The sequence below is a fragment of the Urocitellus parryii genome, chromosome 4, assembly GCF_045843805.1.
Source record: "Urocitellus parryii isolate mUroPar1 chromosome 4, mUroPar1.hap1, whole genome shotgun sequence".
Taxonomy (NCBI): Eukaryota; Metazoa; Chordata; class Mammalia; order Rodentia; family Sciuridae; genus Urocitellus; species Urocitellus parryii.
The window spans coordinates 3,557,876-3,626,234 of NC_135534.1; the positions used below are offsets into that span (position 1 = coordinate 3,557,876).

The 68,359-nt window shown below is 60.7% G+C and overlaps 2 protein-coding genes across 5 annotated transcripts; one reads left to right on the plus strand and one right to left on the minus strand.

The window, feature by feature from the left end:
* Window positions 1–19,113: 19,113 nt before the first annotated feature.
* On the minus strand, window positions 19,114–48,249 carry Nadsyn1 (NAD synthetase 1). 3 transcript variants are annotated; one of them, XM_026411294.2, is made up of 21 exons: window positions 48,051–48,249; window positions 46,910–46,970; window positions 44,201–44,317; window positions 43,120–43,173; window positions 42,679–42,768; window positions 39,688–39,739; window positions 38,778–38,866; window positions 38,502–38,619; window positions 37,758–37,889; window positions 35,129–35,203; window positions 33,778–33,902; window positions 33,302–33,350; window positions 32,781–32,883; window positions 32,243–32,411; window positions 31,196–31,331; window positions 29,615–29,721; window positions 26,105–26,236; window positions 25,334–25,403; window positions 21,822–21,950; window positions 21,159–21,335; window positions 19,114–19,352 (listed from the first exon to the last, which is right to left on the minus strand). In XM_026411294.2, the coding sequence occupies exons 1-21, from the start codon at window positions 48,133–48,135 to the stop codon at window positions 19,302–19,304; spliced, it is 2,121 nt and encodes a 706-aa protein (XP_026267079.1). In that variant the 5' UTR covers window positions 48,136–48,249; the 3' UTR covers window positions 19,114–19,301. The 3 variants fall into 3 exon arrangements, with proteins under 3 accessions (XP_026267079.1, XP_026267081.1, XP_026267080.1); XM_026411296.2 differs by lacking the exon at window positions 37,758–37,889; XM_026411295.2 differs by lacking the exons at window positions 46,910–46,970; window positions 48,051–48,249 and adding an exon at window positions 46,697–46,787.
* A 3,114-nt stretch (window positions 48,250–51,363) lies between these two features.
* On the plus strand, window positions 51,364–65,218 carry Dhcr7 (7-dehydrocholesterol reductase). Of its 2 annotated transcripts, none has more exons than XM_026411289.2 (9): window positions 51,364–51,452; window positions 55,299–55,414; window positions 58,041–58,144; window positions 58,803–59,025; window positions 59,706–59,796; window positions 60,549–60,762; window positions 62,643–62,847; window positions 63,093–63,224; window positions 63,923–65,218. In XM_026411289.2, exons 3-9 carry the CDS (start codon window positions 58,047–58,049, stop codon window positions 64,385–64,387), a joined length of 1,428 nt encoding a protein of 475 aa, XP_026267074.2. In that variant the 5' UTR covers window positions 51,364–51,452; window positions 55,299–55,414; window positions 58,041–58,046; the 3' UTR covers window positions 64,388–65,218. The 2 variants fall into 2 exon arrangements, with proteins under 2 accessions (XP_026267074.2, XP_026267075.2); XM_026411290.2 differs by lacking the exon at window positions 51,364–51,452 and adding an exon at window positions 51,469–51,614.
* The last annotated feature ends 3,141 nt before the right edge of the window (window positions 65,219–68,359 follow it).

The window sequence follows — 68,359 nt, forward strand, 5'->3', positions numbered from 1 at the left end:
CAACCCCCAAGTAATTTCCCGAGTGTCTGTACCAAGGTATCATCCCACCAGCAAAGTAGGATGCATCCAGTTTACAGTTGTGGGAGAGGTCAGTTTCTCCACCCACTTTCCAGAATTCATGTTCTCGCCATTTTTTAAGAGGTTCTAAAGGGTATTTCTCCACTTTGGGAAAACCTCCATATCTTTTGTTATGTTTTCTAATTTCTATTTTTTAATACTGAGTTCCTGAGAACCCTTTCTATATTCTAGACCAGAAGTCTTGTCAGACATGTAGTCTGCATATATTTTCCCCATCTGTGTAGCTTCCCTCTCAATCCTCCTAACACGGTAAAAATTTTTAAATCGAATAAAGTCCAATTTATCAAAGTTCACCCTTTTTTTTAGTTGTATATGGACATAATACCTTTACTTGTTTAATGTGAGGATTGAACCAGTGCCTCACGTGTGCCAGGCAAGCATTTTACCACTGAGCCACAACCCCAGCCCCAAAGTCAGCTTTTACAGATCACGCTGTTGGTGTTATGTGTAAGAGCTCGCTCCTCGTTCTCCGTGCTCAAGTTTTTTCTCCTGTTTTACATTCATATTTATCAATGGGTTGGTTGGTTTTTGCTTAATATGTATAGGTGGTTTTATTGTTTTGCTTTGTTTGGTTTTTCTGTCTAGTTACTCCAGCACCATTTCTTGAAGATGACCATCTTCTCTCTAGTGAATTGCCTTTACGACCTCACAAAAGTCAGCGGACAGTACTTGTGTGGGTCTTTCTGATTCCCTCTTCCGTTCTATTGAACTGTCTGCCTATCTCTCCGTCCTGCCTCAATTATCATGGCACAAAGCAGGCCTTATAGAGTGGCTCCTCCCATTTTCTTCTTTTCAAAACTGCACTAGCTGTTTGAGCTTCTTTGTCTTTCCACATAGATTTTAGAGTGGCCTTATCTATATTCACAAAGATGTCTGGCTTAGATCTTGGTGGGAATTGCGCCAGACCCATAGACCAGCTTGTGGGGAACCTGCGTCCACCGCACCGAGTCCTCCCGTCGGGACATGGCACCTGTTGAAGGCATGTTCACCGGTGTCTCTCTACACTTTGCATAGCCATCTGATTTCTTTCATTGGATTTTCTAGTTTTCATGGTACGCGTGACGTGCACACGTGGTGTTTATGTCTGAACATCACTTCTGAGTGACGATCAATAGCATGTGTGATGGTTGGATCTGGAATGTCCCCCAGAGGCCCTGTGTTGAAGCCTTGGTCCCCAGTGCCGCGGTGCCCAGAGGCTAGCGTTGGGGCGTGATGGGGTCACCAGGGCTCTGACCACATCAGTGGACTCATCCATTGATGGATTCATAATTGGACGGCGTTATGGGAGGAGGTGGGAACCTTAGGAGGTGGGGCTAGTCAGGGAAGCCAGTCACTGGGTGTGTCCCTCACCCTGTCCCCTGCTTCCTGACTGCCTTGGGTGAGCAGCCCTCCTGCCCCAAGCCCTTCCTCCATGATGTTCTGTTTCGCCTCAGGCCCAGAGTAATGGAGCCACTGAGCAGGAACGGAGCCTGGGAAACTGTGAGCCCAACTAAATCTTTCCTCCTCTGAGTTGATTTTCTCACGTATCATGTCACAGTGGGGTTTTGAATTTTTATTTTAGATATAATGGTAGTAGAGTGTGTTTTGACACATCATCCATACATGGAGGACGACTTCCCACTCCTGTGGTTGTACGTGGTGTGGAGTGTCTCTGTCGTGTGTTCGTGGGAACGTGGGAGGGGAGTTGGCCCCACTCCACAGTCTTGCCCATCCCCCTCCCCCTTCATTCCCTTGATCTCATCCAGTGAACTTCTATTCCCCCCCACACACAGTGTGTTTTCAGTTTCTATATTTGTTACCAGTATGTAGAATACACTCTTTATGTACAGATTGGGTTCCCCAAGACCCTGCGGAACTCACAGCTGGTTCTTGGGGTTTTGCTGGGGAGCCTTGGGATTCTGCAGAGGCTATCATGTCCCGTGAGTATTTACCTGATGCCTGGGCTCCTCTCTAGTGCTTTCCGTAGCCTCTCTGTGAGTGTGTGTGTGTGTGTGTGTGTGAGGGGGGGAGGGAGAGAGAGCGCTTCCCCACTTGCTCTAGTGACTCGGTTTCCTTACACAGCTATTCCATCCAATCAGAAGAGGAAGTCTCAGTACTGGCTTCAAACATAGATGAATGGGTCATCTGTGAGTTCTAAACATTCAGGCCTCTAGGATGGACTTGTATTTATTTTGATTTGTTCCATCTGGCCCAGGCCAAGTGGATTTCTTTCAAGAATAAGCAGTCTATTTTTTTTTTCCTGGTAAGTTCTAAGCCAAATTGAATAGAATCTTTTTTTTTTAAATGCTTTTTAAGGTGGAAGACAGGTGTGGCGTCTAAGACCAGCTGTAGCAGCATACTGAGCCCACAGACCCCCACCCCACCCACCGCCCACACCTGGCCGACTCTGCTTCCTGATGGTCTCCGCCCTCTGCCCCTGTCGGGCATTTCTGTGCGGCAACTCCCAGGTGTAACGGGATTCAATCTACACTTATTTCAGTGTGTGTATCTAACAGGAAGGCTCTTAGAAGGCCACCAGCATTTCCTAGGCCCAGTACCATCAGAGGTGGGTGAGGCTGTGCCAGGAGCCTTGTCCTCAGAAGGCCAGGCAGAGGTGGCTCTGGGATCCCGGGTGTGGCCCCGGCAGTGCGAGCGCATACATCTGGTTCCAGCTATTTTTAAAATGCTTTTTCTTCCATTATCTCAATGGGCGCGGAGAGGCTGAAGGACGGAGCTCCACATGACACGCCACTTTCTGGAACCATTGCTGCTAACGGGGTGAATCCCACGGGAAGGTTGTCCTCTGGACAGGCAGGTTGCTGAAATGGGGGTGGCTTACCGTCCTGAGGGGGACAGAGGGAGCCCAGAGCTGCGGAACCCAGGGCTATCCACCGGGAAGCCACTGCTGTCCTCCAGCCCAGCGCAGCTGCCCTCCCAGGACCAGGAGAGACAGGGCCCCAGGCAGGAGCAGACTCTGGTCAGGGGGCAGTGTGCCTGCAGGAAGGTGTCCCCCGCCCCACTCCCAGCTGGAACCTGACTCCTAGGCAGTGGATCCTGGAGGAGGCGGCCTTTGGGAGGTGACTGGGTCTTCCTGGCCGGTGCCCTGCAGAGATGGAGGAGGCCAGGCTTCTCCTACTTCCATGTGACGACACAGCTCAAAGGCGCCATCTATGGGTCAGGAGCGACCTCTGCAGACCCAGGGCAGGATCTCACCCAGGGTCAGAGCTTTGCTGGGCAGCCAGGGAGCTACCGCCTCTGCCTGGTCATCTGAGGACAGTGCTCCTGGCCACAGCCTCACTGACCTCTGATGATCCTGGGGCTAGGGGATGCTGGTGGTTTTTAGGCCTGACCACGGTGTGGCCTTCTAAGAGCCTCCCTGTTAGATACACATACTGAAATAGTGTAAATAAATCACAGGCCGGCCTGTGGCTGCTGCCCTCCACTGCCGCCTGCAGCCGGCCACCTCCTGCTCCCCGGGCTCCTCTTCTGCTCTCGCGTCAGTCTCATTGGATTCGGGGCCACTTGGATGGTCCGGGAGGCTCTCGTCTGGAGGTTCTTCACTGAATTACCTCTTCAAAGACCCTTTTTCCAAACAAGGTGGCAGCCACAGGCACCAGCAGCGGTTAGGGCTCGGACAAGTCATTCTGGGGTCCACCCTTCGGCCCTCTCCAAATCTCTTTTTGGCCCAAGACCTCAGAGAGGGCACAAGCCCAGAGATGGCCTTCAGGGTCTGTGTGAGGGCCAGTGCACAGAGAAGCCTCCCAGCAGCCCGCGGAGCCTGCCATCAGGTGGGACCGGCTGGGGAAGGCGGACTGGCATGTGCCTCCACCAGAGGGGAGACACCTGCCTGTGCAGCTGGGGTCCTCCTGGGCTCCAGCTTCTGGTAACCGGCCTCGACTTGTGGGCCTCTGGAAGACACTCAGGTGCCGATGCAGACCCTGGGAACCCTGACCCGATGACCATGGAGACGAGAGGGAGACGAGATGGAGTCGCAGGAGCACAAGTTCACAGCTGAGCCTGCTCTGGGCCTCCGCCGGGGCAGGAAGCGCCAGCTCCACAGGGGAGTCCAGGCCCACTCCTGGAGCCCAGGAAGCAGCCCTCAATGGCTGCGGGGTGGATGAGGGAGGCACGGCCCAGGCGACCTCAGCTGGTGCAGGCCCTGTAACCCAGGTGTCTTTACCTGCGGGAAGAGGGGCCAATGAGGCACCTGGCTCTGAGGATGCCCTGTGCAGTGGGAGGTGGGTGAACCAGGCACCTTGGGTCTCTGACAAAGTGTGGGTTAGGGTGGGACCCTTCCAGGGCCCCCAGGGAGGAGCCAGGGCAGGAGGGCGTCTGTGTCCCTACCATCTCGGGTGGTCATTGCAGGGGACGGGGAGCTGGTCTGAGGTGCTCTCCAACCCAGGCACCCATGTCTCCAGAGAACAGGAGGCCGGGCTGAGCCCTAGACCACGTCCCACCTGGACCAGCTCATGGAGGCGGCAGTGGCCAGGGACAGACACTGACTGTCTGAGCAGCTAAGGGCCACTTCTGGATGCTTCCGCCCCAGGAATAGGTTTTCTTTGATGAGTAAAAGAGAAGCTTCTAGAAGAAAGACTGAGCCTAAAATAAAGATCCAGGCAGGAAATGTTTACGGTTCACACAGACCTGACCCTCCTCCTCTGACCAGCAAGAGCAGGAGCAGAGGCGACAGCTGCCCAGGGCCGTGTCCTTGACTTTCCTTGTGAGTGGGCAGGAGTTTTGGGAGACCCTTCACCACAGAGGACAACAGCCACGTCCACCCTGTATCCGGGCTTGCAGACTGAAGCCAGGGCACCGGTCACCTCCTCTTTCACAGTCACCAGGACCCTAAGGACACGTACCAGGAGGAGCTTTTCCACATGGGGAAGGTGGAGAATGCCGGGAAGAGCTGAGGGCCTCTCAGAACCCAGTCTTGTGCCTGAAGTGAAGAGAGGAACCGCCCCCAGATGAGCCTGCTTACAACAGAAGCTCAGTCCAGGGCCTGCCGCGGCGCTGCCCTCGCACAGCCAGGGACGCCTCCATCTTGGAACACGAGTGTCCATCCCTTTCCTTCTATCGGGAGGACCAGAGCCTTAAGAGTATTTTACTTCAAAGAAAGAAAGAGGTGTCGGGGCACCAAGCCCCTGACCGGTGTTCCGGGGGGATCCTGTCCCCGCTCAGTGGGAAGGAAAGCCCTGCTGGCGTGCCCTGGGCGTGTTGGAAGTGAGCCTCCTTTGGAAATTGTGGTTGAAAGGTTCTGTGCGGCTGGACGCACGAGGCCCTGGGTTCCATACCCAGCACTGAAAAACCCAATTCCGTGTGCTTTCAAGAAGAGAGAAAAGAGGCAACTCAGATGAGGAGGAATTCATTGCCGTGGACTGAAATGCGTGGACACAGAGCAAGCCGCCCCGGGGCAGGTGGCTTTTCTTCTCATCTCTGTGTTGGGGGTTGGGGGGCCTCGAGCCTCGTGGACGGAGATGGGGCGAGGCTGGGGACTCGCGGCCTCACTAGGTGGCATCCCTGGCTTGTTGTTCCGGCTTTCACTGGGTGAGGTCCAGCCCAAGTTGTGGCATTTGGGGACATGGTGAGGAAATAAGAGGCTGCTGCAGGCCCAGGAGCGACCTTGGGAGGTCCGCCTCCAGCAGAGGGCAGAGCCCAGGTCAGGGGTGCCTGGCACCACTGGTGTGCGAGGAGGCTGAGCGGAGGCCCATTGCCTGGAGCAGGAGGCCGGGCCTCCTCAGCTGCCTGCGTTGTCCAAGGAAACAGGAAGCGTCCACAGCTCCAGGTCCGACTGGCGACTGTGGGAGAAATCCCTCGCGTCCTCGGATCTACTCAGAAGGTTCTCGAGGGCCTGCTGGGGCCACCACAGTGGCTCTGGCTCACCAGCCGGGTTTGCTGTGACTGGCCATCAGGCTAGATGGCCCAGGGCCCCGACCTGCAGAGCCTCCTTCCTGGGTGTCACCCATGTCCACTGTGATCATGTGGCAAGGAAACACAGTGCATAGGAGCAGACGTACCCCATGTGGACACCACCACCCCCAAAGCTCAGCTGTGAGCAGCTCGCGTGACCTGAAAGCTATGGCTCCGTGACAATGAATCTTATTTGTCTCATCCGTTAGGATAGGCAGGTCTCTGTGACCACCTCACTGGGAACCCCCAAGAGCAGAGTGTCGCCACATGACAGCTCCCCCGAGGCCCAGGAGCCCAGCCGAAGGCGGCCGCTGGGCTGAGCCGCCCCATCCCCGACCCAAACTCAGCCGTCCACTGACCTTCTGTGAAATCAGCGGGGGGCGGGGGGATAATCAGCAAATCCCAAGGACCAGGCGGACGCTCTGCCCCAACCTGAGAAGGAGCGCGACTCCCCAGGGCCTCCCTGCCTCCCTCTGTCTCTGCGGCCTCCTCGGCTCGGCTCAGAGTGAGGCCTTTCCCACAGGCCACTCAGGGCCTTTGTGCTGCACCTGCTGTGATCCCGTCCTGTCCCTGTCCCTGCTTCAGTGTCTGTGTGGCGAGCAGGTGGCACGATCCAGACTCTTTCGAGTGGGGCACATCTGACCCAGGCGTGTGGCTTTTCTGGCACCGGTCAGTTCTCTGGGTCCAGCTGGTCAGTTCAGTTCAGTCTTGACACAGCCCCCAGAGCCGGCTCACAGGGGGCTCCATGGCTCTTCAGACGCGAGCCGCGTGGCCCCGCTAGGGTCGCATGTGAACGTCCCCCAAGGCTCCTGTGCTGACGGCCTGGTCCCCACGGCAGCCATGTTGGGAGGTGGCTCCTGGGAAGCCATGGGGTCACGCGGGCTCTGACCTCATCAGAGGTGGACAGGTGGGACTCGTGGAAGGGAGAAGGTCCTTGGGGCATGCTTTGGGGCCCTGGATTTCTCTGTCTCCTTCCTGGCAGCCACGACCAGCCACCTAGCCGTCCACGGCCTGTCGGGATCGCCACGACACCCCAGAACTCAGGGGCACACCTCACTTTGCCAGTTCATTGTAACGGACATCAGAGGGGACCCGGTGGACAGCAGATGAGGGAGTGCAGGGCGAGGCCTGGACAGTCCTGAGCGCAGGGGCTCCTGTCCCCTGGAGCGGGGCACGCTGCCCTCTGGCAGATGGGTGTGTTCGCCAGCCTGGACACTCGTCCAACCTGTTGTTCCAGGTCTCTCTCCAGCCAGACCTCAGTTCCCTGTCCTTTCTGGGGTTTGTGGGTGACCCCGAATGTCCCCACCCTTCAGGCATGTCTCAGAGAGGCCTGTTCCAGGAGGTGGTCAGCTCATCTGCAGGACGGCCGTGATGGGAAGGCTCCCTGTGGGCAGCACTGGCTCCCGGCACCCGCGGCGGGAACCAGGGACAGAGTCCAGGCAGGCTTCTCGTGCCTCAGCAGTGCAGGGCGGAGTCTGAGGCCGACATGCCAAGTTGGGCGTGTGGACACCTGGGGGGGGGTGGACGGACACACCTCTTCCTGAGGGGCTGCGCTGGGGACCAGGTGGATGGTCATCACGTCTCTCAGGTGCACGACAGGAAGGGGCCAGCTGATTGACAGGACCCGAGTGTCTGTCGCTCTAAATCCACAGGAGACAAGGACAGAAATGATGGGCTCCCGGGAGACGTTGCTGTGAACACAGGAGAGGCCACCCCACCAAGCGGCTTGCGGCACCCCAGAGCGGGCAGGCAGGGCCCTCGGGGTGTGTGCATCTGATGGCTGACAGGACAAGAAAGGGCAAAATTCAGACAAGGCTCCAGCCTGGACCCAGGGCTCTGCAAAGTCAGGCCTGAAGAAAGGAGGGGGGGATGAGCAATGACCCCCAAGCCAGGAAGGAACCCCAGATTCCATAGGGCAAGCCGAAGCAGGGCTGAGGATGCCAAGCAGAGCACACGGGAAGGAAGAGACACCTTGTTGAGGACCTCAACCAAGTCAAGATGGCGCCTGGCGGTTTGCCAGGAGGAGTGGTTTGTGAGCCAAGGCCACCAAGCCATTAAGATGGTGGGGACTCCTTATTGGCTGACTGCTGTATCTAGATGATACTGAGTCAAGCTGTGTGTAACCAGTTAGGTGTCTATACCTCTGCTGCCTCGCAATAAAGAGGCTCTCGCTACCTTGAGCGCCCGCTCAGTTCCCACTGAGTTTCTCTGCAATAAAGCAGTTCCCGCTTCAACCTTCAAGTTGCTTGTCACCTCCCGGTTATTTGCCCAGCCGGACTGCGGCAACACCTGGATTCAGGTACCCACAGGTAACAGCTGGGGAAATCTCTGGCTGAGGCAGTGACGGATGTCTGCCACAAGAGGGCGCTGCTCCCACGCGACTATGGTGGCGGCTGGAGGCTCCACTTGGTGACAGCCACACCCCATGGGGAAGGGCAACAGAAACGCTCAGTCCCCGGCCTGAGCCAAGGGTGGCTGGCAGTGGACGCTGGGCTGCGATGGCCACACAAGTGTGCCACCTAGCGGTGCGTGGATAACAGAGAGAAGGAAGGGAAGCGGGAGGAGCCAAGCCAGGGTGGAGATTCCTGAACATGTCAAGGTGCCTGAGCACAGTCCCCTGCTGCCCACGTGCAGGAGCCTGGGGGAGGCCGGCCTCAATCTGGAGGAGGTTGCCAAAGTCAGGGTGGGGCTGGACCTGGGCAGGCTGGGCATGCAGCCTTGACCCCAGGCCCGTGTGCCCTCCTGAAACCCGCTCCCAGGCTGCTCACCAGGAGACTGCTTAGACCATGCAGCCCCAGGCTTGTCCCTGGTCCCTTCTGACTTCCAAGGACGGGGACACTTCTCCCAGAGCAGCCTCTGCCTGCCTGGCTGGTGGCTCTGCGGCTCCTCAGGGTTCCTTGGGCTTCAGGCCGGGCAGCGGCTCCGGGGGGCCTGGGTCAGGGGCACTGGGACCGGGGAAGGAGGTGGGAGGGTCCAGTGTCCCAGCCCCGCATTGTGACTCGCCAGCCTAGATCTGATCCCACGTCACCACAAAGGCCAGCATCACTGTTACGGGCCGATCTGAAAGTCAGGTCAGGAGAGCCGCCCTGCTCCCACAGCTCACCCTGCGAGGACTGGCCCCTCCCGTGAGAGCCGCCTGGCCTAGAAGCTGACCCCCACCCCCTGCACCCTGACCACGTGTCTTTAAACTACGGAGCTGGGGCCAGCTTCCTTCCTGAGTGGGCACGGGAGGTGCCAGTTCTGAGGATGTGGTGACAGTTTGTGAAATGTGTCTTAGGACTGTCCTTGCCCCTCAGGTTCTTCTGTTTAAATGGCCCCCACCTGCGCTCAGCGCCTGGGCGGGAGGACTCTGCTTTCTGCTCCCTCGGGCCTGGCCAGAGGTCCTTTGTCTCTTCTTCAAAAACACCCGAGTTTTATGGGGGATTTCAGAATCGCGCCTTGACAACTCCACTGAGCTGGGCTGGGCGCAGGGCGCTGCGCGTCCCCTGTTCAGAACTAGCCACCCGCACTCAGCCGTCAGGCTGTGCTGTGTTAGGACCACCACTGTCACGGCACAAGGACTGGCACCCCTTAGGTGACACACCATCAGCTTTATTCATGAGAAGGATTTACTACTAGGGCTAGAGAGGCAGAGCAGAGCAAGCTGGGCACCCCCCAGGGCAAAGGAGGGAGCAGCTGGGGGTACTGAGTCCTGGCTGGGCCCAGGGGCACGTCCCTGCCGTCAGTGTGCGGTGGGAGTCACAGAGTGCAGGGGTGGGGACCGGCCAGGCGGCTGGGCGGAGGCCTTTGCCTGTGGCCCTCGTCAGGGCAGGCCGTGGCATCCGGGGCACCCTGCCAAGCACCCAGGAGGATCCCCGCCCTCCTGGGACTCAAGGCACCACAGCCCCCAGGTTCTGTCCCCAAACCCAGGTCACTAAGGGATCTGGGGGTGCTGTGGGTGGCTGGGGAATCTGAAGAAGGGGAGTTTGCGATTTCAGTGTCAGGCCCTGTTCCTGGGCCTTCCCAGCATGGCAGGGGCAGCATGCCCTCCGTCCCCGGGCCAGGCCCAGTGAGGACCCTGTGCTGCTCCCACCGAGCAGCCTCGGGGTGCCCCAGTGGAGACCCTGGAGCCTCCTCCCACCAGGACCCAGGGGAAGGCGGCCGAGGGGCAGAGCCCAGGAGCTCGGGTAAGTGCGCTGGGTAGGGGCGCAGGCCCCCAGCTGACCCATCTGCTCTGACCTGTGGCTTCTTGAAGAAAGGCAGCTGTGGTGGCAGGACCCGAGGGAGGAGGCCGCAGCCCGGGGTCGGGAGGACCCTGCCGGCTGAGCGCTGTCGTCCCTTCAGCCTCATGCTTGCCTGGTGACACTTCTGTTAGGATGGGTGAGACATTGCTGCATGGACGTCCTGTGACATGAACTCTCAGGCAGAATCAGCCTGAGTGATCCGTCTCCTGGTCCCTCTTTGGGGACGCAGCCCTGCACCGCCCACTGTCTCGAGGGTGACTGTGCACAGAGGGAGTGAGCAGCCTGGGCAGCAGGAACGCCTCCCTCCCTGGGCACTCAGGGCCTGCGGACAGAGCCAGGGTGGGGGGCACTTCTGCTCCATGGCACCTCATCCAGGACAGCATGGGGCAGGGCTGGGTACCCCGCTCTCCATGGCAGCTTCCCTGGGAATCGCCAGGGCCTGTCCTCCAGGACTCACCCTGGGTCTGTGTCGGGGGACCGTGGGGGCACACTGCCACAGACGTGGTGGTTTAAGACCACAGGAAGGCCAGGCCTCCTGGTCCCGGAACCAGAGTCGAGGTCCAGGCACGGCAGGGCCGGCTCTCTTCAGCTCCTGGGGCCCTGTGCAGATCTCGATGCCCTTGGGTGGCTCTAGTCCAGGGTGTCCTTGCAGGGTGTCCCTCCCCTGTGAGGGTCAGCTCCTGCGCTTCTCTTATCACCACCCCAGTGGTGGGCTTCAGGGTCCACTCGGTGCCAGTGTCACCTCAGCACATCCTGACCACATCTGCAAAGACCCTATTTCCAAATAAGGACACACCCAGTGCCAGGTCTGGGCACCACACGTCTCCCCCGCAGGCCGTCCAGATCCTCTGCGGCATCGCGGTTGTGACACGGGCCTCCCTGTGGCCTGCACCCCCTTTGCTTCAGCCTTGCGGTCTCCAGCTTGGCCATCTCGGGATACTCATTGTAGGCGCCAAGTGTGTGAGTGGATGGTGGCAGGCGGGTCTCGGGTGGGGAGGCCATCCAGCCCACTCGCCAGTTACCTGCCAGTGTCCCCTCACTTGGACAGCAAAGCTGCAGGGGAATGCCTCGTTTTGAGGGTCCCCTGCCAGGAGTGGGAGCAAGCTGGGCAGGGGAAGGGGCTCTGTGTGGGCAGCGGTGACTCGCCGGCTCCAAGAGCAGCTGTTCTGAAAATCATCTGAGGCTGATCCTGGGTCCTGGCCCTGGGGGTTCCTCTGTAGAGTGACCCCATACTTCTCAGCCCCAGTGGGGCCCTTTTATTGAAATGAACGGGTCCTTTCACTCCTAATTATGCCGTGACAAGAGAAATGCCTAGCCTGTCCCTGGCACACGGGGACGCAGGATCACTGCTCCTTCGCACACTGGGAGAAGCACGGGGGTGGGGACAGGAGGGAGTTAGGAACAGGAGGGCCCCGAGCTGGCGGGGTGGGCAGGTGGTCTCTGGGGTCTGCTCTGGGGGCTGTGTGGCCAGCAGGGACCTGAAGGTACCGAGAGCACCGAGGGCTTCTGTCTGCAGCTCCCAGTCTCCTGGCACCTCAGGCCTTCCAGAGAGTTCCGCCCCAGACACAGCCTGCAATCTGGAGGCCTTGGTCAGCTCAGGCCACCACGACAGCCTCACGGCCACTTCTCAGTTCTGGAGTCCTAGGCCAAGGCACAGACCCAGTATCCAGGGTCTTAGCCCAGGACCTTCAGACAGAGCAGCCCCCACGACGTCCCGTGTCCCTGTGTCCCTTCTGTTCTTGATTCTCGTCCTGGTGGAACCCAAGTCAGTAAGACTTTAAGGCTTCTTCTGAGCAGACGGCGTCTCCACGATTCGGTCAGCTCCACAGGGGCGCGTGGCCCTCCGTGGCCCCCTGGCCTGTCTGGGGAGAGTCCCCGCATGTGGAGTGACAGCCTTGCAGGGGACCTCTGCCTGGTGAGTGTAAGTTCTGCTCTTCTTTAACGCAGGCACACTCACCTTTGCAGGTCAGCAAGGTCCTGGTCACTTGCAGGCCACAGTGGCCTCCCTGCCAGGACCCCGGGTCTGGTCTGCATTTTAACTCCTCAGAGCCCAGAGCCTGAAGCCCGTCTGCTTTCTCTCCACGCCTCTAAGTCTCCATGGACGAGACCCGTGTCCTCGCCGCCCTCTCCCCTGGGAAACACCGCCGGGTCCCTGGAGAGTGCTGGGCCCATGGCCCCTTTACTCTGCCCTGGAGAGACTTCCCTGAGGTGCCTGGGCCCTCGCGGAGCTTGGGGGCTTCATCCTGTGTGCGCCTGCCTGCCCCACGCGGAGCTGCAAGCCCTGAGTGACGGGGTGGCCCATCCTCCAACGTGCTCCTGCCGCCAGCCTGTGGGGTGCTCCTTGTTGGTGTAAGAGGACATGGCGGTTAGTGGCAGTGACACTGACTGGTCCCTTTCCTCTTTTCTGAGCAGTTTATCATTCTGGATCACTCTCTCTCATCTTGGGGAAGCAGCCGAGCAGCCACTCGGTGCCATGGCCTCTCACCCAGAGTGACGCAGAGGTCCCCGCCCAGGTGTATCTCCCCACCTTCAGGGAAGGGACAGCCCCCAGAGGGCCAAGGGTGCCCTGGCTCAGTGGTGATGTTGGAAGCCCAGAGTCCTTGGCCACAGGGCCACGTCCTCGTCAGGCTCGGAGTGATCCACAGGAACACCCGACTTGCCGTGACCCGACCGCCAGGGTCCCTGTCTTTGGTGCCCACGGGGGACTGGGACACTATTTGCTGAAAAGCAGGGATTTCAGGAGATGGCGGTTCCTGTGCTCTCGTGTGAGCAGGATGGGGCGGGGTGGGGGTGTTTGGTGACAGGGCCCTTCTGACCCAAGATCTGCAGAGTCACCTCCAGCCTGTGCTTGGCAGGCCTGTGTCAGGGCAGAGGGGGCGCTGGAGGTTCTCCTGGTCCTGACCCTGCTGCCAGGCCTTGGGCAAGGTGCCCAGGACACATAGCCGGGCCAGGGTGCAGAGCCTCGGGCTGCCCTGTGGCCAGCCTCCCAGCTGGAGGAGGAGCCCCAGGTTGAAGCTGGGCCCCCTGCCCAGGGCTGCTCAGGGCACCCCCTTCTGCTGGGCTCTGGAGGAGGGAGCCTCTTCAGGGCACCAAGGGCCTGGGAAAGCCAGAGCGACACAGGGGTAGCCGAGACTTAACAAGAGCCATGAGCATCTCCATATTTCAACTCCGGCACAGGCCATCCGGACAGTTCTGTGCACGCCTCCACCTGTCCTCCCTCCGCCTGTCCTCCCTCTGCCTGTCCTCCCTCCACCTGTCCTCCATCCCAGCCGAGTCCTGGTGGAGGAGATACTGGGACAACACCCACCACTGTCCACCCAGAGGCCTGTGCTTGGTTGGCACAGGCAGGCACTCAGCAGGGTGCGGGGGCTGCTGGGGTGGGCTGATCCTGCATGCCTCCCGTCCTGCAGAGCCCCACGTGTGGGGACACTCAGGAGGCTGGGTGGGATGAGGCCACGTGTGGCTCAGGGGTGCAGACCCTGGCGCCTCCTCCCCGCAGACCTGGAACAGCCTGGTCACCAACCTCCTGAGCCTCACGGCTGCTGCCTTGGGCTTGACCCTCCTTGGTGTCACCCTGGCTGGGACGGTCCCCCCAGCTAGCCAGTGTGAGCTGGACCACTTAAGGGACGAGAGGAGTAACTGCTCTGTGGCCCACTCGGGTTTGCGGGTGAGTGTCTTGGAATGTTCCAGACTGGTGATGTATGTCCTGGAGAGTCTCAGCCTCGTCTGTGCCTTCTCCTGGGGTGGACTCTTAGCTCAGGACAGGGGAGGAATAGCGGGCATCAGCGGGTCTACAGCAAAAGTGCTGCTTCTAGAACAGTCAGTGAGACATGGCCTCAGCTGGACAGAAATCATTACCTCCAAAGCTGGGGTCAAGCTCCAAAAGGCTTCAGCCGTCGTCTCAGGGGTGCACTTTCCCAAACGAGACCCCAGGGTTGGGAGCCAAGAATTACTCAAGAAAGGCCAGAGCCCAGGGGGCCCTTAGGACCCTGGAGAGGTGGCCCTGGGTGGCACCTCCAGCACAGCAGGGCGAGGGCAGAAGGTGAGGCACAAAGGGGCATCACGTCTCCTCCAGGGGCACGAGGGGCAGGTGGTAGTTAAAGTGCCCACAGACTTGGGACACACAGGAAGGGGAGGGGCCTGCCCCTGCAGCCAAAGGGAGGGCCAGGGGCAGGGGCAGCAGGGAGGGGCCAGCCCACGAGGACTGACTGGCTCCCTTGGGCCAGCTCCAGCCCCCTCCGCAGGCACACGAGGCCTCTGCAGATGCTGGAGGAGGAGCCAGGTTCAGCCTGGCCCCTGCCCAGGGCCTTCTCAGGGCACCCCCTTCCCACCAGATCTGGTGTTCCTTTCCTGTGTCTGCGGTGACCAGGGACCACAAACTGGGGGGCACAGAGTAACAGGAACCAACTTCCTGACTCTGGAGGCTGCAAGTCCCAAGATGTAACTGCACCAGGATGTGCTCCCCAGGCCCCAGGAGGCTCCGCCCTGCTCTCCCAGCTCCTGGGGCCGCGGGTGCTCCTTGGTGTGTGGCCACAGCACTCCAGCCTTCTCCGATGTCCTACGACCGGCCCCTGGGTGCCTGTGTCCTCTTCTCTCCCAAGGATGCCAGCTGCTGCTTTCGGCTCTCCTTAAACCACGATGACGGCACCTGGAGATTCTTGATTGACTGCATCTGCAAAGACCCCATTTCCAGACGCAGTCACAGTCAGAGACACCACTTGCCAGGTGGAGGGGACGCTGTTCAGCCCACCGTGGTCATGGTCCGCTTAGACACCATTCTCACACCTGTGGCCTCTCGCTCTACCTGGGGGCCATGGATCCAAGGAAGGTGACCCAGGAGTGGAACTTTCCGGTTCCCCTCAGAGGTGCCTCCTGCAGTCAGCACGAGCATCAGCATCTCACTTGGATTGGTCACTGTGTCCCTTGCTGCCACCAACAAAGCCAGGCAGGCCCCCGGGGCTGAGCAAGGTGGGTGTCCAGGGCTGCTGCCCTCACACACCGCCACCAGAGCAGGCGTGTCGGTGGAAACGAAGCCTCAACAGCAAGACCCTTGGGAGGCGGGTGCTGCTCGGCCTGGGTGCCATCTGCCATCCACACCACTGTCCCCAGAGTGGCCCAGGACACTGGACTTGATGAGGAACAGGTGGGGCCAGGTGCGCCAGGGGAGGAGAGTGGTTGGCATCCACCCTAGCCCAGAGCAAGCGGTCATCTTGGGCCTTCAGCCCTCTGGCCATTCCAGGTAGACGGGGGCTGGTGTGTCCAGCAGGGGCCCTGGGCATCTGGCGTTTCAGGGCCTCCTGACCATGCTGCTGCTCTTCACTGGGCTGGAGCTGGGTGTCTCTGTTCCCTCCGAGGTGCTGTGCTGGAACCAGGCCCACTCGGACACACCTGGGGTGAGTCTGCAGCTGCCCAGACCTGGCCCTGTGATAGGACCCATGGGGTGGATGATCTTTTGTGACCACCAGAGCCACTGTCAGGATGGAGGAAGGATACGGCCCTGGGGCCCATGCAGACAGCGCTGACCACAGACCAGCTAGGCCACTCGGCTGAGGACTGGACGGGCACTGGGGCGGGGGCAGCAGAGTCGGGGCAGAAGGACCAGGAGAGCAGCAGCTGAGGTCCGGAGGTCCTGGGCCACCTGTGCCCAAGCTGGGCGGCTGGGTTTGCCCCCACCCACCTCCATGGGCAAAGCTGGGTGGGCCACCTTCCCCACCCAGTGGCACTTGCTCTAAATACCTTGAGATCGCTGCCTCTCTGCAAATCAGTGAAATACGCTCAACCCCGACTCTGTCTCAGAAAGAGATGGATCTGCTGGTCGGGGACATCTGAGATCTTGTTAAGGGACAGCCGGCTGAACCTCATGCCAGGGGCTGTCCCCTGCGCCTGCCAGGGCTTCGTGACCAAGCAGTGGCACAGTCAGCCGTCTGAGGGCTGCACGTCACAGGAGGAACTGGGATTGAGAAAGACGCGGGGGACCCGGGGCCCAGTGCGCCCCACCCTCCCCTCCGGGTCCTCTCCCTGACTCAGAGGGACCCCGTCTGCGCAGCAGCCTGTCCCCATCTGCAGGGCAGGCTCCCAGCTGTGCTCCCTGGGAAACTCTTGGGGAAGGCAGAGAGGAACACAGGGAAAAGGGGAGGGAGGGAGGGAGGGAGGAGAGCCAGGGGTCCCGTGGCCTGAGGGTGGGCACTTAGGCCCACTGAAGACACTCCCCAGAGGTGACGGAGGAACTCTGGAGCACGTTCTCCTTCCTCTAAGGAGCCTGTGGCTTCAGCGTGGTCCCCTGGTGTGTCTTGCCATGGTCCACAGCAAGTGCAGAGGTGACCAACCTCTCAGGCCTCTGCTTGGACCCCAGGTGCTTCTGGCAGACCCCAGAGAGCCAAGCTGAGCAGTCACCGTGATGACCACGAAATGTCCCTGGGCCCCCTCCTTCAAGGCCAGGTGGACTGCAGGACTCGGTGGGATGACCACGCAGACCCCGACGGTGGACTCTGTCTTAGCACCGTGACCCCGTCCTGGGCCTCGGGCAGAGCTCCCAGGGGACCTCAGGAACTTTGAGAGGGGCTTGCTTTGAAGTAAAAACCTCTCTGACGGCGTGTCTGCCTTCAGTCTCACTTGCCACTTTCCTTTTAAAGTCAACAGACACCACGGAGAGAAAAGAATTTAGAGAAGTTGGAAAAGTTTTAAGTGAGTACCAGAGAGGAGAACAGCAGTCACAGCAGGAAGCCCCACAGAGCCGCCCGCGCTCCCAAGGGGCCATCCGGCTGGCCAGTCGGCCTCTCCCTTTGTTCTTTTGCTGGCCACAGCCATGTCCCCCCAGGGCAGGACCTCGGGGCCTCCGCTGGGGATCTGAGAGCCAGCCTCTCCCCTGCTGCCTGGAGCCACGCAGAGCTCAAAGCTGGCGCTGCTCGGTGGCCCTGGTGCAGAGGCAGTCCTCCAGCCCCCGGGTGACCCCTCCAGCGGCAACCTCGGGGCCTGAAATCAGTGCAGGGGATCCAGCACAGCACTGAGGACGGCGGGGCCTTCAGAGGCGTCCTTGCCCCCAGGCTCCACCACACTGGGGAACCTTCCTTCCCTCTCCCTGGGGCAGCAGGGCTGGGCAGGGTCTGGTCAGGACCCACTGCCCACCTGCCCCAGGGGGACCGCCCTGTGAGGACACCCCTGGGCCACGTGGGGACTGTCTGTCCTCCATCCCTTCTTCCCTCTCCCTGTCTCCCAAGGCTGGGGGAGGGAGCCACCGTAAACCCCGGGGTGAGCTGGGATAGGGCGGGAAGGCGGGTGCAGACCCAGGTCAGAGTGGCCACCATCCACCCCGCAGGTCTCCAGGGCCACAATCAGCCCTGTTGGGGACAGAAGGGGACCCTGGCATGGATGAGTTGGTTTACCCCAAAAATCTCTAATTCTCAGCTCTCCCTGTACCCCCTGGGCATGCAGACAAAGAGACTGGGGCCCCAGTATCCCCTTCAGGGCATGCCCCAATGGCCTAAAGACCCCCACCAGGCCCCACCCACCAAAGCTTCCTCTACCTCCCAGTAGTGCTCAGGGCTGGGCCGTGGACACATGGACCTGGGAGACACTCCAGCCACGGCACCACCCACCAGTGTCCTGGGAGATGGTGCCAACAGGCTCCTGGAGGAGTGCGGAAGCGAGGCTCCCCAGAAAAGGCACGGTGGGGGGGAGCTGGGGAGCACGTGCCGTAGGGGGGCCCCTGGGAGCCAGGCCCAGTCCCCAGGGCACAGCGCTCAGGGGTGGGGCCCCTGGGAGGCCAGGCCCAGGAACTACTTGGGTTCATGATTCGATGCAATACTGGGGCTGAGGTAGCACTGCAGGAAGTGGGCCCCACTAGAAGGTCCTCCATCCCGCCTTCCCTCTCCCTGTCTCCTCTCGGCTCACGGCAGCTTCGGCAGCTCCCTCCATGCTGATCCCAGGCTCAGAAACACAGGGGGAGGTCATGACCCGCCTCCAGCTGAGCTGGTTCTGACGGACCAGCACCTTCCACCTCAACTCCTGCTCACCCCCCACTCAGCGCCAGCAGCCAGCGCTCGTCCCCAGGCGGCCACAGGGGCTCTCCAGCGGTTCCTGGGCGAGGCCCTGCTGAGATCCCCTCCTTGCTGGTGCGACCACCCCACACTGCCTCAGCCAGGGGGCGAGCCCAAGAGGGTCCAGCCTGCCGACTGGGCGAGGGCCACCATCAGGAGGGGCTTGCTGGTTTAGAGCCAAGCGGGGAGAAGAGCCGCCCACAAGGACAGCAAGGAAGGCCACCCCGCAGGAGACCACGGGCCAGTGGGCAGGCTCCAGGGTCCAGGGCCCCGCTCAGGGCCCCCTCCGTTCCTTCCTGGCCAGCTCTCCCCTGCCTCTGGCCCTGGCTCCAGCGAGGGCTCCGAGTGCAGCCTGGACACCTGCTCTCTGGGCCGGGGGGCTGGGCTGGGGGATGGTGCAGACCCAAACCAGCTGCGCTCGCTCGTCCCCCAGGCCTCGTCTGCAGAGGGGGCCCAGCTTCATGCGGCCCGGCTGGGAGGCCCAGGCTCCTGGGGCCCAGCCCTGCAGAGGGTTCCGGAACACAGGGTGTGGGGAGGAGGGAGTGGCTGCTCCACTCCACGCGTGGACTCGGGCACCCAGAGAGGGAGGCAGCCCGCAGGACGGGGACCAGGTGTAGACCAGGCAGCTGCCACTCAGCTCCGGTTGGCAAAGGTCAGGACACAGGAGGAGGCAGCGGCCTGGAGGCTCCTGCCCAGCGGAGACAGGGGCCATGGACCTGCAGGACACGGGTAGGGAAGGTCGGCTCCCAGGTGCCCAGCGGGAAGCTGTGCAGGGAGCCCAGGCCAGGAAGGAAGGTGAGGGTGGGAGGAGGTCTCTCCCTCTCTCCGCTCAGGACCCTGCTCTGCCCATGCCAGCCCCAGAGAGGCAGCGTGGCCACCAAGGCCCCTCCTAACTGGCTCTGATGGCTTTATTTCAGCTTCTTTAAGAGGAATCAGATTGAAAGCTCCCTCTGCCTTTAAAACAATCAAGGCTGATTTGCCAAGTGGCTCCAGGTGGGGAGTGTCCCTGTCCTTGGTCACGGTGATGCCAGCGTCACAGTGAGCCGCGGGGAGGGAGGCCTCCGGCAGGCGCTGTCCGTCAGTCCAGGCCGTCGAGGTCCTTCTGTGCTCTCTTCTCCAGCTGCAGGACCTGGAGGGAGAGGCCGTGAGAACAGCGTCCAAGCACCAGCTGCCCCAACACACCCACCAGCACCGAGTCGGCCAGCTGGGTGCTGGCACTGAGAACGCAGGTCACCAAGGAACCCGCACGATCCCAGCACAGGGAGCAGTGTCCGGGGTGGCTGAGCAGGTGGGCATTGGCTCTTGCAGGATGCAGGACATGGGCACCACCCAGTGACAGCGCCTGCGTGTAGGCAGCAGAGCCCTGCCCAAGTCCCTGCTCCACAGCCCCCACCCCGTGTCTCCTGCTGACTTCCACTGAACCCTCAGGTCACTCTGCCAGAAAGCACATTTCCACTGCACTCAGCTGGACACAGCACCTCTACCTGGCTACCGTGAAGTCCAGGGGCTCGTCTGGCCCCAACATGAGCATCCTTCAACCACGGATGCCAGGGACCAGCAATTCTCTGCTGCGAGGGGAGACATCCTGGGCACTGTAGGCCGGAAGCAGCGTCCCTGCAGGTCACCACTAGATGCCAAAGTGGGGACGCCCACCTCAGTGATGACAACCCAAAGCGTCTCCAGACACTGGGGCCAACCGTCCCTGATGGGGACAGCCTGGCAGATGGTGGGTGTGTCCGTCTGCACACCAGCTGCTCAGAGATCTGCGCCTCCTGCCAGGCTCTGGGCATGAAGGCTCCTTCTGGCTCATCAGGCTCCAGTTCAGCAGGGCACTGACAACTGACCCCATGTCCCTGTGTGGACAAAGTGGCCACTATCGCCTCTCACAGAGATGGGGCTGGGCACGGCTAACTTGCTTTCTGGGGCTCCTGCCTGGGGCCTGGCCAAAGGGGAGGAGAAGGACCACCCTTGTTGAAGTGATTCTCAGTCCTTCCTTTATTCTGTTCCTAACTGGAAAAAGAAAGGGGAGGGCAGGGTGGCTTAGGAGGGGAGCCTGCAGACACTGGGTCTTCAGGCCACACAAGTGGCACCTGGTCATGACGCACGGGTCCCAGTGGTCGAGTGCAGGGCACTGTCCACAGGCACAGCCCAGCAGCCCAGGCCCACCTCGGATTGGCTTCAAATGTCCGTGGCACTAGCATGGTCGCACAGGAAGCAGGAGGCAGCCCTTCAAAGCTACCAGCTACCGTGTGACCCACTGTCCCAGAGGTACGTGGCCACAGGAAAGAAGGCAGACAGGGTGGTGACGTCAGCACCACAGTGTCCACGGCGGTTGTCCCCTGCACATGGTGTGGCCCCAGCCTAAGCATCTGCCCATGGACAGCTGGGCCAGGCAGTGTGGCACGTGGAGCCCGGGGAATACCACCCAGCCTCAGGAAGGAAGTCCTTCCGGTGGGACACAGCGAGCCTGCAGGACGTCCTGTCCAGTGAAAGCAGCCAGCACCGGGGGACCACAGGCTCCCCCTCACACACGGAGGTGGAAAAGTCAAACTCATGAACAGACGGGCAGAGCGGGTTCCTGGCTGTAGGAGGAGCAGGAGGTGCCGACCACAGGACGCGGTCAGGCAGGAGAAGGGGCTCTGAAGCTCTGTCCTGTGGCATGGTGGCTGCCGCTAAGGTGCCATGTCTCACACGTGGGCCAGGGGCAGATGCGAAATGTGTTCACCACCCAGGGCCGGAGCCATGAGGGCTGCGGGCGGAACAGCTTGCTCCGGCCAGTCCAAAACGGGCACGTGTCCAGAACGCCACGCTGTACACACCAACGTGTATACGATTTTTGTCAAAATAGATCACAAGCAAAGCGCCCCCTTCATATCCTGCCTCCGCGCAGGACGGGCTCCGCGGCTCCCGGGGAGGCGGCCGCCGCTGCACCCACCTGGTCCTCTATGCACCGGAACTGCCAGGGCCAGCGCGTGTTGTACAGGAAGGGCCGCAGGTCGAACCTGTTGTCGTCAGGGCTGTAGTTCTCTGCGTGGTAGGCGGGTGTGAGCGTGGTCATCTTGTGCCTGTTCATGGAGTACCTCGAGAAAAACCGCTTCACCTTGTCGGCCACCTGTGGGCATGCGATCAGCGGGCGTCGAGGTGCGAAGGGGAAGAGCACCAGGCAGTGGCGCGATGTGGGACGAGGCATGCACACAAGGCTGGTGGGCCACAGCCCCTCTCGGGGCCTTCCCTCGGGGCAGCTGTGGACACCAGGCAGGTCTGGCACTGGCTGAGGTGAACACGGCAGAACAGTCACATTCTGCCCCAGGAGGCAGGGGCAGCCAGTCGCCCCACAGGGTCCCAGGCAGCTGTGGGACCAGCATGCTTGTGGGCAGGATCCGACCTGGAGCCCTGGTGCTGCGCTCACCGGAGGCTGGGCCACCTCCTCGGTCACTGGGGAGGCTGAGCCTCTCTGGGTGACAAGGCAGACAAAGGTAAAGACCGGGCCAGGAGCCTAGAGCACACAGCACGGGGGGTATCTGGGGGGTGGGCTGGAGGTGCCTCTGTTGGGGTGCTCCGTGGGTGGCTCCGTCTGTGACACCACGCGCGGCCTCACCTGCCGAGGTGTGCAGGTGTCTCTCCACATGTTGAGCAGCTTGCAGAACATGCTGTAGGGGCCCATCTTGGCAATCTTCCTGAGCCGCCCGAACACGGAGAGCTCCGCGTATGTCATCCCCATGTCCTCCTGCAGAGGGCAAAGGTCACTCCAGGTGACGGCCAGAGAGGGCAGAGGCCCAGGGAGGCGAGGCTGCCTCAAGAGCCAGGAGTGGACACTGGCTTCATTTCCAGCTTCCATTGGCCAATCTGGAGGTGCAACTTGGCTTTTAGGACCGCAGGACAGTGCTGGGGCCACCAAGGATGTGCCTATGTCCCGAGCACTGGTTCCTGTGAAGGGGACCTTATTTGCAAAAAGGGTCTTTGCAGGTGTAACGAGATCAAGAACCTGAGATGAAATGACCCTGGTGGGTCCTGATCCCAAGACAGAGTCCTTGTAAAGGGCCAGAGGAGACACAAGGAAAGAGGAGAAGCCATTCTGAGACAGAGGCAGGGACAGAGTGACGAGCGATGTGGCCACAAGCCAAGGGCACCCGGAGGCCCCAGAGCTAGAAGAGGCAGGAAGAGCTCCCCCCAGGGCCTTTGTGGGGTCTCAGCCCGGCCCCACCTTGATGCCATATGTGGCCTCTGGAGTGGGGAGGACCCGCCCCTTGGTTCTGGGCCACCTGATCTGTGGTCATCTACTACGGACCCACCAGAGGCCAATCCGGAGACCATGCCACCCGAGGCACAGCACACCTAGCAGGTGGATCCTGTCTCCTGCCCCCTGAGCTGCTGCCCTTGGTGGCCTTGGAGAAAAGGGAGCAGGCCACATGGGAGGACACAGGATGCCTCCTGGTGCCAGGACAGGAGACCCGCCAGCCAGCTCAGTCAGGCCCGCGAGGTCAGTGTCTGCTCTGGCCCTCAGTGCTGCCCTCCCCAGAGCCACCTCCAGACACGCAGTGAGGCCAGCATTCTGGGACACAGCAGCGGGGCCCTCACCTCTGGCTGGGCCTTAGGGCCCTCTGTGATGTGGACATGGCCTCTTGTCCCCATGGCCCATTCAGCTTCCTCAGGCCCCAGCCCCAGAGTCCCCTCAGGTCCCCTCGTGTCCCCTCAGGGGCCCTGCCCTGACCCCCACCACCACCACCTCCATCTCTCTCCATCTCACCCCCCTGAATGACTGGCCTGCAGCACCCACAACCCCTGGGGCTGACATGGAGACGTCTTCAGGGGATCAGCATTTTAAGAGCAGTGGCCACCTCTACCGGTTTTCCTGGTTCTCCACCTTGCCATGAGGCTTCCTGGCCTCCAGAGTCACATGGGCCAAATCCCCGATCAGTCCCCTCCCGTCTCTCTGTCTCCACGTGTCCTGAGGGTTCCGCCTCCCGGTAGAGCCCTGAGCAACAGGGATACCAAGTGGCTCAGGAGGAAATGTGAGCAGACTTCTAACGAGATTTTTATCACTAATGAAGGTATTTCTGGCAAAGTGAAGCCCAGCTCATACGGCTTCCCAGGAACTCTACCAAAAACAATTTTTTAATGTATTTTGTTAGTTGTAGGTGGACCCAACACCTTTGTTTTATTTTTATGTGGTGCTGAGGATCAAACCCAGAGCCTCATGTGTGCCAGGTGAGTGTTCTACCACTGAGCCCCAGCCCCAGCTCTCTACCAAAAGTTTTTTTTTTTTTTAGAGAGAGTGAGAGAGGAGAGAGAGAGAGAGAGAGAGAGAGAGAGAGAGAGAGAGAGAGAGAGAATTTTTAATATTTATTTTTTAGTTCTCGGCGGACACAACATCTTTGTTGGTATGTGGTGCTGAGGATTGAACCCAGGCCGCACGCATGCCAGGCAAGCGCGCTACCGCTTGAGCCACATCCCCAGCCCCAACTACCAAAATTTTATATGAGAATTACGACCAGTTCTCACACCCTCTTCCAAAGGAAGAAAGAGGGCGGGATACCTCCTGACTCTTTCTAGGAGGCCAGCATTTTCCTGACACCAAACTAGGCAAAGATATCACATGAAAAGACAACTGATGAGAATCCCCTGTGAGTAGGCAAAAAATCCTCAACACCACACCAGCAGACCCAATCTAGCAGCATAGAAAAAAGATGATCTGCAAGGGACTTATCCCCGGAATGCAAGGTCGGTTTAACATCCAAAATTGCAGAAAGAGTATTTGGCAAGATCCTACAGTCTTGAAAGAGGAGGAGGAGGAGGAGGAGAAGGGAAAAAACAAGTTGAAGTAGAAGGGAACTTCCTCAATACATACAGGGCACATGTCAAAAAGCCACAGCAAACTTCCTCCTCACTGGGGAAAGACTGAAAGTCCCCAGATCAGGGCCAGGAAAAGGATGTCCGCTCTCATCACACTACACCTTCTAGCCAGGGGTACTGGGCAAGAAAATGGAAAAGGCAGCCAGGTTGGAGAGAAAGAAGACATTTGCTGCTTGCAGACAGTGTGTCCTGTAAGTGGGAACTCCTGAGGGGAATCCAACGCGGTGTGGGATGCAGTCTCGACACTGAAGTCACATGACTTTCTACACAACAATGCAAAATGAATTTAACGAAACAATCCACTTACAATCAAAGAGAATAATACACTTTGAAATAAGTAAATTTAACAAAAGACATGTAAACTAATACTGTGAAAACTATAAAACAGAGTTAAGTGAAAATGAAGACATCCCATGTTCATGGATCAGAAAATGTAATACTAAGGCGGTGGCATCCCAGACCTGGTCTACAGGCTCTTTACAAATCCTTATCAAAATCTAAGCTATTGTTTTTGGGGTTTTTTTGCAGAAATTGCCAAATGTATCTTAAAATTCATATGAAAATTTTAAGAACCCACAGTAGCCAAAATTACCTTGAAAAAACAACAAAGTTGGAGGACTCACACTTCCTTATTTCAAATCTTACCACAAAGCAACAGTAGTCAAGACGGTGAGGAACTGGTGTAGACAGATGCAGAGACCGACGGAAGTGAACTCCAAGTCCAGAAATAAACCCACACACTCACAATCAACTCATTTCAACAAGGACGCCAAGACAATTCACAGGGGAAAAGGACAGTCTAATCAATAAGTAGTGCCGGGACGCAGGTGGGCACAGGTGAAGGCAGACCTTCCTCACCCCACCCACCGAAGCTGGCAGCCCTGCACCAGGGCCTCAACCTCCCTGAAGAAGACATGGGGCGGGTCTGGTGATGTCCTTCAGCAGGGGCCCAACAGGCAGCGGTCAGCATGAGGTTGCTCTAAACCAGAGGGCCCACCCTCCGTGGGGGTTCTGCATCCCTCAGTCTGCCACGGTCCCCTCTCTACCTACCTCGTCACCCCTCTCCTGGGCCCCACTCACAGTGAGAAAGCCACCAAAGTGTCAAAGGCCAGGGGGGGACTGACGCTGGGTCCCTGAGCTTAGGCTGGGACGTGGCCAGGGTGCATGGGCTCCTGGGCAGAGAGAGGCTAGGAAGGAGCCCGCCCTGCCACGCAGGCCACGGGGCGTGGGAGAAGCCTGCCACGAGAGAGCCATTACCTCATCCGTCTGGGACACCTGTCCGTTGGCCAAGGGCTCCAACTCCGCGGTGGCCGGTGCACACAGGATGCTGTGGCCAAGAACACGGGTTGGTCACCACAGTGTGGATGGGCTCCTGAGCCTTGGGAGGTGGGCAGCAGGCAGAGCCACTCCAGGGTTTCCCTGGCAGAGGCGAGTGGATGTTGTTGGGGCTCTGTGACCTGACCGTGATGGGCTGATGGCAGGAGGGCAGCCACGTGCCTCTCCCCAGCACAGTGTCACCTGGGGCCGGGCAGACCCGAGGGGTCCTGAGTGCTGCAGGGCATTTAGGAGCCCCCTGGCCTGCACCCGGGAGCTTCTAGCAACACAGCCTTGGGACAACTAAAAATGCCTCAGCCACTGCCCAGTGCCCCTGGGGACAAGACTGCCCAGTCCTCATTGGGGCCAGGAGAAGGCGGCCTGGGCCTGGGGAGGACGCAGTGAGCCGGACAGCCTGGATGCCAGTCAGTTTGGCAGACGCCATTAGGGCAGGTGCCTGCCAGGTGCCCGCATCAGTCCCCTGCCTTAGGTGGAGGGAGAGGAGTGGAGAGGACAGGAGGGCAGAGCCCGGCCTGTGCAGGAGGCAGTGGCTTGGTCATGGGACCCCAGGGCCCGGCTGAAGGGCAGGACTCTCTCGCCAGGTGATAGGGAGCTACAGAAGGTATCTGGGTGGTGGTGAGGGTGGCCCTGGGCTGGGCTGGCAAGACCCAAGTGGCTCAGGAGCAGCCGCTGTGGGTGGTGGCGCACACTCACCCCTGCAGGGCGGGGAGCTGGAAGCGCTCCATGCAGAACTGGACGAAGGCCCTCAGGTCCGTCTTGCTGATCCCCCCTATGGGGTTGATGTCTGCGCTGGAGCAGTCGTACTTGGTGAGGTAGCCGAGGAGGCTGCAGGAGAGAGGGGGCGGGGAGACAGGGGCTGGGAAGCAGATCTGGGAGTCGCCAGCACTGGCCTCTGCAGGCTGAGGCCGGAGGGACCTGGCCTCTGGGCTCCTCAGCCTTCTCTGTCGCGTCTGTCGCTGTCACAGCCTCTGACGTGCCACTCACCAGGACCTGGAGCCGTAGGCCTCTGCCCACCTTGCCGTGGCCGCCCCTTGCCGCCTCTCCTCCACTCTGCCACCCCTGCTCAGCAGTGCCACCACCCAGCCTGGAGCGGTCCCCGCGGCACAGACGGCTGCAGAGGAGACACCTGCCTCCAGGTCTCGCGGCCCCACTGCCATCACCTGTCTCCAGGCAGCGTCTTGTCCCCTCCCCACGTGTCACCCCTTGCTCCCCCCACCCTAGTGTGCTGCCAGTTCCTCCTCCTTCATGGGGAAAAGCCTCTCAGAGTGGAACCTCACACCCCTCAGTCCCCTCTGTGCCCTCCCGTGGCCCTCTGTGGCAGTGGAGGCTGGTGGCTCCCAGCAGAGCCTGCACCTTGCCTGGTCCCTGCTCTCCTGCCTCACGGCCCTGCTCCTGTCCACCGGCCTTTCCCATTGGCATCTTAAAACAAGGAAATGTCGTCTCCTGTCCCCAGGCTGCCCAGCCACTCCTGCAGCTGCCCTCTCCTTCAAGTGTGACCCCTGGAAAGGCCTGTCTCGAGTCGCTGCACCCCCACCTCACCATCCCCCAACCTGCCCAGCAGGTCTTTCCATCTCCCACGCTTGGCTTTCTAGGGGACAACGACAGCCTCTAATCCTGACATGGCCTCACCCCAGGGCTCTGTAGGGGCCCCTCCGTGAGCTGGGTCTGCCCCTCCCGCAGGCCTTTCCAGTCCCAGGAGGCCCCGGTGAGGGCTTCGACGGAGCCTCCCACGCACCCTCCCCTCGAGTGCTCTCTGCAGACACTGTGCACACGTGCCACATGCTGTTGTCTGTCTGCCTCCACCAGGGTGACACGGGACAGGTGACAGGGGGCAGGGTGACATGGGGCAGGGTGACACGGGCAGGGTGACACAGGACAGTGACATGGGGCAGGGTGACACGGGGCAGGGTGACATGGGGCAGGGTGACACGGGGCAGGGTGACACGGGACGGTGACATGGGGCAGGGTGACACGGGGCAGGGTGACACGGGGCAGGGTGACACAGGACAGTGACACGGGGCAGGGTGACACAGGGCAGGGTGACACGGGACAGGGTGACACAGGACAGTGACATGGGGCAGGGTGACACGGGCAGGGTGACACGGGACGGTGACACGGGACGGTGACACGGGCCAGGGTGACACGGGGCAGGGTGGCACGGGACGGTGACATGGGGCAGGGTGACACAGGATGGTGACACGGGGCAGGGTGACATGGGGCAGGGTGACACGGGGCAGGGTGACACGGGACGGTGACATGGGGCAGGGTGACATGGGGCAGGGTGACACGGGGCAGGGTGACACAGGACGGTGACACGGGGCAGGGTTACACGGGGCAGGGTGACACGGGACAGGGTGACACAGGACAGTGACATGGGGCAGGGTGACACGGGGAAGGGTGACATGGGGCAGGGTGACACGGGCAGGGTGACACGGGACGGTGACACGGGCCAGGGTGACACGGGGCAGGGTGGCACGGGACGGTGACATGGGGCAGGGTGACACAGGACGGTGACACGGGCCAGGGTGACATGGGGCAGGGTGACACGGGCAGGGTGACACGGGGCAGGGTGACACGGGCAGGGTGACACGGGAGCTGCTTCTGTGTTTTGTTCACAATACCAAGAAGACCCACGACAGGGAACCACAGTGCGCAGTGAGCACACACAGGCTGCGGAGCCAGGAGCACAGTCAGAGGCAGGAGGAACAATTAGAATTAAACGCCCTTTAAGCTCAGCACTACAGAAATGTCCACCCGCGTCTGCCCTGGAGAGTGCAGGAGAGAGGGCTGTCGGGAGCGAGAAGAAGGAGTGGGGTACGGCAGGTAAAAACAGGCCCGGCACACTGTGGCGGCACCGTGGGACCCTGTCACGGGACCCGACAGAGGAAGGTCTGCTCAGCGAGGGGCCCGTGTGCCCGGAGGCGGACGGAACAGAGGGAGCTGGACGGGGACGGGCGGCCCACAGACGCCCTGAGTGCGCCACCTTGTCTTCCCGACATTCACCCGGGACCTGTGAGTCCAGAGCGCGCCCCGCCCTGGGACGACGCTTGATTCTTGGTAAAATGTTTAGTAACAAAAGAAAAAAGGAGGGCAGACAGCGTCGGGGGAGATGTCCAGCCACAAACTTCACAGACGGCCGCTCTCGTCCTCTCTGGGGCAGCACAGTGCTCCCAGGACACCCCAGCCGTCAGCCCCCCGGAAACAGTGCCCTCCACACAGCACTGGGGTGACAGAGAGGCAGGAACAGAACAGCACGAGGAGGGCAGGGTTTACCAGACACAGGGGACATAAAATAGGATCCAAAAGCTTAAAAAGTAGGACTTAGAAGACATCTGCAGACTTGCAAGGGCGTAGAAAGATTTGACAGACTGTAGGTGAAGGGTGGGTGGGAAAGGGCGGGTGGAAGGGTATGTATGGGGGTGGGACCGGAGGACGGGGGGTGGGTGGGTGGATTGGAGAATGAAGGATGAGCAGATGGATGGGTGAGTGGGTACTTGAGTGGGCAGGTGCTCAGATGGATGGACAAATGGATGCATGGATGGACGGACGAGTGGTCAGATGTATGCATAGAATGGGAGACAGGTGGGGCCACTGATGGATGGACAGGTTGATGCAAGAACTGACAGATGGGTAGATGACAAAGTCCTTGAGATTCCTCAGCTGATTAGAGAAGAGCTGAGAGGCCTGGAGCTAACCTCAGGGAAGAGGGAACCGCTAAGCCTGGGACCAGCCTGGTTTACCTGGAAACGAGAGGGCGCCTCTGGACAATGGGAGGAAGGGACTATTTTTCAGTCCACATAACAAATGAGCCATTGGGTTGGAGGTAAAAACTATAGGCAGAGAAGTGACATTGGTCACCATTGAATATCTAGGAGCAGCAGGCCCTGGATCAGGGTGGGGCACAGCCCCAGTGAGCACTGTGGAGGGAGGAAACGGGCTGGGGCAGGGCAGGCGGGCACGGGCCAGAGGGACAGCAATGTCCAGCCAATCTGCACCCTCCAGGGTCCTGACGTTCTGGGGACGCCACGTTGCTGTGGGCACCAGACGTCCCCGAGCCATGGGGTAACACGGCTCCTCCCTGGGTGTTGTGTGGATATTGCGAGAACCAGCCGGGTGCTGGGGGAGGCTGCCTCTGGAGGCATGTCACCCTGAGATCAGGGATGCCCAGGAGCCCACCACTGCACGCCCGCCACACCACCATACCTCTCATCCACGTTGGCAGATCCGAGCACGAGAAGCCCCCCAGGGGCGCCCCGAGACCAGAGGCTCAGCTGAGCGAACAGGTAGGCGAGGACCATCCTGATCCGAGCCTGGACAACAGGAGGGAAGGGAGAATCACCCAGCAAAACCCGGGACAGGTGTGCCACACCCTGACCCCGTCCCAGCCCAGGTGTAGGTCCCCGGCAAGGCTCCAGGGGAAAGCTGGCTCGGGGCGACCTCCTGCAGGGAAGGCCCCTGAGTCGTCCGTCAGGCCAGCCTGCAGAGCGCTTAGGGGCCTGCTCTCCAAAGACGGAGGAGCCTGGGCCTCCTCATTCCTCACCACTGGCATTTCTGGAGGGGACAGGCCATCCACGCAAGGAGAGGGGACGGGGATATGACAGCCTGGAGCAGTGGTGCCTGGGGCCTCTTCTCCCTCCACTGATAAGCAGCACCCAACCCAAGGGCAGCACCCAAGAGGCAGGAGCAGGGCTGCTCTGATGGCCCCGGCACAGCCCTGCGCACCCCAGGCCCTTGCGCTCCTGCTAGCCCTGCACACCCCGAGCCCTTGCGCCTCCTGCTCACCCCTGAGCACCCCGAGCCCTCGAGCCCTCCTGCTTGCCCTGCGCACCCCGAGCCCTCGCGCCCCGGCTCGCCCGGCGCACCCAGAGCCCTCGCGCTCTTGCTCGCCCTGCACACCCCGAGCCCTTGCGCGCCTGCTCACCCGAGCATCCCAAGCCCTTGCACCTCCTGCTTGCCCGACACACCCAGAGCCCTCGTGCTCTTGCTCGCCCTGAACACCCTGAGCCCCCACGCACTCCTGCTCACCCCTGCGCACCCCGAGCCCTCGTGCCTCCTGTTTACCCTGTGCACCCCGAGCCCTTGCACCTCCTGCTTGACCCTGCACACCCCAAGCCCCTCACGCTCCTGTACTCTCCTGCTCTCCCCGAGCCCTTGTGCACCCCTAAGCAACCTTGAACACTCTCACACACAAGCCCATGCTCACACACTCCTGCACATACTTTTGCATTCCCGTACACAATCATGCCATCCTTGTGCTCACACAGTAACACACATATGCCCATGTTCACTCCCGGCACACCCTTAATTATGAGCATGCTTGTGCTCACACACTTCTGCACACTCACAAACACCATGGAAAGCTCTCAAGCATGCACATGCCACCTATGCACACACACGCTCACACAGGCCCACACACACACCACACACGCCTCCATGTGCTCACACATGCAGGCACAGAGACTCCTACTCTGGCACACACACTGCACACACATGTTCATGTGCTTGTGCGTACACTCCACGCACAGCTACACACACATATGCACACTCACACCCATGCACACACAACATATTCAGGCATATCTGTGCACACCTGTGCGTACACACACACTCTTATAACCCTGTGCCCTCTTAGATGAGCACGTGCTCAGCCTGCAGCCGTGTCCTCGTGCCTGTGTGGTCAGTGTCTCCAGCGAGGCACAAGGCTACTATCCCCAGCACCAGCAGTCCCCAGGGCTCCCTGTGCCCCACTCCCCTCTGGGGACAACAGCCCAGAAGTGGAGTCACCTGCACATTCTGCAGAGCCAGGTTTTCCCTGCTGCTTCCTCCATGAACTGCAAATAGAGGACTTTTCCCCGTCACCAGGCGGAAGATGCCCAAGATGGCCGTCACAGCTGGGTCCATGTTGAGGCTGATGTGGTGGCTGGAAGGAGAAGGGACCCGCGTGGGTGGCAGTGCGCAGACGCACACCTGTGAAAAACACATTCCACTGGCCCTGGCCACCGTGCGTGACCCAGGGTATCTGGCGCCTTCACGGCATCACGCCATGTCACTGTCATGCAGTGCAGGGCTCCGGCACCTGGAAGCCCGACCCTGCCAGGGTCACTCCCGCTCCTCTCTGACTCTGGGCTCTGCCTGATGAGGACCTTCCACACAGGCAGAGCCGCCTGGAGGGAGGCCTGCGGCAGCTTTTAAATCTGGGTTCCTGGCTCTTGTGACTCGAAGGCTCGCACACGTGGCGCGGGTCGACGTGTGCCCTGCGTGTGGCTGAGTGGCACTCCCTTTCCACCACGCCCTGCCTCTTCCCTGTCTGCAGGTGGGGCTGTTTCTGCCTCTCGGCGACGAGCCGCGGTCATTCCTGTTCCAGCCCCTGCTCAGGCCCTGCTCCTGTCTCCGTCACTACACCAGGCTGGGACTGCTGGGGGGCAGCCTTCAGCGGAGCTCACAAACGGGGTGCGGCGGCTCCTCCTTGGGCCATTCTGAAAGGCCACGCCTCGCCTCCCCAACCGTCCTGGAGGAGAGCTGCCTGAGGAGGAGGCAGTCAGGGCAGCCTGGGAGCAGGTGCCGGGGGCAGGGGCGGGAGCCAGGCCTCCCCTCTGCCACTCCTGTGCCCTGGTGCTCACAGGAGGTGAGGAGGCTGCCCTGGGCATGGAGGAGGGAAGGAGGTGGAGACGGGACGCTGTCGAGGACCAGGGAGGGCAGAGGACTGGCTCACACCCAGGGCAGCTAGACCCCGGCAGCTCCTAGGCACATACTGAGGGACAGTGCAGCCACGGTGTCCGCAGCTGGCTCCTGGCCCCCGCTGCCTGCCTGTGCTCGCACCACCGAGTCTACCTTCCGATCTGCTGGGCCAGCTCTCGGGCCCTGCTGCAGGTCTCCTGGGAGGAGTTCTCGCTGGCCATGTAGCAGGTGGTCAGCAGGCGCCCACAGAGCTCCCGGGGGTCCTGGGGGATGTAGCTGTTCTGGTTCAAGAGGGCCTGGACATCGGCCAGCACTTCCTGATCTGAAAACCACCAAGTCAGAAAGAGTAGAAGTAGCCGTGAAGGTCCAGCCAATCCTGGGCTATCCCCGGGTCCGTGGGCAGCCAATCCCAGGCTGTCCCCAGGGAACCTCGATGGAATCCCAAGACATCCCTGGGCACCTGCACAGTCCCCAAAACGTGTTCCCCCCACAGGGCCTCAGTGTCACAGACGGCAACGGGCTTAGTCACGATGACTCTGCAGTCAGAGCCACAGCAGCAACCAGCCCCAGGAGAAGACCCGAGTGTCCTGCTGTCCCTGGGCTCTGACTTCTGCACACGGCACAAAGCCTCCTTCGCCCACTATGCCACAACCGCCCACCCCGGAGCTCCCGGGTCAAGGACATCACCTACTTCCGCCCTTCACGGCCTCGCAGACCTGGTAGCACATGGAGTAGACGAGGCAGGCAGTGGCCGCACTGTCCACGCCACCGCTCAGGGGCAGGAGAAACCCAGCCTGAAATGGGCCAGCCAGGCACAGGGTAAGCCAAACTCCCGAAACAGCAGCGCGCCTGAAGCGCAGCCCAGCCCTGCCCACTGACAGGCCCGACAGGCCGCAGAGGGCTCTGCCCGGGAGGAAAACGCCCAGCACGTGCGGAAGGAGGGAAGGTGCTCGTGGCCTGAGCTGACTCTCCACAGGGCATCCCAGACCAGCACGGCCACCGACTAGCACAACGTGGGCCTTGGAGCTCCGAACGCCCAGACGGTCCTGCCAGGCTCCCGTGGCCAGCCAGCCGGGCCCACCTGGCGTGCGGCCAGTGCAGACGGCTGCCCCAGGCAGCACCCTTAGCTGCAGGCACAGCAAAGAATCCCGAGCCTGTCCCAGACGGACGCAGGGCACCCGGCAGAACAAGCAGTGGACACGGGGCACCTACCTGGTGGCTTCGCCTCAAGAAATCCCAGAGCCAGCAGGCGGGTCCGAGGCTGCAGGGCAGTAAGAGCGCTGAGTCTGGGGCACCCGAGCAGCCCACCTGCGCGGGTTCCCCGGGGGAGAGCTGCCCAGCAGGCCTGGCTCTCGCCAGGCCCCGGCCTCCGTTGCCAATACCTGGTGGGAGTTAGGGCTTCTCAGGTCTGAAACAAGCCTGGGGGGCACGTGTCACTAGTGTCCCCTTTTGAAATGGGGCCACCGAGACGCAGAGGACGGCACCTTTGTGCCCAAGGATGCAGCTCAAGGACACTGCTGGCCCAGGAGAGGAGCTCAGGCTGTCCGGCCAGCATCCAGACCCTCGGCCCCAATGAGGCTCTGAAGACCCACTGGGCGCACGCGGTGCCACCCCGCCCCAGTGCAAATGGCGGCAGCTGCTGGGCGACGCGGCCACACGAGTGAGGGACCCCTGCCGGGGCTGCCCACCTTATCTCCTCCTCGGGCCTGTGGTATCTCCACTCCAGGGGCTCAGAGACGGGCTGCAGCAGGTCCTCGTGGCCCGAGAGGGCAAAGTCCACCTTCACTCTGGGATAGGGGCTCACCCTGCTGGCCTGTCGATGGACGTTCAGGACAAAGTGAGGTCCCCCACCAGGAACAAAGACCAAGCCCTCGGGGAGACTGGGAGGGCTGGAACCCCAGCAGCAGGCGGTGGCCAGCGCTGGCCAGGGCCTGAGACATGGCAGCCGCTCCCTGCTGGTGGGAACGGAAATGGTGCAGGGCTCAGGAACAGCCCGGCAGCCCTGGGGCTACACAAGAGTCACCACAGGAGCCCCCGGGGTCACTCCTGAGTCTGTGACCCAAGGGGACAGATGTGAGTGTCCCAACATCTGCATGTGGACGTCAGGCAACACTGTTCCTAACGGACACAGGCTAGTGCCCCAAGTGCCCTCAGTGGTGGAGGGTGAGCACCAGGGTCCCTGCCAGGGTGGAGCAATACGCAGCCATGAAGAGGAGCGTGGCTCAAACATGTGCCCTGCTGCAGGCGAGTGGAGCTCTGCTGGTGACGGCAGCAGGTGTGAGGCTACGCCTGGTCTGACCCCACCCTGTGGTGTGGGCGGGGTTGCAGGTCCTTGCAGACAGAGGCTGGGGACGGGGCAGGGTGAACACTCAGGGTTCAGCTGCTGCCAGGGGTGCTGGAGATGCTCCAGCATCGACCCCACGTGACGTGACCCCAGGAAGACAGGGAAACCCCACCGGGCTGGGCTGGGCGGGGGACAGGTGTGGGCACTGCGCCTCGTAAAGCGGTTTCTAAACTGTGGCTGTGCCCACGTTGAGCTGCACGCTCTGGGCTGCCCGCAGAGTCGCCCAGTCACAGTGACCACTGGTTGGTGGCCTGTGGGTGATGACGTCTTAGGAATGTGGGGTTGGGTCCTCGGCCAGAGGACTGGGGGGGCAGGGCGAGGGACCGTGCTCGCCTCCAGGAGTCCTGGACACGCTGGCTCACCCTGAACCTCACCTGGCTGTGCTGCCTGCCGTCCTGCCTGCCCTGGCTGTGGCCCCCGTGTGGGGCCTTCTGGCTTCCCAGGCTGCTCCCACGTCTGTCCCCGTGTCACGCCCCCCAGGGGCCAACCCTCAGCCTCTGCCTCCCTGACCTCACCGTGCTGCGGGCGCCCAGGGCTCAGGCCGGCCTCCAGGTCCTTCGGCCACTCCGCAGCCCCGAGCTCCCACTGCATGTCCACACCCTGCACTGCCCCACACAGCCGCAGTGAGCCCGGCCACCTCCCGGGCCCCTTCCAGGACTGGGCAGGCACCCTGCAGGGGCTCGCTGGGCGCTCACCGCCAGGTTTCGGGAGGAGATCTCTGCCCTGTAGCTCCTGACATCCTCCAGGTCCAGGGTGGCCGTCAGCACCTCCTGGGGAGATTCCAGAGAACCATGTTCCTTCTGTTTCTTTCCCCTGCCCATAACGTGCCTCGGTCACTGTGCTGTGTGGACGAGTCACATCGACAGAGAGCCTGGGACCTGTGACTCCTGGGGCCCAGGGACAGGGTGGAAAGCATCCTTGCTGACTAGACCCTTCCTGTTTCCACCAGAGCCTCTGCTTTCAGGCCCTGGCTAGTGATCCACCAATCCCAGCCTGAGACGTAACTCTGCCAGTAAGCACTGCGGGGACTTCCAGGAAAGCGCCTTTCTTAAGCAAAAGACACTCTGAACACGGCCAGGTGGAGATGAGATGGCTGGAGCTGCTGCTGCCATCCTATGCCCATGAGCAGAGGCAGCCTGAGAAGGAAACCAACACGGGAAGGTGCAGTGGGGCCTGGCAGAGGTGGAGCCAGAGCCCTGGCCACCCATGCCTGGGCCCTGACCTGGTGAGCCTGTGTCCAGGAGGTCACCTGCTCTGGCTCATTGTGGGGTCTGCTACTTGTGACATGGAGCAGAAAAGAGGTTTTAACTCACAGAGATCATTCCTTTCTTTATGAACAGACATCACAGTCACATGACATTCCCAGAATCTGTCACTTCAAACAAAAGCACGGGACAGCAAGAACAGCCTCTGGTCCCCATTGGGTGACGTGGGACACTGTGGTCACCTGGCTGGCCCCTGGCTCCCTCTGCCTTGAACAGTGGTCCCTACTCAAGCTGGAAGACACTCATCAAGAGGAAGCAAACCAGGGCTCCCCCAGCCCCGGGGCTCTCTGCTATCCCCTGAGAGGACGGGGCTGGGGCTGGCCCGAGGCCCAGGGTTCCACCCCCAGCACCACAGAGAAGGCCTGGAGCACAGGGAGGCTCAAGCCTCAGAGAACCAGGGCCGCATGGGGCCTTTTTCATGAAAGGTGACCCGCCCCACCAGAGCACCCAGGGAGCCGGACACCTGAGACCAGAACTGAGGGGTGAGGGCCTGGCAGGACGGACAGGCCAGCTCCCGCAGCGAGGGTGCCGGGCGGCTCTGAGAACCTGGCTCGTGGCCCGGAGACACGGAGGGCGGCCTGGAGGCCCAGCCTCTGCGTTCGGCCTGAGGACGGCTCTGCCACCCCCCGTGCCACCACCCCCCGTGCCGCAGGCCGGTCACTCTCTCCTGCCTGTCCCTGAAGCTGTGGACAAGGTCAGAGGTGGGAACTGTAGTAGCCGGGGGATTCCACGCGCTGGGAATCACCTCCTTGCTCAAGGCAGATGCCAAGGATCCGCTGGGGGCCGGGAACTGCAGGGCCTCCAAGGTGCCAGCCAGGGGTGGGCTGCCAAGAAGCCTGTGGCTCAGACATGTGGACAGGGTCTTGGTCAGGCCACCTGACTGGCAGGCAGTGCCCAGCATTCCTGCAGTAGGAGGGCCTGAACCCCATCTTTCCACCTATGCTGTGGTTAACGCCAACTGACCAGGCCTCCAGGACGCTGCCGCTGGGAAAGCAGAACTCGGAGGACATGCCCAGAAGACCCCAAGGGTAGAGGAAGGCCCCCGGGCACCAAGCGGAGCCTGCCAAAGCTGGCCCAAACACGAGGGATTCTTCTCGGTGACCTTCACAGGCTGCTGTGCGGTGCGTCCCCCTGAGAGCCCAAGGCGCTACAGGAGGAGCCCGCTAGCCGCCCGGAGCGCAGAGGAAGCACGGCGGCCTGAGCGCTGCTCACACCTCACGCCCGCCTGGGCGGTCCCGGGAGACTCCTCTCCCCAGCCCCGGCCTCTGCACACCAGCCTCTGTGTGCTCTCCCCACGGCACAGCTGCCCCAGGCAGTGCCAAAGACGTGAGGCGAGCCTGGACCCCCCACTGACCCTGCAGGAAAGGAACTGACACCCAACGTGACTCAACACATGGTCGTGGCCCCGCGAGGCTGTGGACCTTCTCTGAGCCGTGACCGGCTGCAGCGAGGTCCAGCCGCCGTCTCTGCCTGCCCTCGGGTGGTAAGGCACTCGTGAGCACCCCGGGCACCTGGCCCTCACCGCTGCCATCTGTGAGCTCAGAGAGCCCCTGCCCCACCAGAGGGACGGGTCTCCACTGCCCCCGGAGCGCAGGGCGCTGTGGGTGAGACCTCATGTTAACACGCACTGCCCTGGAAAACCGCGCACCTTAAAGGACCCCTCTGTCTGTTCCAGGGGACAATGCCCTCAGCCAGACTCAGGGCCCTTAGTCCCCAACATGGCACCGGGCTCGACGCCTGTCATCCCTAAGAAGAGGTTTCTGTCCACCTGCTGAGAATCACTCCAAGGGGCCCCTCGCATCCCGCATGGCACAGCATGGCCCAGCCCCACATCTCCACGGAGCCTGTCCAGCGCCTGCGGCTCACCACTGGGTGGGCATGGCCTAGGTTCAACCCCTGTGGCCTGTGGCATGGCCAGCTGTGCCCAGCTCACTCTTGGGTGCCCAGCCAGCAGCGCCCGGGCACAGTCCTCCCTCACCACTCACAGGTGGGCCACTGGGACAGGTGCCCTGAACCAGGCACCAAGCCGGGAGGTGTGAGACCACCCTCGGCTCATTACCACGTCGTCCAGCGAGAACTGGGCGCCCTGGGCGAAGATGCCCCCGTTCATGGCGATCAGGGCACAGCCGTCGTAGTACAGCCGGTCGCCATCGCAGCCCTTCTGGTTGGCCAACAGGTAGATCCCGCCGTTCTCGAGAGGCAGAGGGGAACGGTCAGCGGTGGTCATCGCCCTCACCTCTGCAGGCCCCACGGGGAGGCCTGGCCGAGCCAGACCCTCCCTGTCCCACCCATGTCACCCAGAGCTCCTCCCCACACAGCGCCTATGGCAGGACGGCCCAGTGGCCGGGGTCCTCGTGGACCCCCCAGCCCCGGGCTGCGGGCAGCAAGGCTTCCACTCCCCACAGCGAGGTGCACAGACTCCAGTGCTCGGCCTGGCAGAGCCCAGGGCAAGCCCACGGCAAGAAACCTGTCGCAGGAGTGACAGGTACCTCTGTCCCTTGCTGTGCTCAGGTGCCCACTACAGTGGCCGACACGGGGACGCTCCCTTGTGTATTCCCTGAAACCAGGGCTCCCACCCACCAGAGGTGTCGACAGAGCCTGATTCCAGGGGACCATGAGGGCTAGCAAGGCCACTCGAGGGAGCCCTGGACGACGGCAGCCTGTGCTCCCTGAGTACAGGCCGTCATCATGGCCCCAAATTCCCACTCTGCCTGGCCGGGCCCTGCCCTAGGCGCCAAGCCTCCAGAAGGCTCTGGGCTAGGGCTGGCCTTGGCAGTCCACCAGCAGCCCCTCCCAAGCCTACCTTGGTGGTGGCCATGGTCACCAGGTCCACCCTGGCGTGGGCTTTGCGCAGGACATGGTGGCTGCCCGAGGCATTGGTGATGATCTCCACGCCGTCCAGGCCCATGTCCACGTGTGGGCTGTGGTGGAAGCACAGAAGGCCAGCTAGGCTCCTTCCACTGCCCCTGGCAGCCCCTCCAGTTGCCCCTCAGTGACTCCGCACCCTGCAGCTGTGACCCCAGGTCCTCCTGCTGGTCCACGTGAGGTCATGGACTGGACAGCAGAGGGCCCAGCTGACCTGTGTGGTGTCCAGAGCTCCTCGCAGATCTCGCTCCCAATGCAGGTGTCCTGGGTGGCCAGCACCGCGTCTCCAAATGGCACCGTCTCCTGCAGGTGGAGAGGGTGGACTCAGCGGTCCTCCTGTCTGGGCTGCGTACTGACCCAGCACTACCCGGCCCAGGAGACCTCTGCGAGGGCCACCACGCTGAGCCCAGCCCACCCTGGGTCGTCCTCGGGCCGAGGTCTGCCGGCCCAGGGCTCCTCCTCCGCCAATCCCCAAGGGTCTCGAGTCACCCCAGGCACAGCCACAGCCGTGGTCAGGGGCAGGGCACTGTTGACTCACAGCCCTGAGCTCCGCCTCCACCCTCTGGACACTGTCACCAGCCAGTCTTTTCATCCCCTTCTCAGGGGGACTGCCCTGACCCCCCTCCTGTCTCTGCCCTGGCTCCTCGGCCACCACCTCTCGCCCAGGCCCAAAGCCACCAGGCCCAGCCACCAGGAGGAGCCTCTGGAGCCGAGCGCAGAACAGATCCCCCTTCACGCTGGTCGCCTCAGGTGGGTGTCCAGCGGGGAAGCTGGCCGAGGACTGCCTCTGCCCTGCGACCACGGCAGCTCACCCGCCCCTCCTCAGAGCCCCTTCCCTGGGGCCGCAGTGGAGGTCTGACACAGTCCTCCCAGGGGTGAGAGTGCAGAGGCCAGGTCCTGCCTCATGGAGGGAAGGAGAGCAGTGGTGGGGGTGGGGGTGGTGTGGGGAGAAGCGACTCCTAAGACCCCACTGCGCTCGGCACCCAAGTCCCTCCTTGGTTTGCCTCTAACGCCAGCCACGGAGCCTCCTGTGACTCTGTCCGTGAGCTCCTGCCCCACGCAGCCCGCCGTCAGCTGGCAGAGGTGAGTGTGGCTAGAAGGCAAGTGTCCAGGGCAGGACTCACCTGCTGAGTCAGGTCCTGCAGCATCCGAGGGAGGAAGTACTCCTCTGTGTGCCTGGAAGGGAACACTGCAGCTCTGAGGCCGGAAGGGACACGGACAGACGCACACGGCCCCCAGCCGGGGCGGAGCACAGGCTCTCAGCCCAGGTGTCTCAGGTGTCCACAGAGCCCGGCAGCCCTCCACAGCACTGTGACTCCTGTCTAAGGTAAACAGGACAGCAAGGAGCAAAGTGGACGGCCACCTAGGCGCTCCTCCGGGGCAGCGGCTGTGCCTGTGGGCCTGAGCTCCGCAGCTCCATCCTGGGCACGTGGCTCTCTAGAGCAGCATTCCCAGCCACAGCCCGTGACGGGAAGCTCCCGTGCCGTTAACCTGCACGCTGACCGGTGCCGTCAGCTCCCGGGCAGTTAACCCGCACGCTGACCACGCCGTCAGCTCCCGTGCCGTTAAACCTGCACGCTGACCCATGCCGTCAGCTCCCATGCCGTTAAACCTGCACGCTGACCACGCCGTCAGCTCCCGTGCCGTTAAACCTGCACGCTGACCCATGCCGTCAGCTCCCGTGCCGTTAAACCTGCACGCTGACCCATGCCTTTGGTGAGATGGTGAATGACGCCGCATATCCACAGGATGGGTAGTGGCCAGGGCAGTGGGCCGGGAGGCCCAGAAGGGCACCAAAGGTGGTGGTGGACACACAATTTACACCCTAGCTTCAGGTGGGCTCACGAGGTGCACCAGACAGACGTGCCATCCCAATACGAGCACTCCTGCCCCACCTGCAGGTCCCCTGATGGCCACGTGGCTGTACCAAAAGTCACCTCCCTTCCTTCTTGGTCCAAGCAGACACCCAGTGAGAACCTGGTCAGGAAGTGGACCTGCCCAGGGCCTTCCCCGCCCCCGCCCAGGGCCAGCTCGGTGGCCCCCTTTGCAGATGGCTCCAGGCTTCCCGCCCTGCTTTAGGGGGCTGGGACATCACAGTCAAAAGTCACTGGTGATGCTGCCTTGGCTGGCCCAACGCTCTGCTGGGGACGCCCTCCCTGCTGGGTGTGCTGTGGCACCCTCTGCTTGTCCTCCCAGAGGGCCTCCTGCAGAAGCCTTGGAGGGCACCTGAGCCAAGAAACCACTCCGGCCATGCTACGGTGAGCGCCCATGGCCCCGGGAGCCACAGGGCTCCTACAGTGCTGCAGTCATGGGACGCTGAGGCTGGGAGTCCATCCCGGAGCATCAAGACGAGCCGCTGCTGAGCCCTCAGCAGGCGAGAGCAGGGCCTGGTGACTTCCCCGTGAGGCTCTGCGGTGGCACCTTGAACCTGAAGCGCTCGGTGCTGAAGAGCTGCGATGACCTGGCCATTTCGCTGTCACCACCTGGCTGTTCCCAGAAGGCAAACCTCCTGCCTTTTCTAACTGCACCAAGATGCAAGCTCTGGCTGCTCCAGCTCAGTGTCCCGGCCACCCCTGCCACCGGCAGAGCGAGATGGGCCCGACTCTGGAGGGTGCCATGGGACAGCAGGGCACTCATGTGACAGAAGAGGAAAGGGAATGAGCTGTGCCTGCTCCCAGGACAGGTGGGTCCCAACAGCAGCCTCAGGACAGCGGGCAGAAGTCGGCCTGCAGACGGAGCCGGGCCAAAGAGTAGGAGAGGTGCCAGGGAACCCGCCGCACAGGAGAGTGTTAGGGATAAACAGCAGGAAGACCAACGGATGAAGAGACAGCAGGTCAGAGAGGGGAGAGACGGGGAGGCAGGCGGGGCGTGATGTGCCCAGGACTGAGGTCCCCGAGGAAGAGGACAAAAGCAAAAGAACAAGACCCTGGAGAGCAGAAACCAAGCAGACCTCCCTGAAGTGACGGCATGGAGCCAGACACTCAGTCCCCATCGCAAAGGAGAGCTGTCCCTGGACCTCAAGGACTGTGACACCCCAGGACTCCTACCAAACCGCCGGCCCTACGATAGCAAACCCGGCTGGCCGGAGCCTCCCTCTAGCATTCCTTACGCAGAAGGGCCAGCGCGTGGGGGCCTGGAGGTGGGCCCTCAGAGCAGGCCAATGCACACGCCCGGGGGAGCAGGTGCCCTGTCGGAGCCCAGGTGTGTGCCCTGGCACTGACCCACGGGTCCACCGAGGCCCTGGCTTGCTCTTGAACTTGGCCTTGGCAGAGCTGCCCCGCACACTCTGTGAGGGAGATCCTCCTGAGGCCACCTGGTACACTGAGCGCAAGGTGGATGGCCAGTGGCCACGGGAGCCCCTCACGTGAGGTCAAGAAGCCAGTGACCACCCACGCGAGACCCCTCTCCAGCACCAGCAAGCCAAAGGGCAGTCCTGGAGCAAGTCACAATCATGAAGAGAAGTTCTTTTTAACCTAGAGCTCTTTCCCAGGACCTGCCCATTCGTGACAGGGACACTGTTCTAGAAATGTGGCCCCCGGATGTCGGTGTGAGTGTGGAAAGGAGGGGGATCGGCAGCCCCTGACCGGGAGACCAGGGTGACGAACAGAGCCAGCCGAGACGCACAGAACCCAGTAGGGCATCGGCAGCAAGGCACACTCGAAAGTCACACGCCTGGTACGCAGGATCACCAGCCACCGCCCACTGCGGAACACAGGGACCCTGTCACGAGGAGAGGGACCGGGCTCCTCGAGGGGCGCGCTCACCCTCAGGGTCTGCAGGTCTGGGGCGCTCTGGCTGCCTCAGATGTGAGCCCCTACCCAAGGCCAGGGAGGTGGACAGCCACCGTCAGAGCACCAGATGGCCCTCCCCGGGAGGGAGAAGGATCATTCAGGAGGTCAGTGGGCTGACGGAAGACCTGACGCTGCCCACTCAAGGCGCAGTGTCACCTGATGTGACTGTTCACCACTGACCCCGGCAGCCTGGCTGCGCTGTGATCAGCAGACTGAAAGGCCACGCCGAGGTGACGGGCAGCCAGCTCCCATGTCCATGACCTGGACCAGGACCACGGAGGCGAAGACCTTCATTCACATCCCACCAGCGGCCACCGAACTCACCGGCTCCTGGACCAGGGGGTGAACCAGCGCAGCTCCCGGTAGTTGGCCTCGTTGGCCAGGGCCATCTTGGGTCTGATGAGCAGGATCCGCCTAGAGACAGGAAGGGGCTCACCCAGCGCTCTGAGCCACCGCCACAGGGGACTGGGCACCGCCACGCAGAGCCAGCCCCAGACTGCAGCCCAGACAGATCCCGTCCCTGCGAGGCAGGCCCTGACAGCCCCACCCACCCAACGGGCAGCCCTGGGGGCTGGGGCTTGGCAGGTGCCCCCTGCTGGACATGGACCAGGGGTGTGAGGAGACACCCTCCTAGCCCAGTGTCCAGGTAGCACACAGGGCCCCAGGGCCCACCCTCTGGGGTGCATTGGGAGTCTCCAGCACAGATCCACCAGCTCCAGCCCAGAGCAGGGAGTGGCCCAGGCCACCCTCCCCGGGGCCACCCACCTGTTGAGAAAGATGACTCGGCAGTTGTAGCGGACATTGCGGTGCATCACGGGCCTGCAGAGGAAGAGGCCACGTGTCTATCCTCCTAGGAAAGCCACATGTGGAGGGCGGGCCACGCGGACCCCAAGCCACTCCAGCTCGGAAAGCTGCAGTTTGCCATGAGCTGCTCCACTGTGAGTGCCAGCGCCAGTCGGTGCCAGTCAGCGCCAGTCGGTGCCAATCAGCACCAGTCGGTGCCAATCAGCGCCAGTCGGTGCCAATCAGCGCCAGTCAGCGCCAGTCGGTGCCAATCAGCGCCAGTCAGCGCCAGTCGGTGTGACTCTAGACCCTGTTTGCACAGGCACACACCCACCGCCCCCAGCACCACCTCGGGCACCATGACTTACCTGTGCTGATGGAAAGTGGCCATCCGTGGGCTCACGCAGTCCAACAGAAGCACATGAACACAGGCGTATCAAGCTCCTACCGCAAAGCCAGGCCGGAGCTCTGGGGCACACCAGGCGGCAGCGAAGCAAGCCCCTCACCTGGGCCCTCGGCAGGAGGCCCCTGACCTGGGCCCTCGGCAGGAGGGGTACCCGAAACTGGACAGGACAGCACTCTGACCCACTGGCCCATCACCTCCCACAGGCCTTGCTCAGGAAAGCCAAGCAGCAACAGACCTCTGCTTCTCTGTCCCTGGGACTTGACTTGTGACCAGGACGCGAGGCCATTTCAAGCTGGTCACTGAGGACACTCTGAAACTGCGACCCCTGACACTCTGCCCAGTAGGCCCATCCAAACCCACATCGGACCACTCAGAGACGCTGCCTTTGCTTGGGCTCTGTGTCCTGTGACCTGTGGCCCCTCAGCCCTCTCTTGGCCTTTCTGTGACCCGTGACACCAGGGCAGCGTGCTGGTGTTCCTCAGGCAGGAAGGGGCTGGGCACAGACCCGCCCACATGCTGCTGAGGAGAACCCTGAGCAGACGTCACCTGAGGGTCACGAGGCAGCAGACACACTTCAGGTGTGGACGCCGCAGCCCTGCCACAGTGGTGGGCCGGGTCCTAGGAGCTGCCCTCCCACACACTCACACGGGCACTTACATCCCCACGTCACAGATGATGTCCTGGGTGACCGGAGACACCAGGAGGGCCGCCAGCACTTGGAGCGAATGCAGGAGGGTGTCCGACTCGTAGTAGTGGTCCCAACACCCATAGCCACTGCAGGGAGGGGCAGGGGTGGCGTCAGCAGTGGAGGCCCACACCAGCTCTCCAAGCCCCCAGGCACGTCCACCTTGCAGTCAGCAGCAGGCGCCCCGCCACAGCCACCAGGCCATTCACGGGAGATTCCTGGTTACTATGAGGAGCGCCTGCCCTTTAGTGGCCCAAGTCACCTGACCTTCAAGGAAAGAACCCAAAGAAACAAAGGTGGACCTGCCAAAAACATGTGCCAAGGAAGACCATGGACAACCACTCAGCCGCCTGCTGTGGGCTGGACGGTGGTCCCCAACGACTCTCACGTCCTAACCTTGGGGCCTGTGCCTGCGGCCTCGCTTCAGAGAAAGAGTCTCTGCAGACACAGTGGAGTCAAGGTGTTCGGATGCAGTCAGCCTGGACTTTCCTGGGTCTCCTTAAATGACCAGTGTCCTTATAGATGTGGACAAGAGCGAGACCAGAGAAGGGAAAGGCCATGCAAAGGGAGGCAAAGACAGTGAAGTGGCCACAGGCCAAAGGATGCAGAGCCCCGGAGGGCTGAAGCAGCGCAAGGACCCTCCAGGACCCTAAAGAGAGAGCGAGACTCTGCTGCACCTCGAGTTTGGCCTCCTGGGCTCCTACGCTGCCAGGGAATGCATTTCTGTCATTTCAAAACACTCCATTTGTGGCACTTGGTCACGGCAGCCCAGGACACTAACGCCGTGCTCCATGGTGCATAGACTGTGAGGAGTGCTTCCAAGGACCTTCTAACAGTAAAACATAGACTGTCCGTACGAATCCCCAACACCTTTGCCTTTCTGCCCTGCAGCAGCCTGGAAGCCGACCGGGCACAGGCCACAGAAATCCACATCTGGCACCTGCTGCGTTTAACGCTGGGAAAGCCTCTCCTGCCCCTGCCTGGGCTCAGATGAGAGCGGCATCAGGAGAAGCCACCAGGGCCCGGCCCCAGGATGCCCTTCTCTCCCACAGCTTCCCTTCAGCTCCCAGGCCTGTGGGTGACAACACGGAATGTCTAAAGCCAGGTGGCCAGCCACCAGTGACTGCACTCCTCCAGCTGGCCAGCAGCTGGAGGAGCCCTGTATGACAGCGGCTGGTCAGTAAGTGCCTGGGACCCAGATGGCCAATGACCTTCCATCGGCAAGCCCAGCTCAGAGAAAATAGCTGCCCTTCCAGGTGAGAGCCCTAGGTCCAGAATGAGCTGTCCACCTTCTGTTCCCGGATGTCCCACACAGGAGCTGGACCCCAGGCCAATAAGAACAAGAGTGGGGCTTGATGAAGTGACGGGGCTCCTCTCCTGCCAGAGTCACCCTCCTCTTTGTCAACAAGGCAAATGTTGAGGGGAAGCCTGCTCAGAATGCTGTGAACCCCAACACAAACACAGCACCCGGGGGTCTTGGTTAGAATCCTCCTTGGCCATGGTCAGGCCGGAGGCCGGGGCTGCACTGCACCTGGCAGGGAAAGGAGCAACAGGCACATGGGCCAAGTCAGGAGCTCAGGAGCAGAAGCCACGTGGCCTCAGGTGACTGTGAGTCCCAGGTCCCTGGCAGTTAGATTCTTCAGAATTAAAGGAGGGGTGTAAGTTCCTGGGGTGGTCTGGGAGGAGCAGGGCCGCGTGAAGTCATCAAAACCTTAACCTGATTAACAAATGAACTTGGAAGGACAGAAAGCTGCCTTAGAGCCACCCAACAGCACCTGAGAGAGCACAGGGCCTGCTTCCTCTAGGTCCAGAAACCAGAGCCAGTGAAGGAAAGGGACCAGGGCGCGGAAGGCCTTCCAGAGTCCACAGGGGCCCCGAGGACAAGTGAAGCCAGCACAGCGCAGAGGCCCGGGGTCCAGGTCAGAAAGAACCGCAGCTGTGAGGGGCTCACAAGCCAGTAACCCTCTCATTATGTTTTAACTAGACACCAGAAAAGAATCAAGGATCCATTTTCTTGATTCTTGCAAAAAGGTGTAGAGGACACAGCCTTTGAGCTTGCTCACGGGAAGCCCCTGAGACCAGCAACAGAATCCCTGTGGCCAACGTGCAAACCAAGACCCGTGGTGTCTTAGTCACCATGGCTGCCACAGCACAGCATCCAGACTGGGTGACTGACACACAGCAGAAACCAGCTGCACCCCGCGCACGCTCCGCCCGTCGTCCTGCAGAGGGCTGCTCTGGACTTCAGGGGGCTCACGTGGTGTGGGGGAAACAGGCTCCCTCAGGCCTCTTTTATAAGGGCAGCGATCCCACTGACCATGGCCAATGTGTGTTCCCCAGGTTGAGACACCATGGCCCCAGGCATCAGGTTTCAACATGTGAGTACTGGTGGGGGGAGCACGGAGGCTGAGACCACGGCCCAAGGGCACGGGTGACCGGGTGCACCCCAGTTTTAAAGTCAGCTCCACCTGGTAAAGCTGGGTTCCTCTAATGACTCCATGCAGGACCACGCAGGAGTCTGGAATCACCAGCGTCCCTGGGCCTCTCTCATTCAGGTGTCCAGTGGCATCAATCCCATCCGCAAGCAGGTTCCTGACAGCCTCCTAAATGGGCTTGGCATTGCAGCCCTGGTTGGTCCCACTGCTTCCTGCCCTCTCAGCGGGCTGTGGGTGTGTTCTCACCAGATTTCCAGCTCAGGTCCAAGCCTGTATCTTGCTCCTCTGTTTTTAGCAATTTCAATACCTGTATGTACAGAGAAGGGGGCAATTTCACTCCTACAACCCGTCCACAGGCAGAAAAAGCCTGCTGCTGCGGTAGGTGTGGCTGAAAAATCACTCCTCTGTGATGTCCTGATCCCTCGTGGCCAGTTCTCCTGTAAATAGCAAGGCCGCAGAGACCAGCACACACCTGCCCACGCGCAGGAAAGGAGAAACAGGGAGGGCCTGCAGGCTGACCCTTGGCCCCACAGAGGAGGAGGAAGTCACACCCTGTAAGCTCATGGACAAGTGGGTGCCAAGACCAGCTGCAAGAAGAGGCTGGTGACTGAGGTGGTGCCAGCATCGGGCTTCAGGAGCAGCTGCCCATGTGAAGTCATGGGAGGAAGGAAGGAGAAGACAGTGGAGCAGAGACCACTCTATATACCTAAGATGGCCTCACTCACCCCATTGAGATCTGCTCTGAGGAAGTGAAAGGAGGTTGATACATGGATTAAAAAAAAAAAAGCCAGTAATATGTTATCACTTGAAGCACTGGAGTGACCACACCTGTAGGTCTGCCTTCATCAGCCCCAGTTTGGGCACAGGTCATCAAGTGTAGGCTTACATGAACGCAGTTATACAGTGACCACTCAAAACCCACTCTTCTCTGAGCTGACAGCCCTCCCCTCACTCTGCTTCCCTCTCAGGAAGGCTTTTCCCAATGCCCACCCATCAGGAAGGTCCTCTGGGACCAGAGACCCTCCCATCTCTGGTGTCTGCACAGCATTCTGGCCAGTGGCCACATACCCCTCCAACCTGGCGGATGGGCAGCTCTGCCCAGCCTGGCCACCGGGACCCCAGAGACATCTGAAGGCAGGTGCACCCTCGATCTTCCCCACCTCCACCTCTGGGGCAGACTTCTCTCAACTTGTGCCTCAACGTGTCCCCCCCTCCCCACAAACCGGGAGGATCTGGGCACTTGACACTGACGAGTTCACCATCCACTGTCCTATCTGTCCCCACTTCCACGGCTGCGAGTTTCTCCAGGGCAAAGCAGTGCGCACGACGGGACGAGACCCGCGCGGCTGGACTGTTCTTTCTGGTCTCCCGCCGCCCCCAGACTCACTCTTTAAAATTCTTTGCAAATTGCCCTCGAAGTCCAGGGCCCACTGGTTGAGGGCGCAGGTGGCTACGGTCACCTTCCGGCCCATCGTGGCCGCAGTCACTCAGGAGGGAGGCCGGCCGGAGGGCGGCAGGTCCCACTGTCCTCCAAGCTCGACAGCCAGCCCCGGCGCCGGCCCTTCCGGACCGCCCCTCCCTGACCTCGCCGAGACCCGCCGCGGACCGGCCCTCAAACCAATCACGGGTCCGAACTGAAGAACCGCTGCGGCAGGCCACGCCCCTGCCCGGGTCGGCGAATCACGGGCCAGAGACCTGCAGAGTCGCCGCGGCAGGCTCCGCCCACAGCGGAGCTGGGATGCGCCTGCGCAGCAGAAGATCCTCCCAGTTCGCTGTTTAGCCAACAAGTTAGGTAACGTGAAAATTATAACACCCGCTCCGTGCCAGAAATATTGCATTGTCAATGCTACCGGGAGCCTGGGCGAGGCTCACACCGCGCCTCCCCGCCTCCGTGTACCCACAGCACTCCGAAGGCTGTGTCTGTCCCTCCGGATCCCGCTCTCCTCCCTAACCCAGCGTTAGGTGACCCTACACCAGGAAGATCTGCCTTGCTTCTCTGAAACTGTACACAAACTACACTTTAACGTGATTCTGTAATTGGTTTCTCCCCGTTAGGTTAGATACATCCTTTTGATCATGTTTCTGCAGTTTGGTAATCCATCGTAGGAATAAAGCCCAGTGTGTCCACTCAGTAATGAATGGGCATCTACTTTGCAGCACTTTGCTGACATGCGAGCATGCCCATAGCTGCTGTTTCCGCCACAGCGGTCTCTGCAGACTCGGGCCAGTTTCTCCAGCGCTTTGCTGAGGAGCAGGGTGTGAACGTGTTCACCTTTATGAACCACACTACACCTCTTCTCCAGGTGCCTGTACCGAGTCCTACTGGCAGTCTTCCATTTCATTTTGTGTCTGTGCACCCAGGGTCGGAATGCCTTTTTCCCCCTGTGAATAACTAACTAATTGCCTCCGTCATCGCTGGGATCCTCAGTCCCTCCCTCCTGTGTTCCAAAGCTACTTCTGTCCCACGTGTACTTATTTCACATTTTTTTAAATCACTTTTTGCACTTTTAAAGTAATGCTTGTTCTTAACAATTTGGAGACTCCAGAAAAGCACAGGAATGTTGTATGTGTTCATTTAGTCCCAACTTCCTTTCCGTGGGATAGTTTTCTTCCCCCAAATCTAAGGGACTGCTTCCTTTGCTCCTTCAGATTTCTGCTCAGTATCTGCAGCCAACATGGCTAACCCAGGGCTCGCTGCCTCAGAAAACGAGGGGGTTTTAATACCAAGCTGTTGATGGGTGGACCCTAACAACCTGCCAGGCATTGACTTTAAGAGCAGCTCACAATGGTAAACGTGTGTCTTTTGCAGCTCAGAGCATCTCCCAAGGACCTGGGATGGTTCTCAAGAATGTAACCATCAACAGAATAAGATCTCAGTGTCTGAGATTCCAAGGGAGGACAGGATCCTAACTTTATTGTTGCTGGTCAGCGAGCACAGCTGGCCTCCCCTCTTCTATACAAATCAACCCTTTGTCCTTTCTACTTCTCTGGGAGGCCCCATGCTGCCCCTTAGTTACTTGCTTTTAGTTGACTTTAAAAATCACCAGTGCTGGAGGTCACAGAGCTGGGCAATGATTAGCCTCCCGCTTATTTTGCTGTAGATAACACCTCTGACATGGGATTACAATGATGGCTGCCTGGGTGACTTTTCAGGGACTTGAAGGCTGTTTTTGTTGAAATCACTGACTCTTCACTTCAGCCTGTCTGAGAGCTGACTTTTGGCAGCAGGAGGCCAAGAAGTCTATCCTCAGATCATACCGATACTGCCATTTTCTGGGTGTGCATCCCATAAAGGGCCTAGAAAATTGATTATGTGTTTAATGGAGTCATTTTAGGTTAGGGAACCGTGGGCAGATGGAGCCATTTTTAAATTCCCTAACAGGTATGTAATCACAACTGTAGCTCTTTTCCATGCCCTCCCCAGTTGTAAATTATTGAATCTCTTAGATTGTACCCCCAAACTCTTCCTATCAGAGCCACAGGCAGTGCTTCCTTGGGGGTAAACTGGCAGCCTGCCCGCCCACCAGTGCTGGCTCTGGAATTCCCTTAGGGGGCGCACTCTTCAGCACCAGGACAACTGTGCCTTGCTAATGCAGTTTTAGCAAGTGCTTGATTTCCGACAGTCGGTCCCTATTTCTAAGAGTATCATGGTGTCTTCAGCTAACTAATATTTCAAGGGGGAAATAGAAAACACGCACAAAGAATTAAGTGAGATGAATGAAGTGTGGCAAACTTCACAGCTCCTGCACCCGGGCACAGGGTAAGTCCCAACTTGTATTCATGCTGCGGAGGGGAACAAGCCGAGCTCGGTGAAGGACCTGACAGACCCCTCTTCCAATAGGTCTGTCGCCTAGCTGCCGACCCCTCCAGGGGTTGTCTCGCCTTGGCAAGACTGGCCTGCATCCAGGGACTGGTGGCGGCAGGAGCACATGGCATGGCCATCCCAGACCATCAGGGCAATTCTAGGGGCATCTTCGCCGCAGTTTCCGCCGGGGTCGACCACAAGGTTCAGCTCGCGCTGTCGGGGCTGCTGCCTGCGGCTCCTAGCGGGGGCGCCTGTGTGGTCCCTAATAAGTACCCACTTGGAGCTCCGTCTCCTCGAGACAGCCCGCCAATCCGCCCGGAGACCCCTAAGTAAAGCTGCTGCCCTGTCCCCCGGGATTCTTACACGGCTGGACTTTTCGGTGCCATTTCTCACCTCTGGACACCGGTGTATTGGTCATTTCATTTTGGTAACATAGGAAAATGTCCCCTCCGCTCCCCCAGAAGGTGAGCTCAAGAGCAGGAATTGGGCCCGATTTGCTCTTTGCTGGTCACGCCGAGCTCGAAAGCGTGGAGCATCCTTGCAGAGAAGACACCGAGGCACCGGGAGACGCACGCCGCCCGGCCGACCCGCGGCCACGAGGCCTCCCGGCTCCGTCCCAGCAGTCCCCGCCCCTTTCTGCGACCCAGCCCCGGCGGGCCAGGTGACCGCCCCCCGCTCGCAGCCCCGCGGAGCCAATCCAGCCGGCGGGGCCGGAGCCTGGGCGGGGCGAAGGCGGGCGGCAGGGGCCGTCAATCTCGCGCCCGTAGCCGCCAAGTGGCCGGAGCGGTGGGCCGGGAGTCAGCTCAGGTGCCTCGCCCAATCGCGGAGCTCGGGGACGCCCGCCGCACAAGCACCGCCTCTGATTGGTCGCCTATCGCAATATGTCGCCCGGGGGCGGGGGGCTGCGGAGTTGTCCAGCGCGCGGGCGGGATTGGCTGGAGACCTGCCGCGCCGGCGTCTTGGGGTGCCCAGGAGAGCGCGCAGGTGAGCGGGTCGTGGGCCCTGGTGGGGGTGCGCTGTTGGGAGCGGGATGCTCCCTCGGGTGTGGAGATGGACTAGCGCTCTGGTGAGGTGGGGCCGGTGGAGAGGGGCCCGGGCAGCTGTAGCGAAGGTCCAGCTCGCAGGTGAGCAGCTGCCGGTGCTCAGGTGAGGAGGGGCAGGTGTGGGGATGCTCCTTGGCCCACCCTGTTACCCTAGGTAATGACCCTCTCCTGCTACGACTTGGTGAATCTCCTTTCAGCCGAATTGTGAATACTGCTATTTATTCTCTCAAGAAATATGTGGGTTGTATGGCCGGAGTGAGGAATTTGGGAAGCTTGGGGACAGAAAGGCCAGGGGTGGCTTGGACAGCCCCAAGCCCTGGAAGACCACCAGGTGGGTGGCAGTGGCCGTGCTGAGGATGGGCACTAGTTCCGCCTGCAGGACTTGTTTCTCCTAACAATTGGGATGGTTTGTAGAGTGAAAGTCAGGAATAACCAGTGTCTGACTCTTGGGATCGCTTCCAACACAACCCTTCCCTGCAGTTGCTGCAGGTAGGAGATCTACAACCGGCACACCGCCAGCCAAGCACAGGTGTGCCCCAGTGGAACCCGGTGGCAAAAGGATTTGGGGAAAGAAAGGAGAGAGAGTGGATGTGTTAGGTGATACATAATTGGTGGGAAAATATACACCAAAGTTTAATGATGCCTGGGGGATGGATTGGAAGGAGAAAGAGGTTTTTCTTTCTTTTTTCCCCTCCTTCTATGTTTGACTTATACTCTTACTCAGTGAGTATATATCCTGTGACTTGTGAGAAGCAGAAACCTTGTAACTCCCATCAAAATAGGAGTTTAACCTTGAGAATCAGGGAGCAGGGCCTGTGGGCATTCCCTCCATGTAGCGCTCACGCCCATGTCTGAGACCTCAGAGGCTGTCAGTTCCCGGCAGGCACCCAGCCTCTCTAGGTGAGTGCAGAGCCTGAAGGGACGGCTAGCACCCTGACACTGAGCCGGTGTGGCTTGAGAGTCTCTGGGGGACCCACGGAGGATCACCAGTGGGAAAAGGTACAGGCAAACCCAAGGATCACCCCCAAACCTGCCTCACCATGCCGTGGGTATGGAGACAGGGTGCCCATGACCTCGCTGACTCCCTAGAGACACAAGTGTTCCCAGATTTGTTGGAAGTTTTCATTATTGTAGGAGAGAGGGAGCAAAGCCAGACACAGAGCCTCCCACGCCGTTTCAGGCCTTGGTGTGAGACTCTCCCAGTGGTACTCTCTGTACCTTGCCCTCTGTCCCGACACACAGGGGCGTGTCCTTCTCCACCCTGTGTGAGGCCCCATTTCTGGTCTGGTCTCCTGTTGGACGTTATCAGTGTTCCCAGGGCACTGCTAGTCCCTGCAGCCCTCTGAATATCTCCCAGGGTGAGTACTTGCACACACGGGGCCAGTGGCCTCACACAGGAGGGCTCCCGCCCCCTGCCCGCCCGGGTCGCGTCTTTCTCTTTCATCTTGAAACCCCATTTGGGGCAGGCCTGTGTCTACCACTCCGAGACGCGTGCACTGCTAAATTGGACCTCTTGTTCCTCCCATGATGCTTCAGCCAAATAACCGTGTTCCCGTATGGCAGGTCCCCAGAGCAGTGCCCAGCGCAGGCCTTGGGACCTTCTCTCACCATCAGATGTTACTCCACCCCCACCCCTGCCCCCCTGTGTCGCAGCTGGGCTGCAGTCCCCAGGGTCTGTTAGCAGGAGCAGTCCCACCCTCCAGGCAGGTGTGAGAGTTCGTGTCCAGAGGGCCCTTGGCCCTGGGTGAGGGCTAAATGAGTAGTGACAGACAGGTGGTGTCACCAACAGAGCTCTGGTTTCAGCACCTGGCCATCCTCCATCTAGAGGTGGAGTCTGAGTGACAGGGAGCCTGTGGCCAATCGGATTTGGTGGGAGTGATGTCACAGTCCTCTCAGCCACTCAGAAAGGGCAGCCTCCTTCTGCCGTACTTCCTTGTAAACGCAGGGCCTGAGGCCACCTTGCTGTGGGGAACACCGCCGGCCTGCACTGGAGCCCTGGAAGCTAAGCGCTGGCTGCACGTGGCTGGCTGCAGGGGCCCCCCGCCAAGGCCTTCTGCTCAGACTCCTGACCTGCAGAAACCATGAGCAGATGAAGAAAATCTGTGGTTTTCTGTGGCACTGGGGCCTGAACCAGGGGTGCCCTACCACTGGCCGGCATCCCTAGCTCTTTGTATTATCCATTTGAGACAGGGTCTCGCTAAGTTTGCTGAGGCTGGCCTCAACTAGAGGTCCTCCTGCCTTAGCCTCCAGCATCACTGGGATGACCAGTGTGTGCCTTGGCACTTCACAAAGATCTGTTGTTTGAAGCCACGGAGCTCAGGGCTGATGTGCTTTGCAGTTGATACCAGAATGCTCTGTGCTGGCCCCCCAGGTCTTTGGAGCCAGCTGATTTTGTAGCTGCTTCTGCCAGTCTCACCTGGAGGAGCTGCCCCCAACCCTGGCTGCTGCTGATAGTGAGGGTGAAGGCTGACTCTCAGGTGGACACTCGGGAGTCCAGTGTGGCCCTGAGCCCCTGGCACCCATGATCCCATTCACTTCTCACTTAACAAAGTGGGAGACGTGGCTACTTTGCAGAAGAGGGAGCTGAGGCTTAGAGACCTCGGTCAGGGTTGAGTCACGCACCTCGAGGTGTTCAGGTGGGGAATGTTAGCCATGGGGCTGAGCACACTGGGAGCTGTCAGCCTCGGTGGGGCCATTGGGCCAGCCACCACCTGCCCTGCTGTGGTGACCCTCAGGATGTCAAAAAGCCACCGCGGGCGGAGTCATCCCAGGCCCCAGGAGCAGAGTTCTCAGGCTGGTGTCGTGGGACCCGTCCCTCTGCCTGCCTCCTCTGTTCCCATGTGTGTGAGGGGAACCCTGAGATTCCTAAAGAAAGTTGCAGGCAAGAGATGTGGGCGGGGAGGGAAAGGCAGCTCCCGTGAGCCCGCTTCAAGCTAAACCTGTACAGAAAAAGAAAAGGCCCGGCCCTCCTCCACCCCCCGCGCTGAGGACCCCCTGCGGGCCGAACCCCGTTCTGCCTTTGGAACCCACCCACAAGCAGCAGCAGCAGCAGAAACCTCGGGACCCTCCTCTGCCCCAGGACTAGCTGTTTCTTGTGGCCCTGCCCCTGTGTCCAGCCAGCTTCAGCTCTGTACGATGTGCTTCCTGTCCCAAAAATCTACCACGGGACGCCCTGGACCCCTGGGTCTGGTGGACGTTTTCCTGACTGCTGTCTGGCCATCTTACAGGTGGCTTCAGGAATCTGTCCCAAGAAGGTCCTTGGCCTTTGGCCAGCCTCTGTAATGGAGCCGCGAGTCCTTTCTTCCAGAGGACCCGAGTCTCCATGGTTGGGTTGAACACGCTGGACGCTCAGCCCCCTTTATCCGTCTCAAAGGGCGACCCCCGCAGATCCCCAGGAGCACGGGCTTTGATGCCACAGGACTCCGTGAAGGTCACTGAGTCCCGCCGCCCAGGTCCCCCCGTGGCTTCTAGAGTGTGCCCATGGACTATGCGAGGTTCAGGTGGCCGATGTCCTGGGGGGGTTTCGGTGGACGGAGCTGCTGGCCAGCCCTGCCCACGAGGGTCCCATGTAAGGTGCGTTTCCAGGCAGCATGGGCTCCAAGACCTGCGGACCTCCCACGCTTCAGTCCCCACCACCCCCACCAGATGCCGCACCAGGTGGAGGAGTCGGTGCCCCTGGCCCCAGACGGGCCTGCGTAGCCCCTGCGTGCTCCAGCGTGGAACTGAGTGCCCTCCCTCGACCCTGCCTGTCACGTCCCTGGTTCTGACGTCTCTGTCTCCCCTGCAGGGCTTCACTCGGCTGCTGAAGGACCAAGCAGGTCTGGAAACCTCAGATCCTGAGCCGGTCAAGGCCAGTCCAAGAAGGAAACCTTCAACCTGAAGCCGCCGGGCCAGAGGTGGAAGGTAGGGAATAAGCAGCGGCCTGGCGGCTTTGAAAACACGAGAACCAACTGGGAGACCCGCTGAGGGCTCTCAGCTGCTGCCAGGGCTTCTCAGGAGTCCCCTCGACCCCGCCGCCCTCCCCTCCCAGCAAGGCTGGTGCCCAAGTGCCTACGACAGCATTCAGTGCCCAGGACAGAAGGTGACTTGGGTCCTGGACTCTGAGCCAGCTGAACGCATTTACCTGGTTTTATTCTGATCCAGGGAGACTTGCTTTTCCTTCTTGGTAACATCGTCCCTTGGCTTTTCACCTGGTTCTCAAGTTGAGGGTCTCTTTCCCTCGGTGACTCTCTGGACGTTAGATAATCAGGAGGTAGTGCAGTGCCAGTCCCTCTGTGGGCCCTTCCACGAGGCAGAGGTGCGTGGGGGCCCTTGGGTTTCACGTGGATTGGCATGAATACTGGAGATCCGAGGTGGGCACTGACTTGGTGGGCTTTGGCTGGGAATGGGGCAGGACTGTCCCCTGCGAGATGGAAACGCCTTCCAACGTGGCGGTTTTATCTATGTGTTTGTTGGTCCTGGGATTGAACCCCTCAGCCACATCCCCAGCCCTTTTTATTTACGTTAATTTATTTTTCTCAAACTTGGGATCTTCCTGTCTCAGCCTCCCAAGTCGCTAGGGTTACAGGTGTGCGCCACTGCGCCTGCACCATGGGAAATTTTTGGATGAATGTGAATTTTTAGAAAGTAATTTATGGTCACTCTTGAGAAAGAAATCAGTGTTACAAGCTTCGACAGAGAGAAGAGAAAGAAATCAGTGTTACAAGCTTCGACAGAGAGAAGAGAAAGAAATCAGTGTTAAAAGCTTCGACAGAGGGAAGAGACAGCCCTGTGTGGCATCCCACATGCCACTCACTTGTCCCAGCAAGCACCTTGCATTCTCTTTTCTGTTTTTGTGTTGTTGGTGCCTGCTCATGGCAATTTGCTTCAGTCCCTCCCAGCTTCACAGATTTCCTTGGACACATCCAGTAGTTAATGAGGCTACGTTGCTGTGGTGGAACTAATATCATTTATTGTTGAGCCAAGTAATGTTCTGCTTTAGAATGTTTTCTGTTGCTACAACTAAATACCATAGGCAGAGTAATTTATAAAGAATAAAGGTTTATCGAGCTTATATTCCTATAAGCTGGGAAGTTCAAGATTGGGTAACTGTCAGGTAAGCACCTTCCTACTGGTGGGGATTCTGCAGAGTCCAGAGGTGGCACAAGAAATCAATCACATGTGAGACAGAGCTCCTATCCAAGGTCTTTCCTCTCCTTTTAAAGCCACAGTTCCATCAGATTAGGCCTTTGCTCTTGTTGCCCCATGTAGCTTTGCTCCTCTGTGAAAGGTCTCGCCTCTAAATCCCATGGTAGTTTCCACCTTCTTAGTAGCTCACAATGAGAATTAAATTTCAGCTTGAGATTCCATGTGACTCAAACTGCAGCATGCACTATCTTATGGTTTGGTCTCTTTTTCTTCCATTGTATGGCTTTCTATTTTTCCTGGGGTTAGTGATCGCCTCATTTTGTGCACTTGCTAAGTTTTTTATGCATCTACCATTAATTTCTTTTTTCCTGAACGTTCTAATGGAACTGGCACTAATTTTTCTACACACCCAAACACAGCAGAATCGATGGACTTCATTTCCTTCTTTCTGAGCCATTTGTCTTACACGTGTGGGTGGTTTCTGCGCTCCTGCTCTGTAGCTGTTGTCCTGGATTGCCCTTCCACTGAGCCGTTCTCTAGATCCCCAGGCTCTGGATGACCTCGGATCGAATTCTAGATGGAGAGAAAGTTTCCCTTGGAGTTTTAGAGAGTCTCATTGTTGTCTTCTGCCATCTGTTTGCTGTTGGGAAGTCCAAGGCTCCGTGGTTCTTGACCAGGTTCTCTGAGTGTTTTTTTTTTTTTCTTTTGATACCAGGGATTGAACTCCAGGGCACTTAACCACTGACCCACATCCCTAGCTGCCCCACCCCTCACCTTTTTTTTTTAAGAATATCTTTTCAGTTGTTGATAGACCTTTATTTTTATTTATTTAGATGAGGTGCTGAGAATCGAACTCAGTGCCTCACCTATGCCAGGCAAACGCGCTACCACTGAGCCCCAGCCCCCCCAGCCCGTTTTTGTATTTTATTTAGAGACAGGGACTTGCTGAGTTGCTTAAGGCCTCACTAAGTTGCTGAGGCTGGCTTTGAACTCATGATCCTCCTGCCTCAGCCTCCCAAGCTGCTAGGATGACAGGTGTGCGCCACCGTGTCCAGCTTTCCAAGCACTTTTAAGATGTGTGGGAAGCTTCCCCAGGCAGTGGGACCTGGGAAACAGTTTCCTCCCTTCTGTCTGTAGGACACTGCGCTGTGTGTCTCTGGCTCCTGGCGGGGAGATGGACAGGCCCAGTGCCTGCCCGGGGAGGCTGCCTCCTAACAGGGGAGACGGGAGGCCTGGGGGGGGGGGCCCTGAGCCCGAAAGCTGCCTGTCCCACCTGGAGCCTGCTGTCAGGAAGGAGCGGAAGGGGGCCAGGCACGGGTGGCCCGCGAGCCCTGGCCGTGCTCCTGGCAGAGCGGGGTCCTGTCCTCAGGGACCACTGAGCAGGACGTCTGTCTTCCTCCAGGACCCGATGGCCGCCAAATCCCAGCCCAGCGCTCCCCAGCCCGGGAGTCCCGGCCGCGTCACCAACGGCAAGGCAGCGACTCAAGGCCAGTGGGGCCGCGCCTGGTGAGGTCACCCCGTCCTCTCAGGTCTCCACCTGAGCGCTGCGCCCTCAGCCCAGGGGGGAAGTGAGGGCTGGAGCAGGGGAGCAGGCCCATCTCGGTGACCGTCCCTTTTCCACGACGCTTGGTACCGTGGGGGCTTCCGACCGATGCTCTGGGGGTGGGATATCTGCGTGTGGGTACCGAGGCGCGGGGCCCGAGCTTCACGCGTACCGCGTGGCCCCTCGTCCCCATGACCGCGGGTGACTTGGCACAGTGCTTGTAACCCCTGCACTGTGAGCCGACTGGCCACGTGAGCCAGACGTGGACCTTTTCACCTGGCACCATGCGTGCCCTCTGAGTTCCAGCTTCTGGTCACTTGGGGCTTGGATGGGGATGTCAACCCCTGTCACCTCCTGCAGAGCAGCGGGGCCCTGCGTGCCCTCGGTGGCCTGCCGTGGTGCAGGTGGAGCGTCCTCCCTGGCCTGGGACAGGGCAGGTCTTGGGGGCCACGAAGGGCCCTGGGCTCTGTGGGTGCCCTTGGCCCTGCCCATCTCCGAGGAGCGCGCCCCAGCGGCGGGAGGGTTGCAGAGCTGGAGCCTTGTCACCAGCGGCTGGCTGGCTCGGGCAGGGCGCACACGGCGGCCCAGGGAGGTGGCCTGCTGAGCGCCGGCCTCCCGCAGGGAGGTGGACTGGTTCTCCCTGGCCAGCGTTGTGCTCCTGCTGCTCTTCGCGCCCTTCATCGTGTACTACTTCATCATGGCGTGCGACCAGTACAGCTGCTCGCTGACCGCGCCCCTGCTGGACATCGCCGCCGGCCGTGCTAGCCTGGCAGACATCTGGGCCAAGACCCCGCCGGTGACCACGCGAGCCGCCCTGCTCTACACCTCGTGGGTGGCCTTCCAGGTCAGACCCTGCCTGGGGTCGCTGCAGGGGTCATGCTCTCCTGCCTCTGACTGGGATGTGGGGTCCTGAGTCGGGGACAGTCACGTTCCTGGGACGCCGCAGGGCGTGGTGGAGACACGGGGCGGGGGCGTCCGTTGGCTCAGGAGTGTCCCAGCCCCCAGTGGACACTGCAGAGCAGAAGGCCAGGCCAGTGTTTCCCCACACGTCCCCTGGGTCCTGCTCAAGGATGTCCTTGGCTCTGTTGTGATGGCGCTGGCCCCCAATCCAGGAGGCCACCAGGAAGGGTGGCTTCCCAGGGCCACGTCCTCAGCCCTTTTTGTTTTTTGAGACAGGGTCTTGCCGAGTTGCTTAGGGCCTTGCTAAGTTGCTGAGACTGGCCTGGAACTTGCGAGCCTCCTGCCTCAGCCTCCTGAGCCCCCATAGGGGACTAGGAAGGACAGAGTGTCCCGGGGTAGCTGGGCTGTCAGGGTGTCTGGGGCGCATTCCAGGGTGGGTGCTGGTTCGGGAACCTCTGCTAGGCCTGCAGCCCGAGCTCCCGGGAGCCGAGGCTCTTGTGGAGTAGACGCTGTTGTGTGGGGCACGGCCCCAGCCCCGGGTCCTGCTCTGCCGGTGACGCAGCAGTGGACCACCCCATCATGCTGTGGGCTGCCGGTCACTGGGCTGGGCGCTGTGTCTCCCAGGTGCTTCTGTACACGATGCTTCCCGACTTCTGCCACAGGTTCCTGCCGGGCTACGTAGGAGGAGTGCAAGAAGGGGCCGTGACCCCGGCAGGTACCCCCGTCCACCTGCCCACACCCTGGGCCCTGCCCGGGCCAGTGGCATCCAGGCGCTGGCTGCCCTGTGCTTCCATGTCCCGGGCTGGCCCTCCCAAGCCAAGTCTGTCCCAAAGACCACTTGTGAGGGGAATGAGTTTACTGGGAACTGTCCACGGCACCGGGCCTCTGGGTAGAAGAGGGCAGCCATTGTCCCCGTGGGAGGCTGAAATCCCTTCCTCAGTCAGGAGGGGCCCCTGGCCCCCACACTCTGCCCAGTCCCATGGCAGATCCATGGAGTGGCCTCCTAACTCACACCCTGAACGTCTCGACCCAAACCCACCTCTGTCCAGCTTCAGGCTGCACAGGGGCATGTGGTTTGGACGTCCTCCCTGTCTCTGCCCACAGAGCTTCCTGCCTGGGGGGAGGCTGGCGGGCTCCGGGCACTCACCAGGGGAGCCTGGGACCCATGGGGACAATCCTACTCTGCGCCTGTTGCCCCTCCGGACAAACCCCAGGCCCATGGCTCAGTTGTGACCAGTTAAGGAGAATCGGCCAAGGGAGAGGGCTGGCCTCCCTCCCTTCTGCAGTCTGAGGGGTGCTGCTGGCCATTCGACTGGTGAACCTGGAAGTAGCTCCCTCTGGGCTGGCCCCCAGGCTCCTTGGACAGGGGACCCAGGGAGCAAGTAGGGCCTCGACCAGGCAGGGACAGGCAGCCAAGCCACCGGTGCAGGTCAGGAAGGGCTCCCGTGTGTCTCGCCCTCCCCGCAGGCGCCGTGAACAAGTACCAGGTCAACGGCCTGCAGGCCTGGCTCATAACGCATCTCCTCTGGTTTGCCAACTCCCACCTCCTGTCCTGGTTCTCCCCCACCATCATCTTTGACAACTGGATACCGCTGCTCTGGTGCGCCAACTTCCTGGGCTACACCGTCTCCACGTTCGCCATGATCAAGGGCTACTTCTTCCCCACTAATGCCGAGGACTGGTAGGTTCCCTAGGAGCTGGTCAGACCCAAAGTGGGCGGGGAAGGCCTCCACCCTGCCTGTTTCCACTGCCCTGGGCTAGGAGGTCTTGGCGCCCGAGGACTGAGACTCCGCGTGGGAGGCAGTGGGCGGGAGTCCTGTGACTCTGGGGCATGTCCTTTCTACACGTCGGGTGCTCTCTTGTGCCTTGAGAAGAGAGTGGCTGAGTCTTCATTTATAGGGTCGTCAGGGAGCAGGGACACCACAGACCACTTCTCTGGGAGCAAGGACAGACTATTGCCCATGTCTTTGGACTTCCTGGGGGCACCTCAAGTGGTCTTAGGGAAGTCTTATCTCAGCAGCTTGAGGTGACTGCTTCCCTGATGGTTGCATCCACTCCTAAGGAAGCCGTGGGCTGGCTTCTCATCGCCCACCCATCCACCTATGCCTCCGTCATCCACCCTTCTCTCCACTCACTCACCCATCTATCCATTCATTCACGTGTTCACCCATCCATCCATCCATCCACCCACCCACCCATCCATCCATCCATCTATCCACCCATCTACCCATTCATTCATCCACCCACCCACCCATCCATCCACCCACCCACCCATCCATCCATCCACCCACCCATCCATCCATCTACCCATCCATCTACCCACCCATCCATCCATCTACCCATCCATCTACCCACCCATCCATCCATCTATCCATCCACCCATCTACCCATTCATTCATCCACCCACCCACCCATCCATCCACCCACCCACCCATCCATCCACCCACCCACCCATCCATCCATCTACCCATCCACCCACCCACCCATCCATCCATCTACCCACCCATCCATCCATCTATCCATCCATCCATCTACTCATTCACCCATCTACACATCCATCCATCCACCCATCCATCCATCATCCACCCATCTACACATACATCCATCTACCCATCCATCCATCCACCCACCCAACCATCTATCCATCCACCCATCTACCCATCCATCTATTCACCTATCCATCCATCCATCCATCTATCTGCCTTCCTATATGTCCATCTACCCATTTATCCAACTTTTCATCAATAGATGTTTGGTGGGTGCTTCTTGTAGACACTCTAAATAGTGGGGCTCACAGTTCAGTCTGGGGATCCAGCAAAACAAAGTGTATTCCAATAATTGTTACATTTAGGCTCTTGGAGATATCTCTGGATGATGGTGTTTTTGTTGTTGTTGTTAGTTTTTGATGATCTGTTTTATAAAGTGTGTTATCACTGGCCTCCCGCGGCTCCCAGAGGTCACTCTGTGCTTTATAATCATCACCTGCTCTAACAGCCCGACCGAGGGAACTGGACGTAAAAACTTGGTGTTCTGATTAATCCCTGTTTGTGCGCAGCAGGGTCTGCGTGTGGGTGGTGTGGTTGAGGCTGGGCTGTGGGTCAGGGACCAAGGTCACACATGGCTGTGGATCTTGTGCAGCAAGGGGGACCCCCTGGGACCCAGGCTCTGGCTCTCCTAGTCTACAGGTCACAGTTTACACTGCCACTGTCCCTGGGCCCCAGGTCTGCTTTGTGCCGTGTGCCGTGTGCAGAGTGAAGTCTTGGCGGGGCTGGTGTGCAGCTCCCCGTGCCTGCATCAGGGCATGGCGGTGAGGGCCAGGAGGACCCAGGAGCTCCAGCTGGGGACGTCTCTGCTGGGCCCCTGCTCGTGGAGTGATAGCAAAAGAGGGTGCCAGGCTGGGGCAGGAACCTCAGCGTCCCAAGGCTCTGTGTGGCTCCGGGTGGCCCGTGCCAGGGTGTCACCTAGGCCACTCATTAACCCACCACCACAGGCACCTCCCACAACAGCGAGGCGCGGTGGGTGCGAGAGGCCTGTGGTGAGCGCGTCCTTCTCTGTTTGCAGCAAGTTCACAGGCAACTTCTTCTACAACTACATGATGGGCATCGAGTTCAACCCCCGCCTCGGGGAGTGGTTTGACTTCAAGCTCTTCTTCAACGGGCGCCCTGGGATCGTGGCCTGGACCCTCATCAACCTGTCCTTTGCAGCTAAGCAGCAGGAACTCCACGGCCAGGTGACCAGCTCCATGGTCCTGGTCAACGTCCTGCAGGTGAGGCCCACAGGGACGAGGGCCAGAGCTCTGACCCTCGGGCCTCGGCAGCCCAGGAGCCAGAGTCCCCTCCCAGGGCGTGGCCAGGAGCCCTTCCTTCTGACCACCGTGGCCCCTCCTCGTCCCCTCCTGGGCTCAGACCCTGTGATGGGGACTCCCCCCACCCCAGCATGGCAGGAAGAGCCGGCAGTGCCGTGGCGGGTTGACGTCAGGGTGGCGGCGGCCCACGCGCTCCTGTCCCGCAGGCCCTGTACGTGCTGGACTTCTTCTGGAACGAGACCTGGTACCTGAAGACCATCGACATCTGCCATGACCACTTCGGCTGGTACCTGGGCTGGGGCGACTGCGTCTGGCTGCCCTACCTGTACACGCTGCAGGTGAGGAGCGGGGCTGGCCAGCCTCTCGGGACTCGGGGACCACCCCAGGGCCCAGGGCCGACCCTGCGCACACACTGCACCAAGTGCCGAGGTGTCTGTCCCTGGGGGGCCACTGAAGTTGTCCCCGCTCCTAGGAAGAAGGGAAGGTGCTGTGTTATGTGGCTCCCCGACTTACTATGGGGTCCTGTCCTGAGCAGCCCGTCCTGGTGGAGAATACCAGTCAGAAGTGCCCTCTGAGGCAGTGGGGATGCACGAGGCCGCAGCCACGCCACAGTCCCGGGCCTGCCCCAGGGCTGAGCAGGAGTGAGGAGCCACAGCGTGGATCGTCCTCTGGGACCGACTGGGGAGGTGGTGTCAAAGCCAGTCACAGGGCCCTGAGGAGATAGCTGTTCCTGGCAGAGGGTGGGGTGAGGGTAAAGGCCCTGGCGTCGTGGTGACTGCAGGTCTGCCAGGGCCTGGCAGCCCACCAGGACCTGCTCCTCCACTTGGCTGGCCGCGGGCTCGCTGGGTCTGGGACTGCCTCCATTTCCAGGCGCTGAACTGTGGGAGCACAGTCCTCCTTGGGGACTGGGCCTTGATTAGTGGCTTGAGCCTGGGTAGGTGCTGTGTCCAGGTCAGTGCAGGACCAGGGCCATCCCGAGGCCTGCTCATGCCCATGTCTGGGAGGCACGGCTCACCCGTCCCTCTGGCCCCTGCAGGGCCTGTACCTGGTCTACCACCCCGTGCAGCTGTCCACCCCCCACGCCGTGGCTGTGCTGCTGCTGGGCTTGCTGGGCTACTACATTTTCCGGATGGCCAACCATCAGAAGGACCTGTTCCGCCGGACAGACGGGCGCTGCCTCATCTGGGGCCGGAAGCCCAAGGCCATCGAGTGCGTGTACACGTCGGCAAACGGGCAGAAGCACCGCAGCAAGCTGCTGGTGTCGGGCTTCTGGGGCGTGGCCCGCCACTTCAACTACACGGGCGACCTGATGGGCAGCCTGGCCTACTGCCTGGCCTGTGGCGGCGGCCACCTGCTGCCCTACTTCTACATCATCTACATGACCATCCTGCTCACCCATCGCTGCCTGCGGGATGAGCACCGCTGTGCCAGCAAGTACGGCCGCGACTGGCAGCGCTACACCGCTGCCGTGCCCTACCGCCTGCTGCCCGGGGTCTTCTAGGGGCCCAGGAGCTCCGGGAGCCCAGCACCCTCACCTTGAGACAGAGCGCCCGGCCTTGTGCCAGGGGGTTCTGGGTTCACCGCTGCCTCCCGCCAGCAGGCCGCGGGCGCCCTCTGGTCTGCCCCCAGGGCAGGAGGGACGGCCCTTTGTAACTGTTCACGTGGGAGCCCAGGCTGCCGCTCTGCTCAGGCGAACCGCAGCTGAAGCCCTTCAGGCCATCTTGTCCCCAAGGCGAGGACGGCTCTGACGCCTTCGAGAGAAAAGTGGGACCAGGAGCTGCATGGAGCAGGCTGCCCACACCCACCTCACGTCCGCTCTGTGGCCGTGGGCAGGCCCTGGGGACAGCCCTCCTTCGCCGCCTGCACACTGGTAGCTGGTCAGCGGAGGGCCCGAGGGACGCCGCAGAGCCAGGGCGTCTGGTGGGTCTCCTTTTGCTCCTGCTGCACAGCCGCCAGGGGTGTGGCATGGGGACCCCAGGGGTACTGCCTGTGCAGGACCAGCCAGCCCAGCTGTGGCCTTTCTGAACTAAGGTCACGGGCTCCCCGTGCTCGGCTCCGGGGAGGTCACCCACCAGCCTCGGCCGCCTGCCCGTGGAAGGTGTGTCCTGCCTGCTGCTGACCCTGTGTGACTCTGGCTCAGAGAGCGCCGTCCCAGGCCTCGCCGTGCCTTCGAGGACTCCCCGCGCCTTCGAGGACTCCCCGCGCCTTCGAGGACTCCCCGCTCTGGAGGGGCTCCCTTCCAGGGCTTTCCTTACCAGCACTGTCCCCGACTCAGGGTTTTCTGAAAGCTCTTTAGACCTGATTCCACAGCACAGCTGCTCCTTCTTTTATATTAAACGTCCCCTGTTCAAATGAGTCACAGTGTGCCTTCTGTCCCCGGGTGGCCCCTCCCGTCCTAGGACTGTTTCTGGGTGCAGACCCAGGGACTGGTGAGCTGAGGGCCTCCACGTGGGTGCTCGGCTGGAGGTGGGGCGTCTGCTGCCGCCACCAGTGGAGAAACCACGCTTGGCACTCGCCCAGCAGGTGGACACAGGTGGGAGGCAGACTAGCGTGTGACCCTGTCTGTCTCCCCTTCTGACCAGTGTGGTATCCTCACTCTGTGATCTGGTTGCCTGGGTAACCCGGACAGTAGCCCCAATCTTCCTACACCCCCACGGTGGAGCTACGCCCACCTGTTCCTCTGTGACATTACCCCTTGCCCTGTTGGGGACAGAATGTTCCATGGAAACTCCCTTTGTGTCCCCTTCTCTGGCTCTGCCCTGGGGTGTGGCCTTCCTAGGTGTCAGTCAACCTGCCGACAGCAGACATCATGAGGCTCGACTTGGCCCCTGAAACCTGACCCCTGGCCTCATTTGAATGGCTTCTCCTTGGTACTTTTACCAAGTGGTCAGCACGTCTAGGCTCATGCTCGCTCTTTCTGTGGACCCTTAAGGTCAGAGGAGCCGTCACAGGCATTTCTGACTCTTGTGTGGTCACTTCACGCAGCCCAGTTAGCCCAGTTCCCCCGGAGTGACCCCTGGGTGTTTTAGTCGCTAGCAACCTGGCAGTTGGCGTCCCTGGGCGGGCGAGAGGTCTGCGTGTTTAAGTCACGGGGAACCCGACAGACAGAAGGCCCGGCCGTCTGCTCTGGAGAGTGGAGGTGAGGCACGCAGAAGCCTGTGCCCACTCCCCAGGGCAGCCTGGCCTGCTTCGGGGTTCAGCTGGTTGGACAGAGACAGCTGCTCCAGGGTTGAGCTGTGGGGCCTGCCAGGCTGGCTCCAGCAGGGGTTCCTGGCGCCCCACCCTGCCTGCCTGAGAACCAGGGGCAGGATCTCCAGCCTCCCGCCCTCCCCACACACTGAACGGAGCCTTTTTGAGGAGGCTGAGGTATGACTGTGGGCTCAGGTCCTGGACCCAATTCTGACACTGCCCTTTAAAGGCTGTGTGGTCTTGAGCAGATGACCGAGCCTCTCTGCGCCTCCCTGGAAAAGTGGGGTGAGCTGTCGTCTGGCTGCCTTGCTGTGAGGGGGATTTCCCAGACTCGTCTGCGGGGGCTCTGGGCTCAGGTGCTGGAGGTGCCTCTTGTCCACTGGCCAAGGCTGTGCCCAGGGAACACCGGGCCACACGAGCTGCTCCCCTCAGCCACCAGGCCGCGCCCTGCTCACGGGGCCGAGCCCTCCCGGGGCCAGGACAGGTGTGCCAGCCCCTGCGGTGGGCCGGTACAGGTGACACTCACTGTTGGAAAGGTCACAGCCTGGGCTTCTCGGAAAGTGGCCTGGCTCGTGGCCCCCAGGGGACCCTGCTCCTGACGGGGTGCTGTCCTTTGTGCTCCACCAGGCACCAGACAGGTCGGACCAGTGTGGGAACCTGCAGGGAGCGGCCCTCCCCTGAGGACGGGGAGGCAGTCAGGCCTGTCCTCCCTACCGCCTTGTGACAGGCCACAGGCCAGCGTGCCCCTCCAACCTGCTTTCACCTCCTCTGGGGACGCAGGTGATCCAGTAGGACTTGTTCCCCTCCGTCCCCAGAGGCGGCGGGCAGGTTGCACCCATGGCACCGAGCCTGGGGTTTGAAGCAAGTGGCCCCCATGTGGGTGGCGGAGGCCGAGTGTCGAGACGAGGGTCTTGGTTTCTGTCCTGCTGAGAGACGAGGAGAGGAGACCCAAGGCCGAGACAGGTGTGTGGCACAGCCTGTGGCCATGGTTGGGAACGACGCTTGACGGTTTCCACACTGCCGAGAGAAGTGTTCTCCCCACAGGAAATAAGTAGGTCAGGTGCCATCACCCGCCAGCTAGCTGGCTGTCGCCCAGCAGTGGGCATCAAGAGGACGCCCCACATCCTGTCCACATCATTGGGCTCGTTCCCCAGGTTCTGCCTCCTCCACCCAAACAGCCCCGATGGGAAACAATGAGCAGGCGGCAGCCTGGCTGGTCACACACGAGAGACTTGTCATCATGCCCCAAGCCACGCTGAGTAACCACCGTCTAGGAGACGCCCTGCTGGGCTGGGCACGGGGCTGTCCCAGGGAGCCGCGCCATGGCCCAGGTCCTGGGCAAATACCAGGCCTTTTTCTATAAGGAAAAAGAGGCCTCGGACTCAGAAACCGGGGGACGGCTGTACAGTTTCTGTCATTTAGAAATAAAATTAAAAATACTGGGCGGAGGCTGGGACTCGGTGGTGGAGACTCGCCTGGCACTTGTGGGGCCCTGGGTTCGAGCCTCAGCACCACATAGAGATGAATGAAGGTATCCTGTCCACCTACAACTAAAAATATTTAAAAAAATACTAATGACCAGTGAAGGTCTGAAAACTGTGCACTTTCTCCTGCGACCACAAGGCCAGACACCAACAGTGCACGGTCCCAGCTCAGGTGGCCAACCAGCGACCCTGGACAGACCTGCACAGGTCTACCTGCCCCTCCCAGGATGGGGGTCGACCTGGAGGTGGGCCCAGGGAGTGTGGCCTGGGCATGCAGGGACACCGCAGGAGGCCCTCAGCCGTGGCTGGGCCTCTCCCGGGCACAGGGCCAGGCCGTGCTTTGGTTTTCTGCGGATTTTCTTTCACTAGCAATTTTTGAAAGCTGTGAATGCACAGTGACTGCACTCTTGGAGGTTTATCCTGGGGAAATGAGAACTCTGACCCGGCAGGGGACTTGCCAGAACCTTCTCGGCAGCTCTCCAAGAGCCGGAGGCAGCCTGGGAGCGTTCCCGTGGCTGACTCCTACTCGGCGTCATCACCACGTGGAATTCTGTTACCATGTGGGGAAGTGCGTGCACTTTTAAAATTGTGCAGACTACCTCAAAATAAAATTTAAAGAAACATAATGCGTCACAGTGCCCCCCCCCCACTGTCATCCCCACCAGGTTCAGAGCAGCGCCCGCCCTGCCTGGAGCCAGCCCTGGTCACCACCTGGGGATGGACACACAGGTTCAGGTCTCCAGGAGGATCTGTGCTTTGGAAACAGGGATGACAGCCACCTGCTCAGCTGCCTGCAGCTT

Coding starts and splice junctions, on each gene's coding strand:
- Nadsyn1 (XM_026411294.2), bottom strand. CDS start 48,135: ATGGGCCGGAAGGTGACCGTAGCCACCTGCGCCCTCAACCAGTGGGCC. Junction 33,351..33,777: donor AGGCCCGAGGAGGAGATAAG/GTGGGCAGCCCC, acceptor ACTGCCCTGCAG/CCTCGGACCCGCCTGCTGGC. Junction 31,332..32,242: donor CTGGCCCAGCAGATCGGAAG/GTAGACTCGGTG, acceptor TTCTCCTTCCAG/CCACCACATCAGCCTCAACA.
- Dhcr7 (XM_026411289.2), top strand. CDS start 58,047: ATGGCCGCCAAATCCCAGCCCAGCGCTCCCCAGCCCGGGAGTCCCGGC. Junction 60,763..62,642: donor CCCACTAATGCCGAGGACTG/GTAGGTTCCCTA, acceptor CTCTGTTTGCAG/CAAGTTCACAGGCAACTTCT. Junction 63,225..63,922: donor CCTACCTGTACACGCTGCAG/GTGAGGAGCGGG, acceptor TGGCCCCTGCAG/GGCCTGTACCTGGTCTACCA.